General features: G+C 49.3%; 8 protein-coding genes across 12 annotated transcripts; 2 read left to right on the top strand and 6 right to left on the bottom strand.

The window, feature by feature from the left end:
* Positions 1-22,267: 22,267 nt before the first annotated feature.
* Positions 22,268-27,103, bottom strand: LOC117847337 (probable membrane-associated kinase regulator 4). Its single transcript, XM_034728530.2, has one exon. It carries the CDS (start codon positions 23,697-23,699, stop codon positions 22,545-22,547), a length of 1,155 nt encoding a protein of 384 aa, XP_034584421.1. The 5' UTR covers positions 23,700-27,103; the 3' UTR covers positions 22,268-22,544.
* A 143-nt stretch (positions 27,104-27,246) lies between these two features.
* On the bottom strand, positions 27,247-33,235 carry LOC117847336 (phosphatidate phosphatase PAH1). Of its 2 annotated transcripts, none has more exons than XM_034728529.2 (11): positions 32,771-33,235; positions 30,749-32,569; positions 30,088-30,671; positions 29,941-30,014; positions 29,355-29,439; positions 29,154-29,240; positions 28,896-28,968; positions 28,648-28,691; positions 28,370-28,498; positions 28,194-28,292; positions 27,247-27,722 (listed from the first exon to the last, which is right to left on the bottom strand). In XM_034728529.2, the coding sequence occupies exons 2-11, from the start codon at positions 32,481-32,483 to the stop codon at positions 27,666-27,668; spliced, it is 2,967 nt and encodes a 988-aa protein (XP_034584420.1). In that variant the 5' UTR covers positions 32,484-32,569; positions 32,771-33,235; the 3' UTR covers positions 27,247-27,665. The 2 variants fall into 2 exon arrangements, with proteins under 2 accessions (XP_034584420.1, XP_072148841.1); XM_072292740.1 differs by having other exon boundaries at positions 33,108-33,216.
* A 4,429-nt stretch (positions 33,236-37,664) lies between these two features.
* LOC117849823 (protein CANDIDATE G-PROTEIN COUPLED RECEPTOR 7) lies at positions 37,665-39,447 on the top strand. The gene has a single exon (XM_034731517.2). The coding sequence runs from the start codon at positions 37,781-37,783 to the stop codon at positions 39,167-39,169; it is 1,389 nt and encodes a 462-aa protein (XP_034587408.1). The 5' UTR covers positions 37,665-37,780; the 3' UTR covers positions 39,170-39,447.
* A 1,485-nt stretch (positions 39,448-40,932) lies between these two features.
* On the bottom strand, positions 40,933-50,716 carry LOC117849822 (SAC3 family protein A). Of its 2 annotated transcripts, none has more exons than XM_034731514.2 (13): positions 49,962-50,716; positions 48,551-49,378; positions 46,948-47,400; positions 46,577-46,675; positions 45,374-45,477; positions 44,358-44,526; positions 43,660-44,124; positions 43,405-43,545; positions 43,062-43,121; positions 42,378-42,508; positions 42,162-42,295; positions 41,847-42,079; positions 40,933-41,603 (listed from the first exon to the last, which is right to left on the bottom strand). In XM_034731514.2, the coding sequence occupies exons 1-13, from the start codon at positions 50,013-50,015 to the stop codon at positions 41,505-41,507; spliced, it is 2,970 nt and encodes a 989-aa protein (XP_034587405.1). In that variant the 5' UTR covers positions 50,016-50,716; the 3' UTR covers positions 40,933-41,504. The 2 variants fall into 2 exon arrangements, with proteins under 2 accessions (XP_034587405.1, XP_034587406.1); XM_034731515.2 differs by having other exon boundaries at positions 44,358-44,523.
* A 129-nt stretch (positions 50,717-50,845) lies between these two features.
* LOC117849824 (protein BUD31 homolog 2) lies at positions 50,846-54,684 on the bottom strand. Of its 3 annotated transcripts, XM_034731521.2 has the most exons (5): positions 54,362-54,684; positions 53,370-53,475; positions 52,258-52,360; positions 51,987-52,174; positions 50,846-51,343 (listed from the first exon to the last, which is right to left on the bottom strand). In XM_034731521.2, exons 3-5 carry the CDS (start codon positions 52,349-52,351, stop codon positions 51,188-51,190), a joined length of 438 nt encoding a protein of 145 aa, XP_034587412.1. In that variant the 5' UTR covers positions 52,352-52,360; positions 53,370-53,475; positions 54,362-54,684; the 3' UTR covers positions 50,846-51,187. The 3 variants fall into 3 exon arrangements, with proteins under 3 accessions (XP_034587412.1, XP_034587410.1, XP_034587411.1); XM_034731519.2 differs by lacking the exon at positions 53,370-53,475 and having other exon boundaries at positions 54,362-54,683; XM_034731520.2 differs by lacking the exons at positions 53,370-53,475; positions 54,362-54,684 and adding an exon at positions 53,291-53,313.
* A 1,752-nt stretch (positions 54,685-56,436) lies between these two features.
* On the bottom strand, positions 56,437-58,540 carry LOC117847732 (probable serine/threonine-protein kinase PBL25). The gene is made up of 5 exons (XM_034729004.2): positions 58,307-58,540; positions 58,020-58,195; positions 57,742-57,931; positions 57,258-57,649; positions 56,437-57,044 (listed from the first exon to the last, which is right to left on the bottom strand). The coding sequence occupies exons 1-5, from the start codon at positions 58,494-58,496 to the stop codon at positions 56,661-56,663; spliced, it is 1,332 nt and encodes a 443-aa protein (XP_034584895.1). The 5' UTR covers positions 58,497-58,540; the 3' UTR covers positions 56,437-56,660.
* Positions 58,541-61,151: 2,611 nt separating this feature from the next.
* Positions 61,152-63,867, bottom strand: LOC117847159 (uncharacterized). The gene is made up of 6 exons (XM_072292739.1): positions 63,730-63,867; positions 63,252-63,617; positions 62,914-63,126; positions 62,563-62,682; positions 61,991-62,475; positions 61,152-61,900 (listed from the first exon to the last, which is right to left on the bottom strand). The coding sequence occupies exons 1-6, from the start codon at positions 63,811-63,813 to the stop codon at positions 61,429-61,431; spliced, it is 1,740 nt and encodes a 579-aa protein (XP_072148840.1). The 5' UTR covers positions 63,814-63,867; the 3' UTR covers positions 61,152-61,428.
* A 495-nt stretch (positions 63,868-64,362) lies between these two features.
* LOC117847158 (PWWP domain-containing protein 5) lies at positions 64,363-67,111 on the top strand. The gene is made up of 3 exons (XM_034728323.2): positions 64,363-64,488; positions 64,632-65,184; positions 65,291-67,111. Exons 2-3 carry the CDS (start codon positions 64,683-64,685, stop codon positions 66,736-66,738), a joined length of 1,950 nt encoding a protein of 649 aa, XP_034584214.1. The 5' UTR covers positions 64,363-64,488; positions 64,632-64,682; the 3' UTR covers positions 66,739-67,111.
* Positions 67,112-67,436: the final 325 nt, after the last annotated feature.

Here is a 67,436-nt window from a genome sequence, read left to right as displayed (position 1 = left end):
GCGGCCGCTGCCGGACACCCCGGGGTCGGCGTCCGGCTCGGAGGCGAAGCGCGCGCGCCGTCCTTGCTCCGGAGGAACGTGAGTTGGATTTCCTCGTGAACCTCACTCCTTTCCCCACCCTGCGTTTGTTTCCGCTGACATTTGTTTGTTGTTTCGCAGCGCCGCCCCCCGTGGCCTCGTTCTACAGCTGGCGCCCAAAAAGGCGTTGCGGGTGTTATCCGCCTCTGCAGAGCGGACCGCGGCCCCGCCCGCGGCGGGCGGGGGGGTCCCCGATGAGGTCGCGGATCCCGCCGCGGATGTGGCCCCTGTGACGGCGACCGGTGGAGAGGTGGTGCCATCGGGCGCGGGGGAGGGCGTGGACCCCGCTCCGCCTTCCGCTTCCTCGGCCGACCCTTCGGTGTAGAGCGTCGTTCCCCAGGGCCCTCCGGCCAGGGAGGTGATCGACCTCGACGCCGATGAGGCGGAGGGAACGGCGGCGACGGGAACAGGGATGGATGTCCCTGCAGCCGCGACGGGGACGGCGGCGGCAGCAGAGGAGGGAGGGCCGGCCTCCGCGGCCGCGGCGGAGGAGACGGCAGTGACAGAGGTGAGGACCTCCGCCCCGGAGGTCCCGGCGGAGGTGGCACCGGCGGCGGAGGCGGAAGTGCCCGCTCGAGGGGCTCCGGCAGGGGCGGAGGAGCCTGCCTTAGCGGTTGCGGCGGAGGGCGAGGTGGCCGTGGGGATACTTGTTCCACCACCTGCGTCGGAGGCGGTCGTGCCGTTGGGCGGGCCCACGGCAGCCCCAACGGCGACAAGTGCGCGGGCGCCGGGACCGTTGGCGAGCCTGGCGGCTTCCGGGATGATGGAGCCTGCTTCGACGGCGGCGTCGGGATCGGCTCCCGCCTCGGCCTTGGCCGCTTCCGTTCCTAGGGCGTGGAGAGGGTCTGTCCTACGTTGGACATCCCGTGAGGACCCGCCGAGGCACCTCTTCACCCTGGATGACGCCACGGAGTGGCACAAGTGGCAGGCGGTGCAGGGCAGCCTCGCCAACGCCCGCGCGGCTCTGTCCTCGGTGTTGGGGGAGTTGGACAACGTCGTCCTCCCTAGTAGCCAGGTACATTACCTCTCCTGTTGGTGATTGTCCCTTTCCCGTTGCCTTACCCCTGATGGTGTACTGCTTTGTAGGCTCTCCAAGAGTGCAGTCGGGGGAAATTTGATTTCCTCCGGCTGGAGCGGGGGCTCTGGGAGCGCTTCAACTTAGAGAGGGAGTGGACCAGGGAGCTAACCATGCAGGTTGCTGCCGCCCAGGGGGTCATCAACGACCTGCAAAGGCGCGAGCAAGTGGCGCAAGAGGACGTGCGGCGGTCGGAGGCCAAACTCCAAGCCGTCGTCGATAAGGCCCACCTCGACTGCGAGGAACTCCAGGCTGCTGCTGCCGAGAAGGCCCGCCTTGATGCCGAGGAGCTCGGACGATTGAGGGGAGATCTTGATGCCCTTCAGAAGACTGTCGAGCGCATCCGGCGCGAGCGGCAAAAGGCCTGGCAGGAGCGGGATTCCGAGGCGGCCCGGAAGAGCGAGGCTGAGAAGATGGCGGTCGAGCTTGGCGCGGAGGTCGATCAGCTCCGGGCGCAAGTGCAGGGGCTCCAGACCATTGTGTCCCAGGGGGACGACCGGCAGCGTGAGCTGAAGGCCCGGTCCGATGGTGAGATTCCTTTTCGTTTCTGTGTCTCCGTGGTGTTGCGGTGATTTCTAACTTGGTGGGTCTTTCCGGGTGGTTCTTGCAGACGAAATCGCTGGGCTGAGGGAGCTACTCGACGCGGAGCGTGGTGAGCACGGCGCCCTACGGGATGCGGTCCGCGTCATCTGCGACGGACTCGGCGTGGTCCAGGGGGAGGGGTCGAGCTCGCTGACGGCTCGTGTCCTCGGGATGTACCGTCGGGCTCGCGAGATCGCCGTGGATGCGCTCCACACCGGCGTGCGGTGAGCCTTCGGGGTCTTCGGCTCCCATTATTCCAGCATCAACTTCGCCGGGATGAGCGGAGGGTACGCCGCTAGCTACTCCGAGGCTGAGCTGGATGAAATCGACGCGTCGGTGTTCAACCCGGCGGAGGCCTTGGCGAAGCTCCTGGAGGATGAAGCCGTCCCTCCCGAAGATCCCCTGGCGAGCTAACTGGACCAGGCTGGCGCCCAAGTTGTAAATACGTTAGTTTCAAGCTTGTTTTGTAACGGCCATGGGGGCCTTTTTCATAACTTGTCGTAAACAAGTTTTCGATCCTCCTTCTCATTTCTGGACTTGGAAAGTTTAAAGCGCGTTGTCGAGCGTGTCAGTAAGCGTTGATGGGCGAAAGTACCGTAGCCGCTGGGGCGTAGGTTTTTCGCAGTCCGATCAGTCTTGCCTGAACACCGTTCGTGCGCTCTTTCCTTTTCATGTCCGAAAGTTCAGAGGGAGGGTCGGCTTGGAAGGAAAAAATGTTTTTTAGATGGTGCCAAGTGGCTTGAGCCAAAGCCCCTGATAGCCCCTAAGGGATATGCGACCTTGGAGCGAAGCCAGGGTCGGATATCCCTGAGCTTGACGGAAAAACTTGAATAGAACCAGCCCAAAATTCCTTTTTCCATAAAAATCTTTGAATTTACAGAAAAGTTTATGTACAGAGCTTGGAAATGGAAACTAGGGGTAGAAATGCCTTAGCTGTTCTATGTTCCAAGCATTGCCGAAGATCTGTCCGTCGGGGGTCGCTAGCTTGTAGGTGCCTGGCCGTAGTACCTGCGCGACGATGAAAGGACCTTTCCGCGGGGGAGTCAGCTTGTGCCGACCCCTGTTATCCTGGACGAGGCGGAGCACCAGGTCGCCAACGTTGAAGGCTCGGCCTTGCACCTTGCGGCTGTGGTAACGACGTAGGGCCTGCTGGTACTTAGCCGAGTGCAGTAGGGCCACGTCGCGTGCCTCATCGAGCTGATCTTGTGCGTCTTCGAGCGATGCCTGGTTCCCCTGTTCGTCGTACGCCTTGACCCTCGGCGATCCGTATTCTAGGTCGGTGGGCAGGATGGCCTCGAACTCGTAGACCATGAAGAACGGGGTGAAGCTCGTCGCCCGACTGGGGGTTGTCCTTAGGCTCCAAAGGACTACGGGAAGCTCGCCAAACTTTCTGAGGCGGTCGAAAATCCGTGGCTTGAGACCCTAGAGTATCATGCCGTTGGCTCGCTCGACTTGCCCGTTCATGCGGGGGTGTGCCACGGCCGACCAGTCTACTCGGATGTGGTGGTCGTCGCAGAACTGGAGAAATTTCTTCCCGGTGAACTGCGTGCCGTTGTCGGTGATGATGGAGTTGGGGATTCCGAAGCGATGGATGATGTTGGTGAAGAACTGTACCGCCTGCTCGGACTTGATTTGCGCGACCGGTCTTGCTTCGATCCACTTAGAGAACTTGTCGACGGCGACAAGCAGGTGGGTGAAGCCCCCGGACGCTTTCTTGAAGGGCCCGACAAGATCCAGCCCCTAGACCACGAACGGCCACGTGATGGGGATGGTCTGGAGCGCCTGCGCGGGCAGATGGGTTTGGCGCGCAAAGAACCGGCACCCCTCACAGGTGCGAACTACTTGGGTGGCATCGACGACCGCCGTCGGCCAGTAGAAACCTTGCCGGAAGGCGTTACCAACGAGGGTTCTTGGCGCAGCGTGGTGGCCGCAGGCTCCGGCGTGGATGTCCTGGATCAGTGCCTTTCCCTGTTCAATCGGGATGCAGCGCTGGAGGATGCCGGTGTGGCTTCTCTTGTAGAGCTCTTGATCGTTAATGGCGAAGGATTTGGCGCGACGCGCGATCCTATGGGCCTCCATTTTGTTCGCCGGGAGCGTGTCGCAGACGAGGTAATCGAGGTATGGGGCTCTCCAGTCGGTTGGGGGGTCGGGCCCCACCGCGGGGTCTGCAACGATTTCCATGACCATGGGGCTGGAGGGGTCGGCTCCCGGGGCCGAGTCAGGCGAAGCGGTGCCAACCCTGTCGGGGCTGGCGCCCGGACATAGGACAGGTGGCGCGCTGCTGACCTCCCCTAGGTCAGGACCCGAGCCCGGAGCTGGTGGCGCTTCGTCGACTCTCGCCGATTCTTGGTAACAGATTGAAGGCTTGAACTGGTCGCTGACGAAGACGCCGTCGGGGACGGGCATTCGGCCGGATGCTGCCTTCGCCAGCTCGGCGGCGGCTTCGTTGAAGCGCCTTGCGACATGGTTGAGCTCAAGCCCGTCGAACTTGTCTTCAAGCTTGCGAACCGCATTGCAGTAGGCTGCCATCTTGGGGTCGTGGCAGCTCCACTCCTTCATGACTTGTTCGACAACTAGTTGGGAGTCGCCCCGGATGTCTAGCCGACGGATGCCCAGCTCGATGGAGATGCGAAGCCCGTTGAGGAGGGCCTCGTACTCGGCGACATTGTTGGACGCAGGAAAGTGGAGGCGGATCATGTACCTGATGCGCACGCCTAGAGGAGAGACGAAGACGAGGCCCGCTCCGGCACGGGCCCTCATCAACGATCCATCGAAGTACATTGTCCAGTACTCCTGCTTCTCCGGCGCCGATGGCGTTTGGATCTCCGTCCACTCTGCTACGAAATCGGCGAGTACCTGGGACTTGATGGCGATGCGGGAGGCATAAGTGATGCCCTGGTCCATGAGCTCGAGCGCCCACTTCACGATCCGTCCCGTGGCGTCCTGGTTCCGGATCACATCGCCTAGTGGGAACGACGAAACAACCGTTACCGGGTGGGAGGTGAAGTAGTGGCGCAGCTTCCTCTTCGTGATGAGGACGGCGTAGATGAGCTTCTGGATCTGCGGGTAGCGCGCCTTGGACTCGGACAAGACTTCGCTGACGAAATACACCGGGCGTTGCACCTTGAGAGTGTGTCCCTCCTCTTCTCGTTCCACCACCAGGGTCGCGCAAACCACCTGGGTGGTCGCCGCGATGTAGAGCAGGAGGGGCTCGCTGTCGGTTGGCGGGACCAGGACCGGGGCCTTCGTCAAGAGGTCCTTGAGTCGGTCAAGTGCCTCCTGGGCCTCGTCGGTCCATTCGAAGCGGTCAGTCTTCTTTAGGAGTTGATAGAGAGGAAGCCCCCGTTTGCCAAGGCGTGAGATGAAGCGGCTCAGGGCCGCTAAGCATCCCATGACGCGCTGGACTCCCTTTATGTTTCGGATTGGCCCCATGTCGCTGATGGCCGCTATCTTCTCCGGATTGGCTTCGATGTCGCTCACGGAGACGATGAAGCCCAGCAGCATGCCCCTTGGAACTCCGAAAATACATTTTTCAGGATTGAGCTTAATACACTTATCCCTCAGCCTTTCGAAGGCTAGTTCGAGGTCAGGGATGAGCTGGTCGCCCTTCTCGGATTTGACTACAATATCGTCAACGTAAGCCTCAACGGTCTGCCCGATGAGGTCCCCGAAGCACTTCACCATGCATCGCTGGAACGTAGCCCCCGTGTTTTTGAGGCCGAATGGCATCTTAACGTAGCAGTAGGGGCCGAAGGGGGTGATGAAAGAGGTAGCGAGCTGGTCGGACTCTCTCATCACGATCTGATGGTAGCCGGAATACGCGTCAAGGAAGCTAAGGGTTTCGCACCCAGCGGTTGAGTCGACTATCTAATCTATGCGTGGCAAAGCAAATGGATCCTTTGGGCACGCCTTGTTGAGACCGGTATAATCAACACACATCCTCCATTTCCCATTCTTTTTTCGTACAAGAACAGGATTAGCTAGCCACTCAGGGTGGTACACTTCCTTGATGAATCCGGCCGTCAAAAGCTTCTGGAGCTCCTCGCTGATGGCCTTGCGCCTTTCCTCGTCGAAGCGGCGCAGTCCTTGCTTCATTGGCTTGGAGCCGGCCTTGATGTTCAAGGAGTGCTCGTGACTTCTCTCGGAATGTCGGACATGTCCGAGGGCTTCCATGCGAAGATGTCGCTGTTCGCGCGGAGGAAGTCGACAAGCGCGCTTTCCTATTTGGGAGATAGGGTAGCGCCGATCCGCACGGTCTTGCCGTCGGAGCTGCTGGGGTCGAGGAGGACCTCCTTGACGCCTTCGGTGGCCTCGAAGGAGGTGGCCGACTGCTTCAAGTTGGGCTGGTCCTCGGCGCCCTCCGTGAGCTAGACCGCCAAATCCCCTGTGAAGGTGATGGCTGCGGCGTATTCGCAGCATTCCACGTCGCACTCGTACGCCTTTTGGAAAGACGTGCCGACGGTGATGACCCCGTTGGGCCCCGGCAGCTTGAGCTTGAGGTAGGTGTAGTTGGAGATGGCCATGAACTTTGCGTAGCACGGTCGCCCCAAGATGGCGTGGTAGGTTCCGCGGAATCCTACCACCTCAAAGGTGAGAACTTCCTTCCTGTAGTTGGAAGGGGTCCCGAAAGTGATGGGCAAGTCGATTTGCCAAGTGGCATTGCCTATTTTCCCGGCACAACGCCGTGGAACGGCGCCTTGCTGGGACGGAGGCGGGAGCGGTCAATCCCCATAGCGTCGAGGGTCTCGGCGTAGAGGATGTTGAGGCCGCTGCCTCCATCCATGAGCACCTTGGTGAGGCGCGTCGTGCCAACGATAGGGTCGACGACGAGGGGGTAGCGTCCTGGATGCCGGACGCGTCCTGGGTGGTCGGATCGATCAAAGGTGATGGTCGATCCCGACCAGTCGAGGAAGGCCGGCGTCACAGGCTCGGCTGCGTAGACCTCGCGGCGCTCCAGCTTCTGACGGCGTTTGGAGTCGTACGCCGCCGGGCCGCCGAAGATCATGAAGCAGCCGTCCACCTTAGGGAAGCCATCTTCCTTCTCTTCATCGCCCTTCTTCTCCTCATCGGGCTTCCGCTTCCAGTCGCCCTTCACTGGGTCGCCTACAAAGTACTTCTTCATGAGGTTGCAGTCCTTGTAGGCGTGTTTCGCGAGGAACTCATGGTTCGGGCACGGTCCCTCAAGCAGTTTGTCGAAGAAGCCAGGAGTGCCCTCCGGGGGCGGCTGTCCTCGCTTGCGCTCGACAGCAGCCACGAGGGGAGCCTCACGCCGCTGCTTGCCTTTCTTCTTCTGCTGGCGATTGGAGGTGCCCTCGTCAGCATCCTCCTCTCGCTTTGCCTTGCCTTTGGAGCGGTCGAAGATCGCTCCAACGACCTCTTCGCCTGAGGTGTAGCTGGTGGCAATATTGAGGAGCTCCTCCGTGGTTCGCGGGCCTCGGCGCCCTAGCTCGTGGACGAGGGGTCGGCAGGAGGTTCCCGCTAAGAAGGCCCCTATGACGTCGGCGTCCACGACGTTGGAGAGCTCAGTGTGCTTCCTGGAGAAGCGTCGGATGTAGTCCCGGAGGGACTCGTCCGATCCCTGGCGACAGCTCCGGAGATCCCAGGAGTTGCCGGGGCACGTGTACGTGCCCTGGAAGTTTCCTATAAATATTTCCTTCAGGTCGTTCCAGCAGCGGATCCGTCCCGAAGGGATATGTTCCAGCCAGGCTCGTGCCGAGTCGGCCAGGAAGAGTGGTAGGTTGCGGATGATGAACAGATCATCGTCCGCCCCGCCGGCTTGACATGCGAGCCGGTAGTCGCTAAGCCAAACCCCAGGGTTCGTCTCCCCCGAGTATTTGGCTATGTTCGTCGGTTGCCTGAAGCGCGGCGGAAACGGCGCGTTCAGGATGCGCGCGGAGAAGGCCCGGGGCCCCGCCGGGTTGGGGCTCGGGCTGCGGTCTTCCTCACTGTCGTAGCGCCCGTCGCGGTGGACGTGGTAGCCGCGATCTACCCCGTCCTCCCTATCCGCGCGGGAGCGCCTCCGCGCGTCCAGGGTGTCGCGGGAGTCACGAACGGGGCCGACGCGTCGATGAACGGATCGAGCCCCGCCTCCTGCGGGTGGCGGTGTCCGCCGGGTGGACACGGCCTGGTTTGCCCTAGGAGGAGGCTGGTGGACAGACTCCCCCTGTCTCTCCGGGGGTGCGTCGGGCGCCACTCTGCTGGCGTTTTGTCCGCGTCGCCGGTACGCGGAACTTTCCGCCTGCTGGACGGCGGTGCACTCGAGCAAGTCGTGCACCTCTTGGCGCGCCCGTCGCTCCTCGGGCGTCGCCGGCTCGGGGAGTCGCCGGAGTAGGGCCGCCGCGGCAGCGAAGTTCTGGCAGGCGCGAGCGAAGAGCTGAGGGCGTTGTTCGTCCGCGCAGATGCGCTGCTGGACGTCACGCGCCCGTTATCGTGCTCCTCCTTCGTGGCAGGGGCGCTCGACCTCTTGGCGGGATGCCACGTGCGCCTCCGATTGCCGAGGGCGCTCCGGAGCCTTGCCGAGAGCCCCGGTCGTAGCCGCGGCGCGCGGAGGGGGAGTCCTCTGCCTCCCTTCGGCGCCGTCGTCGTTGGACCCCTCGGAGTGCACGTCGGCCATGAAGCACTCACGTGAGGGGTGGTGGCTCCCGCTGTCGGAGCCGGCATCGGAGATTGTCCTCGCCACGCCTGCGAGTTTGTTGCTCGCGGGCGACACAATCATGGACCGCGTCAGGAGGCGACCGTAAGTCACCGCGGCATTGCAAAGCCCGAAGAGCCGACCCCTTGGGAAGGGCCCTCCGGCGCGCGCCTAGCCGCTCACCGCTGTCCCGGCGGCGTAGCCGGGGATGGCGGGACGAGCGGGCAAGACGAGGAGAGGGATCAGCTCGATCCCCTCCCCAGTGGCGAGGAAGTCCAAACTCCCGAAGCGGATCAGGGAGCCCGGAGCGAAGCTGGTGTCGTGGCTGGCCATCTGAAGCTGGAGATGTACGCGCAAAGGTCCCCTACCTGGCGCGCCAACTGTCATTGTCAAGATTTGCGGATCAAGACTCTAGACTAGTAAATTTCTTTTATGCGCGTAAGGCTTCGGATGGTGGCGTAGGAGACACGGGGTTAGACTGGTTCGGGCAAAGGGAAGCCCTACGTCCAGTATCGAGGCTGCTCGTGTTACCCACGCGGGGCTCTGTAGTAGGGGTTACAGATGGGCGAGAGAGGGAACTGATCCCAGGTCTCTTGAGTATGCTTGTCTCTCAGGGAGTGTGAGTGTGTACTGTTTGCTTGAGAAAAGGAGTCCCCCCCCCGTCTCAGGACCCCCGGTCCTCCTTTTATAGCGCAAGAAGGAGCTCGGGGTTACAGTTGAGCCAGGCGTCAGGAGGAGAGGTAGAATGGATAAGCTAAGTAGAAAAATAATACAAGGGGAGGGTCCCAAGGCCGCCGCTCTTGCTCCGGCCTCCGGTCCCTGTCAGCGCGTCCGACGAGGGAGGGCGATTCCTTCTCGATCTTGTCGATGATCTCCCTGGTCGCCGTCGCCGTCGAGCGTGATGATGATCCTCAGCCTCGGCATCCGTGCCCGCCGGGGAGGAGGTCCGATTCTGTTGCCCTGCCGATTACCGTAAGACCCGGACATTGCGTCCCTGAAACTACCGTTGGGAGCACGAGGAGCGAGAACAATCGATGCGCCCTCTTGTGTCGTTCGGAGCAGCTCATGAGTACTCTGTGGCGAATCAGAAGGAGCCGCGGCCTACTGCAGCTCGCGCCGCACGGCCGCGCACCGGTATTCGGGACCGGTTACGTTGGGGACGCTGCTCCCTTTTGGCTTGACAGGGCCGCGGCGCATTTATGGCGAGGTCGATAGGGGGACCCACGAGATCGTCATCCTGATCCTCCAGTCCGCGCCCGAGGCGAATATTCATCTTATAGTCCCGAGCGAGTCCGACTCCCGCGCCCAGGGTCGGGCGAGGCGGAGTTTCTATGGTGGGGGTCGGGCGCTCCCGACCCCGGTCCCCTGGGTCGGGCGAGGCGGAGTTCTTCAAGGGATCAGGAGCATCCGACCCCGGGACTCCGGGTCGGGCGAGACGGAACGTGGCCTCTCCCTCTCATATTGGGCTGATGGCAATTTTGCTACCTTAGATGGGCCTGGGCCTTTAAGTTCTGTTGATTTCGTAGGCTAGGGGAGATCGTTGATATTTCCTCCCAACAGGGGTTGTATCCAAAAATATACTTTTAGGTCCAATTTCCTGCTAAAACAGAATATCCTCCAAAATATAATGCATATGCGAAAATAGGGTTATTTCAGGTGCCAAGTGGCGAGTTAGTATAAGAATATGTATGAAAACACCACTTAAATGGCATTAAAAGTGTGTCAATAACGAGCGTCAACGGCGTCGTCATCATGAACACATCTGCACCGGCCGTAGCGTCTTCATATACAAAAACTCAGTACGTGCTTCATGTTTTTTGAAATTATGATTGTGTTGTTCCTGAATCTAATATGATAAAGTTTTGCATGCTAGTTTATGTGCTAATCATGTTTTATTATATTCAGAATTAATATTGTAATTACCTAATTTTTCAACATTACCACGATTTTGTTTCACTGGCATGTCATATCATAAGGTTGGAAAGTTAATTATAATTTATTTAGAACTAAAACGTGAGGAAACTGAACTAGTAAATGTATACTACTGTTACTTGCAATATGTATGTTTTGATGAAGCAAATTTAGTTGGTAAGGTTTCTTGTGGTTTGTGGTGGAACCGTTCATCAGGATTTGAGTCTTCAACTCGGTACTGGTGTTCGCAATTTTTTAAATTTATTTAAGGATTTAGTCAACACTATTTTTTTCAGTAGTAGGCTAGTGGTGACTTCGTCAGTCTTGAGGATGTGACAGCTCAGTTTCTGGGAGGTACTCATAGAAGTAGATTTGCGTACGTGTATTCGTAAGTTTGAGTGCCCGTGTGTTTGTAATGTATTTTGTAAAAAAATGTTTTGATGGAGGAGTTCCTTAAAAAATCATTCTTCCCTTGATATTAGTCCTTGTTATGATATTAGCAGCATCTATGACAAAAAAAAAAGATTTTTCCTTCTATTCACATGCATTCTTTTCTTTCTTTTCCGGTGAGTGTTCAGTATCAGTCCGTGTCAAATAGTGAAACCGGCGATGCGGACTGTAGGCCGGCGAGATGCGCCGCTTCGTAGATGCGGGCCGCGCCGCCTCCTCTGCTGTTCCTCTTCCTCGTCAACCCCGCCCGCACGGCTGCAAGGATCGCAGTAGCGGCACGGGAAGAAGACATGAAAACAGGAGCGTTCCAGGTACTTAGATTTACCACACGGAATCGGTGTGATCCAGACATAATTTACCAGCAGAGGCCGATCGATAAGCAGGTGTCCGGAAACAAAATCATCGAGCGAGAAGGAACCAAAACCATCCATCCAGATTTGTTGGAGATCGACAAGCAGCTTCACTGTTGCTAGCATCGCGCGGCGGTCAAGGCATGGTCTCGCGCTCGGCCAAGGACCACAAGAGCCATCCAAACCAACCAATTAAACGAGTCCGAATTGGTAGAGGACTAAGCAGAGCACACTAGAAATTGGCTTAAGAAAAAAGGCTCCCAAAAACGTGACAGAGTGACCCCCACCTTGTTGCATTGCATACCAATTACCAACCTGCGTGCGCTTACAGTTGCAGGCACAGGGATTTCTACTTTGGAGCTAGCACATTGACCTTTGATTGACGCTTTGTAGCTCGAGTGCAGGTACATTGGGGAAGGGAGGCCGGGGGGACACATCAATCAGCGTCGTGATGCAAAACAAAAATGGCCATCGTTAACAGGGTCTAGTCGGAGAACAGCTCGTCGTGTGTCCCAGTGATATGATATGAAAGCTACGCGGCTGCATCAGATTGGAGGCACAAGATATGGCAACTTGCCAAGTGAACCAAGACCCTCAGAAAACAACATATATGTAATCAAGCGCCGAGCATCGATTTCCTTGTAATTTGCATTTGGGCGATCGACACATCGGTCGGCATTAACGACTCCTTTGGCGATCACTGGATTGTTTCTGGCTGCGATACCGCTTCTCAACTCGTGAGTGTTCCAGACGGCGATGGCCGCCGCGTGCCCGTGCCATCGTTCCGCCTAGCCGCTCCGGCTCGGGGAAACTTGTGGGAAAGGGAAACCGAGGAGGATTTGGAGCCGCACTCCGCCGCGGTCGCGCGCATGCAGGTGTGTGTTCCGGGACGATGCTGTGCGGGTGGCCCAGGCCCGTTAAATTCGCGTCCAACTGCCCAACATTTTTGCTGAGCCCGCCACAAAAAAGGAACTTCGCGCGATACCGCCCGGTTTGTTGTTGTTGTTGACGCTCTCGCTTTCCTCACTCAGCCCACGGCTGCGAAAACTGCCGCACTCGTTTTCTTAGCTCCGTGGGCCGTGGCATGACATCTGCGCCACGAAAGAAGTGAAGAACGAACCAAGCAAGCACCACGGAGAAGGAAGAGAAAGCTAGCAACGGCAGAAGAAGGACCAAGCCTCGCCGCCATTCTTGCATTGGATGGAGCGTAGCACAACGCCATTCTTGGATTGGATGGGCAAATACCAAATCCGACCATCGAGATCCCGCCGGATCCTGCTGGTGTCCGGGGCTCCGACTCCGAGCATGAAGAATTAAACGAGGCCGGCGAGGAGGAAAAGGCATGTCACTGCTGCTCGTGCTCTTGTTGTGGCTGCAAAGAAAACGTACCACCTATTTTTGGATGCTTTAAGTGCATCTCGAGTAACCATGTATCTAAAACCATTTCATGCTTCCCCCTAGGTAATTTCAACCATGAGATCCTGAACTATGGTTATACATGAAGCTGAGCTCCTATTTTTAATGCTACCAACATGGACTAACCCTTTTGGCTTTTGCCCCTAGGCTCCTACGCTTTTATACTATGTCACATCTAAACAAAATATCCAGGTACATAAGCCACTTCAAGTTTGAAATTATTTGTACAAATAGCGAAACTCGGTGTGATGGTTTAGTCTCTCATTAGCATTTTTTTTCCGAATCTCCAAAAGACGTCAAGATTATACTCCTAGAAGTATCTAATTTTTTTAAACACCACATTGACAACTCGATATTTTTGAAAACATGTTGACTTGGTTCAGTTTGTGCACACTAGGTGGATATTTGAAACAAAATTAGGCAGTTGGGTGGGTATTTGGAACAAAATGACTTATGGGGGGCAAAGTCAAATTTGAAATGGTTTATGGGGGTGTTTCTTCAATTTTACCAAATATCCAAGGGTAGTAACATCTACTCTTTCTTGGCTATACATTTAAGGACCCCGAGCGAATTCAATTAATCTAAATATCATAAGTTTTTTTATCTACTTGATAGTATCAAATTAAAGAAATAATTCAAAGTTTTGTTTATGCTATCATGGTTGGTGAATTAAGTTATTGGACTATTATTATGTCATCCATTCATGGATCGTACCTACCAATTTAATTCCTAATAATTATATATGGCAAACTTTAAAAGAGTGGCAACCTGTCCTTATATTTGTTTTTACACACTTTTTCTCCCCAATATTATGTCTCATGGTTTAATTTGTCGATCGAGTATACAATGTATAGCAGCATGCTAGTATGTTCTTGTTTGGTGAAACAATTATACAAGTGAAACATATTTGTATGTATTCTCACATTTGTTTGAAACATACTCAATCCTAGAAAGTAGGTATTTGCAACTAGCATACACCCCAATTTTAACTCTCAATCCTAAAAGATAATTAGCCCTATCCAATTAATGTATGATTTATTGACTAATTTGTGAGTTTATGTATGGTTGTACATAAAGTGTGAGAATTACAATTTATATTTTTAAATGATTATTATTATAGGATCGATCTCTTCCATTGATATGGTTGCAAGTGGGGCGGTGTGCGAGCACCCACTACCCATCCACATCGCCCGCTTGCTTCTCGCGGGCATTCGCGATGGCCGGCAAGGCGCCGCATGCTAGCTGCGGGCGTTTGCGGCAGCCCGCAAGGCGGGCGTACCGACGTAGGAGCCGCAGGTCTCAGGCTTAAGTGACATAATTATTAGCTGTCTGTCCATTGCCCGTTCTGACGCTGAGATAAACATAATAAGGACATTGCAAAGAATACAATAAGGACATTTTAGAATACTAATTTATGCATATATAAACTAAACAACATATAATATATTACATTATGACGCAACATCATGTTTTAGCTTTATGATTCACCAATTGCTTCTGCAGCTTCTTAAATTCATTCTAAGTTTGTAACCAGCCATCACAAGAACAGTACAAGTAGCTCCAGAACAAGTTATGAGTATGGGGCGGAACAATATGAGGCACCAATTTCAGAACAAGAAGTCATGAAGGCCGTCGTTTTTCCAGAACACTTAGCTTCAGTCCTAATCCTCTTTTGCCACATCAAACACCTAGCTGCAGTCTCAAATAAAATTCAAAATCAGTCACAAATTCTAACAGCTTAAAACATATTATAATGCAGCATGATCACAGAATGCAATTTTAGCTCTTGCTCCTTTTGTTTACTATACAATAACGATAAATTATATTAAATTAGCTACAAAATATGTACCGCTAAATAGCCAATCCTCACTAGCTCTGCAGTCTTCCATGGTGAAAATGTAAGATTGAGCGAACTTGGCCACAAGAATGGAAAGGAGCCGTGTAAAAATAGTCAGAATTCTTTCTTTGTTTCTTAAGTTGTATCTTTTTTTGTACTGTCCTCTTGCCTTTTTACAATTAATATATAATCAGCAGGGGTCTCCCCTTCTGTTTCCTCAAAAAAAAAATAGTCAGAATTGATTAAACATCCACATGCCATAGTTAAATAAATAGGACTGAACTCTGCTTCAGGCATTCTGAAACAATGACGGTTGGCTGTTTAATGCAACAGAAGTCTGCATGAGCAATTACTGAAAAGTCACATAGTGTCCTAACTAATGAATTACATATTGCTAATACTACTGAATGGATAACAGTTCATCTTAGAAATTTGTTTTTGTTTAAGTTGCATTGAGAAATTATTATCTCCACCATCGATTTCACTTTTCAGTTTTCACATAAAACAGACCTTCATTCATCATGGCAGTGGCACCTGACAGATAGTGCGAGCAGCTAGCAGTGGAAGCAAAGTAGTATACTATACTACATCAGTATAGTTATTCATCAGAGCCGGCACAAGGGACTTTCAGTCCACGTATACTACACTACATCAGTATTCATCAGTCTATTCTGACAATGGAAACTGAAGCATTGCTGACCATGCGCAACCACGTATTCTGACCAAGTGAGGGGCAGGTGCAAAAATTGCTGAACATGGAAACTGAAGCAACTTTGCAAACGTGCGTATAATTGGATCATTCTATATTCCAATGCATTAGGAGCAGCACAACTACCAACATCTAACAAAATCCATGGGGGATTCTTGGCAAGAAATCACCTGTAGCTGCCTCCTCTCTCCCTTCCCTGATTGCCTCCCGATGTGCAGTTGCGGCGGCGGCGGCTGCTGCTGCTGAAGACGAGCTCCTCGCCTTGAGCCCAGATCTCAGTGGGCAACGGTGGTGGCGATGTGTCAAATAAGTCTTAATTTACCCTAAATTTCAACCAAATTACGTGTCTGATCCACAAGGATCTGACACCGGCACTATAGGAGGCGATGGCTGACGGATGACGCGATCGGCGAGGCGGACGAGATAATCCATGGAAAAGGTACGACATCTCCACATATATGGGTGTGAAATCCTCAAGGTCTCTCTTGAAGGTCCTTCGCCAGATTGAGAAGGAGGGTGGTTGTTTGGCTGCATTAGATGTCAATAATGTTCGTTTAGCACCCACTGGGAAGGTCAAGCTTAAGGGGGTGGTTGTTCTGCGCAATCTCAGTGTTGCCCAACTGGAAGCCCTGCTTGCACACATATATCACTGTGCAGCAGACATCTTAGAATACTTCTTTGATGGAAACATGCCCTTCGATCTTCAGCATCTACTCCATCTTATGAGAACAAATGTGGGGCCAGAGAAATCTTTTGCATCCATGCAGGCTTAGTGCCAATCGCCACATACCCCTCTTTCTTTAAAGAACTGCGTGATGTCGCTAAGTCTGTCATTCCAAAGACCCAGTATTGCAATCTCTTGCTCTCTCTCCCGTATGTTTGTTGGCGCTTGTTATTGCCACATTTTTAGTGACATGAAAATGGTGTTTTTACTAAATTTTATACTAACCCGTCACTAATTGGTACCTGAAATAACCCCATATTCGTATATATGTTGTGTTTTGGACCATATTGCAAAATTACAGGAAACACTACGTAAACGAAGGGTTTTTTACAAGTTGGATTTAGGCTCGGACTTTTGGTATTGAAAAACAAAATCAGTATCATTGGACTGCAGACCCGCAGGAGCAGCTGAACTTGCACAGGTCATACCTCTCTCATCCGGACTTCAATTCAGGCTAATTTGGTATCTAAACTGCATAGCTCAAAAAGATCTACAACTTTCGTATAGAAGGTTTAGGCATTTAAGGTCGGAAAGATCGGCCTAAAGATGTAGGCCAATCGGCTCAGCCCTTTTATGGGTCAGTTCGACGTGCCCTTTTCCCCACGGCATTTCTGAATTATAAATATCCTCTTTCTCGGTTAGCGTTAGCATGAGCATCCATCCACCAGAACTTGATGAAACCTAAGGTATTCACCAAAGGGAGCTAAGGGCTGCTACTTAGTTTGTCTAGGAGATGGTTTAGGCCAAACCCTAGCCGCCATGGTCCCCCTATGCGGTTGTGCCATGGTGGAGTTCAGGAGCTAGTAGTGGATCATCTATGGTATGTACTCGGAGGTGATGATCTAAATACATATGTGAGCAATGTTCTTCATGTCATCCGATCTGTTAGCGACTCAATGTCTCCTTTTATACTTTCTATCTATCATGAATATGCTTGTTCCTGAGTCTAATCCTAGGTTAGACTAAATAACATGCTTTATGTAATCATGGTGGTTAGATCAAGTATGTCAACCCTTCATGATGCTGTTGACGGCAGTTAGCACGCCAATTTGTGAACTGCAAGCGCACAAATCATCGTAGCTTTTTTGTAACGGCCAATGGGCCAAGTTGGGCCAATAATTGAGTACCGTGCATGAGGCATGGTAGCTCTAAGAATAGTCCCAAATGGGAAGTGGAGAGTGAGTGAGACCAACTTAAATAGCTAGCTCTAGGAAGCATTTCAACCTTGGATTAACCCTTTTACGTGAAGCGAAGACGAAAGTGTAAGTAGGTTGCAGTGTAGGTGTGGTCTACTTAGCGTGTAGAGTGGGCATGAGTTGTTTTCCTGGGATGGGTCGCTACATTTTCCCTAAAAGTATTCCATCCAAGGTTTATCAATTCGTGCATCGGCAGCGAACTAGCTAGGATCTTATATCTAGTCTAACGGATCTATCCTAACATGAAGCATCGATTGCATATGAGGGGTAAACCTGATGTAAAGATGAATGATAAGAAGACAGGATGATCACATCCACAAATATATATAAGATAGCATAATTAACCAGGGTAACAAGAGCCTATTGCCTTCTAGTTGTAGTTCTAGCCAATGAACAGCACATCATGCACCTCATCCAAAGTAACCTTTAAACTACTATCTCCGGTCAACCTTCCGAAAACCCCCACCCTACACAGAAGCAGACCCCATCATGATCCCCCTATCGGTGCAAGCAGTTTAAGGGTACGATCATAAGGTGAACGTGTCTAGCTATCATGATGGGTCAATATACTAGATCTAATCACCATGATTACATAAAACATGGTATATAGTCTAACCATGGATTAGACTAAGGAACCAGCATATTCATGATAGATAGAAAGTATAAAAGGAGACATCGAGTCGCTAACAGATCGGATGACATGAAGAACATTGCTCTCACAATAGATGTATTAGATCATCACCTCCAAGTACGTACCATTGATGATCACAACTAACTCCTGAACTCCACCATGGCACAACCCCGCAGGGAGGCCATGGCGGCTAGGGTTTAGCCTAAGCCATCTCCTAGACAACTCCAAAGACTTACGACGGTCATCAGCTTCCTATGGTGAATGCCCTAGGTTTCGTCGAGTTCTGGTGGATGCATGCGCGTGCCAACGGAGAACGGGGATATTTATAGTCCAGATGTGCCATGGGGTGAAGGGCACATTGATTGAGGCTAGAAATGGGCCCATAGGCTGATTAGACTACCCTCTGTAGGCCTCCAATGCCCGAGCGCTTCATACAAAAGTTGTAGATCTTTTCGAGGCATGCAATTTTCTCTATAAATTCGTCCCAATCAAAGTTCGGATGAGAAAGATATGCCCATACAAGTTTAGCTCCTCCTGAGGGCCTGCAGTTTGCGAGCCTGCAGTTCAATGTTCGTGTTTGGGCCTTCCAATATCCAAAGTTCAGGTCCAATTTCAACTTGTTAAAAAATCCTTCATTTATGTCGTATTTCCTTTGATTTTGCAATATGGTCCAAAATACAACATGTATGCAATAATTGGGTTATTTTAAGTGCCAAGTGGCAGGTTAATATAAGAATTAGTCCAAAAACACCACTTAAAGAGCACTAAAAAGTGGCAACATGTTCACTCATGGTCGTGCCCTGCCGATAAAGGGATCGTGACAGGGTCTGCTTCCGTGTAAGGTGGGGGTTTTTGGGAGGTTGACTAGAGGTAGTAGTTTAAAGATTGTTTTGAATGAGATGTGTGATGTGCTTGTTCGTTAGCTAGAATTACAACTAGAAGGTGATAGGCTCTTGCTGCCTTTGGTGGTGTTACCTCATATATGTGTGGATGTGATTAACCTGTATTCTTTATCATCCATATCTATCAGGTTTATCTTTATATGCAATTAATGCTTCATATTAGGATTGATCCGTTAGAGTAGATAGAAAACCCTAGCTATTTCGTTGCCGATCCACGGGTTGATAAACCTTGAACGAATACTCTAAAGGAAAACTACAATGATCCGTGTGCTTGCAGTTCACAAACCGGTGCACTAACTGCCGCCAACAATGTTCAAGTCTCGAAAAACCTTGTTCGCGATAATGATCTACTTGAAATCACACTGAATTTTGTCTATAATGGTGCCCCGGCCCGTATGTGCTCCCTGCTGATGATCCTGGTCCGACAAGTCTGACTCGTGCCTTGGGGATAAATCCAGCTCCGAACCAAGTCTCTCTCACTCCAGCACAAATCGCCCTGATTCTCTGCCTCTTTTTCTTTGACTATCTGCGGAATCGAATAGTCCATAGGACGAGATTCTTGCTTGTCATGGCTGATGATGATACCTTGCCATCTCTCCAATCCAACCATCTAACACTCTCTCCTCGTGTGCAGCATACTTATGTTTATGATGACTTCTTATTCCTATCATGAAAGAGTTTACTCAGACTACTTTGGAGATTCCGACTTAGATATTTACTCGGTTATTGTACCATTACCTTATATTCTATTGTTAAGCACATATTAGCTTAAAATGTATCTTGTTTCGTTAACACATCTATCATTAAAACGCTCCCATGAAGGAATGCTCACCAAAATCCCTCAAGTGATGAAAAAAGTTCTAAGATGAAGGCATGAGCTCACGTGGATAGGGAACCTCGAGTTTGGTTCTGCACATGTTTGTTTCAAAATTTGTAATAGGCAGTCGAGGAGAGTACCTCTCAAACTCTGTATTAGCTTAACATTTGGTTCACATACCTGTGTTTTTCGTAGTCGTTTAGTTCCTAGCCCTAGGTGCTGGAGCAGTATTTTAGTCTGTGCCCTTGGTGGCAAACATTTGCAGACTTGTAATTTCGTTTCTTTTTAAGTAATGAATCAGGGATACTCCCGCTGTCAGCACGATACTCGGACAACATAATGTTTACGAGAGCCCTTGATACATATATTCATTCATGGAGGCTTATTGTTGTTGGTTGCAATTGTGCCACGGTCAAAATATGTTGCTTTTAACTAACTATTGCATGATAGCATAGGAATTGTGTAAGGTTAAAGTAGGCGCCAAGATGCATGGGATGCGGGATACACATACAAAGCATCTCAAAGTGAGGAAGTCGGGTGACAATATATGTAGATCTGTGTGTTTATTTTTCTCATGATTATTAGAAAACTTTGCAAGGTGGTTAGTATGTCACAAAATTTATGCAATCAACTAACCGATAGTCCACCTCATCTAACTAGGATAAAGTGATTTCTCGAAACAAACAACTTCTCGTAGAACTTGTCAGTCGTTGGCTTCTCGTCTTACTTGTTAGCGGAATATAACCGAGAGATTCAGCTTCAGTTGGCTGTCGTCGCTACCCAAGTAGGCAATCGCTGAATCATAGACACCATACACCACGGCAGATGTAACCACGAGAGCATGGAATTATCCTCGTAGGTCCACGACACCATACACCACCGGATGCTAGACGCAAAGCACATTGCTCATAAACAAGCCGCAAAACCTGTGGCGAATTGCGGGTGCCGGAGATGCCGGGGCGGCACAAAAGAAATCCCTGCTCCACCAGTTTGATGGCTAAATCCGCTCGCCTTTGCTTTAATCTTGCTCCACGTCTGATCGGCAATGGCACGCGCGTGCCCTCCGGCTCGAAAGGTTATTCGCCGTCGCGATTTCTTTACGAGATTTCCGCGTAAAAGCGACGGGGTGGAGCATTTGTTTTCGTTCCAGTGGGATCCCTTCTGATCCGATTTAGGACAGGGTTAGACGCTGACAGGCAGTGTTGTTTATGAGAAAACCATCGGCCTGACGTGCTGATGCTCTTTATAAAATACTCCATCTTGGTGTAGTTTCAGCATCACTTGATGCTTAGTGAGAACGGGGAAAACTGGGTGCAGTGTTTTGTTGTCAGGCAATTGTGATGTAGGATGGGCTGAGTGGCTGACCTTGTCTGTTGGCTGTTGCATTGCAGCTTTCATGGACAACAAATTGTAGTAGAATAAGGAATCTGCTCCTTGTTTTCAGCTTTGGACTCTGTGCCCTTAAACTAGCAGTACAAGTACTAGATTTCTTTCTTTTACCTCAAACAGATTCAGCCGTCACTCGGTTAGGTACACCTGAATTGCCAAATCTGCTACTAAACCACATGACTGTGCTCACGCTACGAGTCGGTACAAGTTGTCTAGTTGACCTGTTCAGGTTTCGTACATTACCCTAGTAAAACACAATTTTTCCCATTGTATTTTTGTCGCATTAGCCTTTTGTGTTGAGCAATCATTTTCAATGCTCATTAGTTTTTTAAGTTGCGCGTGATCAGATTCACAACTAATTGTCTCAAGAAAAGGAGGAAAAGAAATATAAACAAATGAAGAATGAAATAAAAGCTACCCTCTCAAATCTTCAAAAGGAAAAAAGAAATAAAGATGGACAATGAAATACAAGTAACGCTCTGAAATCTAATCCAGCATGTAAAAGAGGTGCTCATCTAATTTGTGGAGCCGTATCAGTCGGATATTCAGATATGCTAATTTATGTGTCATGTTGCCATGTGGCTGCCGATGCGTACCAGGAGATCCATGGCGACCTAGACAGCCATTGATGGGAGCAAAAAGTTGTTGCCTCCAATGTTCCCCCCCACATTGCCTTGTTTTCCTCTTTTTTACTTTTGTTTGGAAAAAAAAATCCCTCGACCAAAACCAATTCTTGCTTGTTTTCTGATCTTCCGTAGCTTCAAAGGTGGACATGGTGCTGGTAGTTTGGAGCAATACACATATATGTACCAAAGTGTGGTATATTGGAAATTGAACCCTTTTTAGCTTGCAAGTTTTGGGTGTCGGCCACTGAAACTCGATGTTCCTAAAATCAAAGAAGAGGGGGTCCCAGTTCTTCTATTTTACTTTTCTCTGATGCACATGGTAGTATGGGATTACTAAACATAAGATTCAGATTGTGGATTGGATGAAGATCGGCGGCATGCGCATCCAAATAAACGTTAGAGAACAGGTTATCTTTAAGTCAATGTTATGGTGAATCGGTTTATCAGCCTAGTATGCAGTAATGCAGAGCCGTCTGTGTCTGTGAAAATGTGAGATGGCTTATATTTTTCAAAGACAGATATGAGATGGTATCATGCAGTTTTGTAAAGCTGCTAGATGTTTACCTTCATGTCTTGTCGATCAATCAGCTTTGTTTGTCTTGCTTTAGTTCATCTTCTTGCGTTGGCCTCTTGCCGTTACTTTGAGTTCCTAGAGTTCAGAAGCAAACAAAGCAAGCAGACCGGATTGAATAGCGTCATTTCCACATTTGTGACTGCATCATCTAGGGTTCCTTTTTTCTTAGGGCAAATGGCAGGTGCTCTGCCTTCTCACTGAAGAAGAATATGCCAACGAGCAGATTTGCTCCCTTCACCAAATCATGACTCTGACTTTAAGTTGGTTTTATTCTCTCATTCATAGTCTATAGTGTGCATCCATTAGCACGTTTCCTTTTTCGAGAATTCTGGTCTATCAGTACTTATCAGAGACAATTCTACAGTGATGTAATCGAAGTACGACTCTGCTATTGACTTTTACTAAAAATCTGTGGAAAACTCTACAACTCTCGAACTGTTTACGCAGTTAAAGAAATTACTCTACCAAGACACATAGTGAAGACAACGATAATGCACTGAAAACAGTCAATGCTCAAAGTTTCATATGTCACTCATTTGAACAAGATCATCATGACACAGGGTGGTCAACAGCACAAGTTTCAGTTTTCACAAAATTTTCAGAACGCAGTTGCATCATTGTACAATCATCAGGATTCATGGCGCCATCACCCTCTGCAAATCTCGATCAGCTCGTCAAGGCCGTCGGACTCTGCGGCGATCTTGGACGCCGCCGACGAGAGGAACCGGAACCCGGCGTCGCTGGCGCTCTTCCTGACCGAGGCCAGCTGCTGGGACTTCTTGCAGTAGGCGATGAGCCCCTGGATCGGGTTCTCCACCTCCGAGCTCGCGCTGCTGCTCCTCCTCAGCGCCGGCCCGGCGCCGTCTTCGGACTCGCTGGAGGTCCGGACCGACGAGGACGCCGACGAGCTCGACGAGGAGGAGGAGCACGAGGACGACGGCGACGGCAGCGCGGGGGCGGGGGGCGTCTTGTTCGACGACGAGTACCGGACGATGACGCTGGAGAAGGACCTCCTGTGGCCGTGCTCGCGGAGTTCCTTGTGCCGCTCTGCCGTGGGCGTAGCGCGGCCGCTGCCACCACCGGCACCGGCGCTGTGTGAGGCGATGCAGCGGTTGCTTCTGACCTGGCCGAATGGGTTCTTCCTCCACGCCCTGAGGTGGCCATGGCCATGGCCGCCGTGGGCGAGCTCCTGGGCTCCCCTCGGTGCGCCGAGAGCGTTCTTGTCCTCGGGGCTCCCCTGCTTGGCAGCGAATATCGTCTTGAGGTACGCCTTGGACGCCTTGAGCTTGATGCCGAGGTTGAGCTGCCGCATGAACCTGAGCTTCCTGGACCACGACCTCCTCTCCCCGGCGACCGCCGCCGCCGCCGCGGCGTCCGCCAGGCCGGCCGCGTACTCCTGGAAGTACTCCTCGACGTTGAGCTCCCCGCTGACGTAGCACGAGTTGGCCGGCGACGCGTTGCACGACTCGTACGGCGTCGCGGGGGCCGTGCGGAAGCCGAGGGCCTCCCTGCTGCCCCCGTCGCGCGGCGCGCGGCCGTCGAGGAGCTCCTCCACCATCTGGATGCGCGGGGGCAGGTGCAGCGGCAGCAGCTTCCCCTTGTAGAAGAGCTCGTCCGCCGGCGACGCCAGCGGCTCCCCCCACCGGTCCAGCGGCGCCGACATGAACTCGAACTCCCTCGCCGCGGGCGCCCCCGCGGCCGGGCTCAGGTCCATGTCGATGTAATCCTCCTCCTCCCCCTCCTCCTCCTCCTCCCGCCGCAGCACCACCTCTCCGTCCCCCTCCTCTCGCCCGCCCGCCATCGCTCGTGTGTTTCTTGGCCTGGAACCGAACGAAGTGGCTGCGCCCGCGCGCCTACGACGACGATTCGTCAGCCATTTGGGAAGGGGTTTATAAATCGGGCTCTCACCACACCGCACCGCTCGTGCTTTCCAGGGGCCCTACCATCTCCCGCATGATCTGCTTCTTGTTCGCGTCTCGGCCACCTCCCCTGCCCCGGCTGCACTGCACGTAGCCACTGCGCCCCTCTGCCTATGGCCGTCGCTGTCCCTGCATATCATTGCTCCATCCCTGGCTTTGGCGCCTTCTTTTCTGAAGGAAACCCGGCTTTGGTGCCCGCCTGCCTCTGCCGGCCCTGTGCGAGTACTGATTAGGGTGGTGCCCTTTTGCTTTTTTGAACGGCCTTCCCTCTCCCTGAAAGACTGAAACCTCTCTCCGACGAAGTGCAGGGTGTGCATGCTTCTCGTCTTTCCATGGCTGGCTGCTGCTCGTGCCGTTTCATATCAGACAGAGGCCACTATGCACTGTTGGTACCGGCATAAAAATGTTACTGTTGGATTACTCGTGGTACTGTGCAATCTTTGGCAATGATCGTTTGGGAGTCCCAAGCCAGTGAGTGGCCGAGTTACGAGCAGTACGGACGATACGCAGGATCTGTATGTACGGGGATCCCTTATCCCCCTTGGGTTGCTGGACCTGTTTGCTCTCGATTAAAATGTGCTCAAATCTTTGGATGCTACTATGCTAAATGCTAATGCTACGGCCAGTTTTGAATTCGAAATGACGAGATGGGCAGCAAGCTCGTGGCCCGAAACGAAACGAGAGCAGAGCACGGAGCAAGGGAGCAGCGGCGCGCTACAGCGACCTCGTAGGCGTGCTCGTTTGTCTACGGCGTCACCGTCGTGCCTGTGCTGTGCGGCGCCAGTCCGTTGAAGTGTGTGAAGGCGCCATCACTCGCTCATCAATGAGCAGTGGCAGTGCAGCCGCTCAAGATTCAGGCAATCAGGCAATGCGAGTGCTTGTAGGATTCAGGGTTTCAGGTCAGCAGATATTGCGATTAGGCAGCACGGATTAAGAAATCCAGGACATAAATGAACGCCTATGTGACCTTCGGATCAGAAACAAGAACCAATGCATGGGTGTCCGGACTGATCCCAGAAGAACTTGACGCGCGAGGGTGACAGTTGGAGTGCATCACTGCAGCTACCTCTCCCTTGTCTCTTCAGCTACGGTACGTTACGCATCAGTCACGTAGTGGGATAGGATCAGCAAATCGACGCGCCATGGATTTCGGCAAAACAACGTACAGTCCCAATCCTACCGCCTACGGCAACCCTAGACATCACAACCAAAGTACGACGTAGACGCATTAAAAATACACCTCGAGTTGTCATTTCGACACAGGTTCCATTTGCAAACTACAAGGCCCTTGACTTCGTGAGAAATAAAGTATCCCGGCCCTGCTGGTACCTCTGCTCCATTGGGAGTGTCCAGCAGCTGGAGCTGGTTAAGATACCAATCAGGCCGGCGTGCTGATCCGGGATTATTCTTCTGCCAAGGCTGTCTGATTGCCGCTGAGTCAGATTCAGATCAGTTGAAAAAATTGGGGAGATGCAGGGTTAGGTCGAGGTCAGCTCTGCCCAACTCCGGATTTGCGGTGGATTGCAGGGCGGAATGGCGTGCCCACTTGCGACGCCCGCAGAGCGTGGTCGGCGGTGGTTGGGACGAGGAAGATTCTTGCTTCAGGCAGCGATGCAAATAGTACTAGAGTACAGAAGGTTGTGGTTAAGCAAAGGATCTTGCAGTAAAGCCAGCTACTAAGCTAGGAGTATGTTGCTAGTTGCTACGAGCACATTTAGGCGCGCTCTTATATGCTCCATGTAATGTAATCTTTTTGTTTGTTTTTTGGTAAAGAAAAGAGAAAGGGGCGAGAGGAAAAAGGTAACGCGGAAAGAACGGTATACCCTTGTTGTGAAATCCCAACCATAACTTTGTGCTAGAGGTAGTAGTGGAGAAGGCAGGCATTGGAGACGTTTCGCTACCATCTTTATACGTTGATTGTTCCATACACACACAAAAAGAAGAAGAAGAAAATGTGCTCCTGCCTTTTTCCAGCTACAGATAATTCGACAATATGCTGCACACCTACACGTATCAGAGGCACCAACGGAGAGGGTCAGATTACAGATCCCACTAAACCAAGACCCACGCAAAGGCTTTTACATTCTCGCACGCAAGAGAACAAGGAGAGCCGACGACAGCGTACGTCTGAATCGGTGTCTCACGCCAACCTCAGCCTGAGTGAGGCCTGACTGCCTGAGCTTCCCGGGAACGAACAGCTTTAACATCAGAGCAGCGTGACGGCTTGGCTGTTGCCCGATTGGATCAGTCTCCCCTCCTCCTAGGCGCAGGGCGCTGGCAACGGGAGGCGTGCAGTGCAGCAGCTGCTGGTGCATGACGGCCGCACGCAACGCAAGCAGCCAAGGGGTACGCGGCTCCGCGCACGCGCGCCGCTGGCCTCTTCCTGCGACTGCGCGGGCCCCCTGGCTCGGCAGACAGCCGGGCGTGAGGCGTCTCCTTCGGGCGCGCACAGAACGCCGGCTCCCTAAAGGAGGAGTTGGATGGGTGGCGGTCTCGGTTTCAGCGCTCGAGGCGTTGCTTGCTTTGCCTCCTCTCCTCTGCTGCCCTGCGCGCGGATGGAAGCAGGCACAGGCAGCCCTGCCAATGCCCCCCATGCCCTACGTGCCCCGAATCCCCGATGACACCATGGAGGCCGAATGGGCAGGAAAGGTTGGCCGATGGCATGGTTCGCTGCGACATTTGACTGGAATGATCGATCGTTCAGCCGTTCGGTGACGACTGACGAGGCTGCGCTGCGTGTTCTTTTTTTTTCCCTCAACCTTCGGGGCTTTGTTCCTGATGATCGTGGATGACTGGATGGTGAAACAAAGCGACGTGATCCACGAGCCCTGTCATTATCTCCCCAGGTGTGTTCTCGCTTCTCAGCACGGAGGGGAGGATTTGTTTAGCTGCTGTCACCGGAGATGATGATTGATGACACTGCACAAGGGCAAAATCCTTCTGAAGACAACACACCGGACTCTCCAACACACATAATTCACGACAAATCACCAGGCTAGGAAAAAGAAGACTAAATAAATGTTGTCTGCGCAAGCAGCACATCTGAAAACACGAGATGGAGCTCTGATGAATAACGTTATTATCCAGGCTTCAGAAGAAACCACAAATAAACACAGCAGCCTGTAAAGACAGAAGAAAAGTGACACGGTTCAATTTTTTCACTTCAAATGGTAAAAGATATAATAGATAAAATAGTCCTTTCCAGTGCCTTGAGATAATGCAGAGTACCCTCTCGCCCCTTCAGTACCACTTCAGAACCACCAGGCGTGTCAAAGTTTCTTCACCATTTCAACATTTAGCAAACAGCCAGAGTGTCAACTCAGCAGTAGATCTGAAACGACAGGACCCATTTACAGGAGCACCTCCATTGCAGCTCCTAGGCAGGCAGATGTTTTTAGCAGGTGCAACCTTTACAAGGACAAGGAAAGATTGAAGGTGAAACAGGAAATGTTATGTCAATTCTCTCCCATGCACTGATATACAATATACATCGAGTTTTGACATCTACCGATTCCAGTTATCAGAACAAAATAGCTTGGAGAAGTGACCACCTCAAGAGAGCTTTCTAATGAATTACAAGGCCAGGACTCAACCTTGGAGCACAAGAAGTTCGACGAAGACAATCAGATCACTACCTAAAAGATGTATGATCGTGGGAAAGCTCCGTCGAAGGGAAGAAAATGGCGACATTTGCATTGGCTATCAAAACCGCACATCTGGGACTCTTGAGATGCTTTACAGATCAGATCTAACCCGGTCGTGGTGACTGAGAATTAGTGTACACGAAGCTCAGCTACTATGCTTTTGAGGATCTACTGCTATCTACGGCTGTATCTGTCAAAACTACACTACAAATCAACATCTGGCAACGGCACCTTCCAGTAATTCCAGTTATTGTAGTCTTCCTGCATAGTATGATCACCAATAATCAGCAGAAGAAAATTATTTCCCCCATGTATCTTTTTAAGTTGCTGACATAGATATGCCACAAGGATTGGGGGCATATAATTTATAAATGGTCATTTATCTATGCAAATGTAGTTGTTTAACTTTGTGCCCTTTAGTAAGTGAAACTAATTGCAGCATTCATGTGCATGGAATTGTTATCAAATGTACAGCAAAAAAAAAAGAACATTAGTAAAAGTGTTGTATGCAGCAAGTTCAAATATGTAGCTAGTGAATTTCCATGTGGTATTTGGAAGAGGAAAATGAACTAAAGGAAACTGATGGAAACCATTAGGTCTTCTAGACCAAACCTATGCAATTTTTTTATTAATATAGGTATTCAATGATTTAGATATGTTAGTAGAACATAATTCTAGTCTATGCCTGGGGTGGAAGTAAAATAATACTAGTAGCTCTGAATGACAACTGACCTGCTCAACCAGAGTTGTTGGTGGAAACATGTCGTTGACAAGTGTATGTAAGGAGGTATAAGACTTTACATCAACAGAACTGTTGACGGCCACTTCTCCCTGCAAGCCCATCGGATACGCTCAGACAATTGTGTGAACATAATATTAATGATCAAGATGGTGTGTAATAGTGATACCTTTGGGTTGATGATAAAAATCTTGCCTTTAGGAATTCCCATCTTCTTGTAACTGAGCTCGTCAGTGTCTCTGTTGCCAAATCCAGCATAAAATGGATTGTAATCAGAAGGAAAAAGCGCCTTAATGTCCTGCCAAAGAACAAAACTTCCATGAATAAAAAGCACTCATCATAGCACTGTTGCTGAGTTTTGGATCTCAGGACTCTGGGGGAAAAAACTGCACGCAATCTGGCAAGAGCATCAAACTAAAAAATTGGAACTGCCTAAAAGAAAAATACCTCCAGACATGCAATCTTGAATTCATGAGGAGCTCTCCGTATAACTGAGACAAGCAAAGGAATATTAGAATCATGCTAAAAACAATAACACTAGCACTAGCCATTAGCAACCAGTTTTCTATGAAGCCAGAAGCCCCATTACTGATCATGCTAGGAAAAGTCCAGTCAATCGATATGGCAAATCAATTGGCTCAAGTCGTTCTAAGCAAATTATGTAAGGATTCAACCAACTGTTAGCAAGCTGTTACCTTCTCGGTAGAGTGAAGGAAACAAGCCATCAGGTGAAATTACAACAGGCCCATTGGGCAGTGCCTTCCCATCCTGCAAAATTGGAAAGAATTGTTACTTGTCCACTGGATAAGCAAGCCTGCAGAAATATTGGCAACACTATTTTGAAATAAAGTAAGCGAGATCACTGTACTTGTACCACACGCATTTGCCTACATCAATACAAGTTAGAAAACCATGTGCTAGAAGACAACATCAAATGAGAATCATCATCCTACCTGTTTCAGATTGAAGAGGAAGTTCTTCGTGAGATAAGCTTGAACAATTGCTCTAGCACTAAGGAATAATAGTTGATAACCATTTTCCTGGTTAAGACATAAAAGGTTATCTTAGACATAAGCACAAAATTAGGTACAATCCCACCCAGCAACATGGGAAAAAAACTAGAACATAAAACATTTCTTAAGAAAGCATCAAACCTTTATCGCAGAAAAGAGTCGAGCAACACCGGAGTGACTCCAATCTCGACCAACCAAAGGCATGACCTGACCCAGCACATCAGACCTGAAAAATGTAACATTAAGTACCCACATTCAACGATTTTGGCCATTTACTGCAGAAAAGCATATGTATCACCCCTACCAAGCATAAAATTTCTACAACATGATGTTGGATTCAGTCGGTGGAGCTTTAGTCCCAGGCAACCTTGATTTGCTTGGTGACAGTTTCAGATACAAAGCAATAGTTCGAAATTCATGAACCAATAAATTACAGGCCATGGGACAGTCCAGCTTAATTAAAGAATAAATAGACTAAAATAACTATAACTAGTAACAAAACAAGGCATGGAATCCTACATTAAATCCACCAAATGAAGGTAAATCTAATCATTTAACTTTGTGGATAAAGACAAAAACACATGATGTTGTCACTCAAAACATCAATTTGAAGCAATCTGTATCTCTTTTTTTTCGAAAGCCCATTACACCAACTGCTGTTTGTAAGCTACTCAGGCAAAGTGTGGGGGGTAGCATACAGGAGTGGAGAAGAAACCATGAACATTACCTCGTAATGGTGCCATCTACATCAGATATTACAATTTTAGCGTTCCATTTCCACAAGTAAATATGTGCATCAACCTAGTAAAAAATTCAAATTTATTATATGATCCTAAGGATAAAAGGATGAGATAGTTAAGAAATAGAGGCAGACCTGCTGCTTCCCAAGAACTCTGGTGCAGAAGCTAAAGGTCACCAAGTTTTGGCCCTCCTTCAGATTTAAAGATGCTACCTGTTCACTAGTGGGGATCAAAGTCCTTACAAATTGCTTCCTTGGTGACTGGCTTTTGTTGTTCTCCAGAGCTTGCTCATCCATTGGACTCAAAACAGTCTCTGAGTCAAGGAAAATGTCCTCAGAAGAATCACTGTTACTACGCTGAAGGGATCTTGTTATCCGAAAGGGATTGAGCCAAAGCCTCCACCTCCGGCTTGAGGGAGACACTCTAAAAGAGTCTTCCCTTGAGTTGGGCGTTTCCTGACGTTCAACCGGAATAGCATCAAAGGGTTCTATGTTGAAGTTTGAACCAAATACAGCCTTGCCAAGAATAACATGAGAAACTTTACTCCACGGGAAATACTTATTGTCAACTTTGACGATAAGGTTTGCATTTTTTATAATCGTTGATCCAGACGACTTGAAATCCTCCTCACTGACAAGATGCTGTAGAAAGGCTTCCTCAGCAGATTCTCGACCCATTCCTGGCCGTAACATGTTCCCACAAAGAGAAATCTCAACCCCTGCAACACATCAAAGCAGAACATTGACACATTACCTTTAGGAAATAAGAATAAAATGCAACCTGACATGTGCTTACCCAAGCCCTTCGGTGATTCAGAATGCTCTTCTTTATCCTGTTCCTCTTCTTCTGAGTGTTCTGGAATGCTTCCCAGTTTGTCTTTATCACTGGTAGCCATGGATAACGGTAAACCTTCAGATACAGCAGCCTCAGTTTCAGGGGACAAGTCAGATTCCTTGCCATAAGGAGAAGAAGCCCTTTTGTTTCGAGTCCTATCAGCTTCTGTTGTAAATTTTGAAACATCCACTCCCTCCTGTAATGGACCATCTTGATCACAGTAAGCAGTTTTAGTTTCACCTTCCTGCAGATCTGTTTCAGCAACAGAAGTGTTACCCAAACTAAGCTCAGAATCCCTCTGATAATCAGATCCGGGAGAAAACAGTTCGTTTCCTGAATCCCCATCATCTATTTGTAATGTTAGATCCAAGCAGCTCTGAAAAGTTTCCTTTTTACCAAAACTAGCACCAGCATCCTCCAACTCAGTGTCCTCATTGCTGAGATCACAAACCTCATCCTTGTTAGCTGGGGATTTACAACCCTTGGCTCTTTCGAGCACTGGGACATCACAAGATTCATCTTCATTGGTCAACGGTTTATGCTCCTCATCATTGGTCTCTGGTATATCATGAGCTTTAGGTTCATTGGTCGAGGGTTGATAACCCACAACATTGTCCCCTGAGGCATCAGGAGACTCGTCCTCATTGGTCAAGGGTTGATAACCAACATCAATGTCCCCTGAAACACCACGAGACTCACCTTCAGTGGTCATGGGTTGATAAACCCCATCATTGTTCCCTGACTTTGACACATTCTGAACCTCATCTTTGTATGTAGACACAACATGAGCTGCATCTTCATTTGTAGACAAAGCATGAACTTCATATTCATTAGTTGACACACTGAGCACTTCATCTTCATTTATAGACACATGGAGTGCTTCACCTTTGTCAACTAAGATGTGATGTGACTCATCCTTCTCACTTGGTACCTCTTCATTCTCTATAAAAACCTTTGACTGATGTCCAGAATCAAACTGTACCTTTTCCTGTGATATGTATAGATCATCTAAAATGCCAGCATCCCACACCTCACCACTGCGGCTGAAGTCCCCACTAGAGCTCTGCCCAGGTCCCAAATGAAACTGCGGGTCACTTAACTGCACATCATCCATACCCTCCTCTGTTGAAGAAATAGGCGCGGTGAGCACATGTCCATCCACACTAACCAGAACCACCTCCGAATTTCCCCCATCAGCTTGGGTTGGCAAATCTTCTGCTTCCTCCAACCTACCATAACCATCATATGATTCAAATTCGTCCCCGGTTTGCTTCTCTTGATGCTCCACATTCAACTCTTGGCTGCCAAGCCTGTCACTAGGACCAATGTAAAGGTCCCCATCACTCTTACTGCGCGCTGGGGGTTCAGGCTCATTGATAGCTTCTGATTCTGAACCTGTACCAGAGTCTTCACTGCCAGGCACAAGCTCACGCATGAAATAGGCTTGGCCAGAGTTGTCAAGCTGCATATGAAAGCTGGCTTCCACGCCATTGACGGTGATGGTGACAACCTTCTCAGCACCCTTGAGCACGCCCTGGAACTTCCCAAAACGGACGTACCATGGAGTGGTGCGGTATGAACCATCGGGCTGCTCAACTGCAATGATGTCAACTGCGCCGCCAAATGGGTGGAAGGGCGTCGCAACGGAGTACACTCCCTGCGAGATCACAGACCCAACCCTTCCCACCACGTTCATATCTGCAGGAGCCCTCGACCACCAAGCATCAAACACTCAACAATCCAGACCGAGGTTGCTTGATTCGTCCAATTTCCTCATCGACTCTGCAATTTATGATGCGAACGAAGAATTCTCAGTGAAAATTTCAGATGCCGTACAGACAAAAGAAATTTCGAAACCCTAGTTGCTCGATGCGTGAAACTGCTGAGAGCGACTCCCAGCATTTAGGCGATTAAATCTACTAGGAAAATGAATGGGAATTGGGATTTGGGGTCTAAATTAGGGGATCTGGGGTTGGAGATTACCTGTGGCTTGCAGGCCTCGAAGGAGCTCCGGGAGGCTCGCCGGCTGGCAGGAGAAACAGCGGGGGAGCGGAGGCGGCGAGGGCGCTGCCGGAGCCGGGCAGTGGAGGAACCCCGGTGGGCGGCGGAGGCGGCGGGGGCGTCTGGCCCCCACGGGTTAGCGTCGGGCAGTGGAGGCCGCCGGAGCTAAGGGGAGGTGGTGGCGGCGGGGGCGCCGTGCCTGGCGTCGGGCGTCGGGGGTTCGGGGCCGGGGCGCGTATCGCGCGCGGAAGATGAAAGAAGGAAGAAGAAAGAGAGAAAGGAGAGAGCCAGGGCCTCGCCGCGACGCGGATCGGCTCACCTTGGTCACTCCCGCTTCTCTTCGGCGAGCTCGTTCGAGAAGCTTCCGGAACCCTTGAGGCGCCGCCGGCCGCGACGCCGCCACCGTCGATTGGCGAGGTAGGAATTGGATTTTTGGGGACAAGGCCGGCCGGCCGTTGGGAGGAAGGAATATATAGGTGAGCCCTTCTCCATTCGCACGCGCAGGCGAGTCTCGGCGAGCGGCGCACATGGGACTCCCCTCCCGCCTGGACAGCTGCCACGCTTACATGTGGGGCACAATGGATGTCCGGGCCCACGTGCCATAGACTGGTTTCAATGCTGGTAGTTGAGGACGAAATAAAACGCCGCTACGTGCAGCTGGGCGCCGCGAATTTCCTTTTTCACGGGGGGAAGGAGAGCTGAAAAGCCCTGGAAATTCCGATCATGTGACACTGCCGTGGTGGGCCCGGCGGGGGGTTTCTGCGACGTGGAGCCCACGTGTCGCACACTCATTGATGTTGTTAAGGACTTGAAAACATGATGGTTCCTGCTTAATTACTGGCAGTGGTGGATATAGTGAAGCATCTACTTACCCATATTTATTTCACGGCCGAAATGACAGTTTCACCCTCCTCCGAACTCGTTTCCCACGGAGACACCGAAACGCAGAGGGCAGTCTCGGTACCTCGCCGTGCGAACGCACCGGTCGTCTGGTCCCTAACGCCAAGCGCAAGTCGTCGCCTCCGTGCGTGTGCGGCATGTGCGATGACGAGGACGAGGAAGATGCGTGCAGATCTTGCCCGCGTGCACGGCTCAGCTCACCCGTTTTGTCCAGAAAGGGGCATGTCCGGTATAGCCCGTGCGAATATGCCTGACCACACCTCCCTTCCACCCAGAGAAAAAACGGTTGCTTTTTCCGTCTGGGAATCCCGTCATTTCCCTCCCGTTTCCGGCAATGCACTGTACGAAATCGAAGCTGCTTCGCGCCGTGCGGAACCGCGCGTGTGGTGCCTTGAAGCAACCGTGTGCTTACGCGACCTGGAGGTGTGTGGTGTGCTTCCAGAAGCTATCGGGCCCGTGGCGGTGGTGGTCGTCGCCGCCGTCTTGCCATGTGGCCAGGGATGCTGCGGGGCAGGGCTAAGCCAGCAGCCACCGGTCTTTTGGGTTGGGTTGCCTGGAGCACGCGAGCGACGTGAGGCAGCGAAAATGCCGCTAAAAAACCAGCGAGAAGAGCTGGAACGATCAGGATGCCGGATTAGGACCGATTGGCCACAGAGCGCGAGACGCGGACGCGCGCGGCCGCCCGAGACCGATGGCGATGCTGCAGCTAGCTAGCTGGTTTTCCCGGCTCGGCATGCGGGTGGATGCGGCGGGCGGCAGCCTTTTATCCCACCTGCCGTGCCCAACACACGGCGCTTCAGTCACGGTGGGTCGGTGGCGCACGCCTGCATGGCTCGCGCATGCAGCCGAGTCCCAGCCAGTCTCAAGTCACGGTCGGTGTGCCCGTGCGCCCGGCAAAGGCATCATCAGGGCTCAATGGCTCATGGCTGTTACAGAAAATACCATAGCAACGGGAGAACATTAGGCGGTTTAATAGTTTACAAAGCTTTTATTTATGATAAACGATTTTATAAACTTTAAACCTGCTTGTGGTACTCTCATAGTACGTCGAACTGGAGCTACGGAGCCAATTTAGCTGTCAGATTGAAGATAGAGCGAGAGGCAAACGGTCTCACTATTACACAAAGGGACATCACCGTCGATCCCAAAACTGACATCTCCGCTAGTTTTGGGCATCGGCGGATTAAGGTCGGCGGGCCTCCAACCTGACGGTGATGCCCTTTTTGAAAAACAAAAAAAATGAAAAAAAACTAATACCGTCACCAGTCCTCCCCACGGCGCCCTGCTCGCACCTAGCACCTCACTGGCCCTCCCTACCACCGCTCCAAGCCCGTGCCTCGCACCGCCCCCGGAGCCCCACCCCGCGCCGCCAGAGAAGGAGGAAGGGACTAGGGACGAAGGGAGGGAGAGGGAGAGAGAGGGACCTACCGCCGTCAGAGCCCCACCGCGCGCTGAGGCCGTGCCAGCACGCCGCGCCTACGCCCGCACCCGTCAGCCTCTGAGCATGCCACACCCGCTCCTTACCCCGACGCGCTCCTCACTGCAACCGGCGAGTGAGGGGCGCGCGGAGGGGGGAGGAGAGGGGTGGCAGAGATCTGGCCAAGGGAGGGAGGGGGTTGAGACTTGAGATCTGCTGAGGGAGGGAGGATAGAGAGGAAGGGAGAGGGGATCCGGCCGGTCGGGGAAGGGAGGAGAGGGAGGGGGATCCGGGGAAGGGAGGAGGGGGAGTCTACGAGGGAGGGAGGACCTTGCTTGTGAGCAGATAAGGAGGCCGGGGGGTGGGGGCGGGAGGACGGACTGTGAGCGGATAAAGAGGGTACTAGGTTTAGGCCGTCATCGTCGAGTTATTTTGGAACCGACGGTGATACTCCTTTTCACCGCCGGTTCCAGTATCCACTAACCTCTGCATGTTTTAGAACCGGCGGCGAAACTTTATCACCACCAGTTTACTTAAACCGGCAGTAATGGATCATTGGTGATAGCTCTTTTTTATAGTGTCCGGCTGCGAATGAAAATGCTGCGAATAGAACATCAAAACATAGCATACAGAACTAGTACCGAGGAGTCGAGGACTGTGAACGGACCGGATCCAGGACTCCGCGGATTACTAGTTAGAGAGAGTAGCTTTCTTCTGGAGTACCTCAAGTCAAATACTAACGCTGAAAAAAAGCAAGATTGTTACGACTTCGCGATTCTGTTCAAAGATATCTACTGTTCAAGATTCACCGGCATGCACCGGCATTTATCGGAAATTGATTCGGTAATTTCACGTTCACGACCATAGCTACAAGGTAGAGATCAGGGAAAAGAAGATCGAGCGTTGTGTTGTTTTGTGAGCTTCTGATACATGATTTCCTCCCGTTGCCTTGCAAGCTCCGGCACCTGCTAGTCATTCATCAGTGTTTCTTTGCTTAGCATGTGCTGGGACCTGGGATATGTAAATTTAACAGAGTCAAGCTAAGACCGCATGGCCATTTCCCTGCTTTCTTTAATTTTTCCATTATCAGGTTCAAATTCGAACCACCAGCTGCAGTTCCAGCTTTCAGAGATGCAAATGATTTTTTTCTCCAGCAGTAAGTTCGGCAGGTGGCCAGAACCAGATGCTGGCCTTGGTAATCTGAGAAAGGGGACTAGAGATTCCATATGAATATATCGATGTGCATCATGTTGTGCACAGCTTGGTACGATCAACCACACTAACTATTCTTCCCTAACCCGGCCCCATAATCAGCACCTCACCAACTGTTCGTTTTTCAATGGGCCTGCCCAGCATAGCCTACTGAATAACAGCCCATCCCGTCTAACCCAACCACCGCGCGGGGCCACGACCCATGAACTGGCTCTCTGGGCCTGTGGTAGATCATCGCTGTCTGCGCGCTGCGTGCTGAGCAGTCTCAATTTCTCGTGTACGTAATGTGCACGCGCGCGCACCAAAGGTGCCGAGGTGCCGTTTGTTTTCGTTTATAAGCGTCCTATCGGTGGAAAAAGCATGAATCCTACTAAATACTTTACTTATTTTTAATCGATTCTTGTTTATGTAGTAAGCTGCTCCAGAAATTTGAACTACAAGCGAGAAAATCTTTATTTAGATTATAATCTAAGCATAGCTAGAAGAAGCGTATCCAAACAAGGCAAAAAAAAAACATGCGATGCACGCAAGACTCAACGGCGCAGTTCGAACCTTGTCAAATGTCAAATCAATTTCCCCACGGCATCAACCTACATTTCTAGTTCTGCAGTACACTTCACTTCCAGCACTTCCGCTCTGTGTAAACGTGTGAAATTATTTCAGTCCCCAATGAAAACAAAAATTGTATTTTCATCGGAGATAAGAAGAGAGCAAGAAGAACATGAAAGTTTTTAATTGTATTTTTTAGATTTTTTTCAGATTTATTCATGTAATTTGAAGACTTGCCGGAATCCATTGTTAATATAATCCTCTTCTCTTTGAAGAAGAAACTGTTTCTCTATAAATTTCTCAAGAAAATTCGGTACCCCAAATCAAATCAAAAGAACCCCAATACGGTCATACCAGGACCTAGACGCCGCGGTTCAAGGCCTGCTTGCCAAGTCGGGCAAGCCGATTTGGCTCTTTTAATCCAGAGAGAACCACTCATTTCATTTCAAATTGTAGATCCTTGTTACTTTTTCTAAATATATTTTTTCCTATGCACCTATACATATTATGTCTAGATATATAATAAAAGTTATGAATCTCAAAATAATATATAATAATATATAATTTGAGACGGAGGAATTCTTACCTGCACAAATAATGAGAAAATCTTGCTGCGCATCAAACTCATGACCTCGCTTAGCTATCCGTGACAGCAAACCCATACGGTGTTGAGCGAGGGATCCAAGCGGACCCTCGCTCTCCTTTCCAGTTTCCACCAGTCACCTGCTCAAGTCTGAAGTCAAACACCTACCAAACGCACACCAATCTCAAAGCGCATCCGATCCCTACGCCTGCTAAAAAAAGGCCCTTCCGACGCTTCACCCGTGAGGCCGTGACCGACACACTCCCACTCGTCTCGCCCCAATCTTCCGCCGCCGACCCCCACAGATCTCGCCGCGGCCACCGCTCCCGCCATGGCCGCGCGCCTCCTCATCCTCGTCGCCGTCGCGGGAGCACTCGCCTTCCCCGCGGCGGCCGAGATCAAGACGGAGTCCTTCCGGGAGGACCCGCGCTCCTCAATCATGTTCGAGAAGTTCGGCTTCTCCAAGTCGGGCGCCGTCCGGATCATCGTCACGGGCGCCGCCGTCTCCTCCCCCGTCGCGCGGGCGGACCCCAAGCAGCTCGGCTTCTTCCTCCTCTCCGACGAGTCCCTCCTCCACGCCATCGACGAGGCGCGGGAGGGGCCCACGCGGGAGAAGCGCGCCGCGGCGACCAACGGCGGCGGCGAGGACCCCGACGGCGGCTCCGGCGGCGCCGGCGCCGGGTGCGTGCTCTCCAGCCCCTACGTGAAGAAGCTCTTCACCTTCCACGACATGAAGGGCGGACACTACAACAAGTCCTTCCCGGTCACCCGCCCCGACGAGTACACCCTCTTCTTCGCCAACTGCGCGCCGGAGGCGCTCGTCTCCATGCGCGTCCGCACCGAGATGTACAACGTCAACGCCGACGGCTTCAAGGACTACCTCCCCGTCGGCCAGGCGCCCGTGCCGGCCATCTACGGCTTCTTCGCCTTCTGCTACGTCGCGTTCCTCGCCGCTTGGGGGTACCTCACCCTCTCCCGCGACCGCGTCTCCGCGCACCAGATCCACCACCTCATGTCCGGCCTCCTCGTCGCGCGCCTACTCTACTGCCTCTCAGCCGCCGAGGACCAGCACTACATCCGCGTCACGGGGACGCCGCACGGGTGGGACGTTGCCTTCTACCTCTTCCAGCTGGTGAAGGGTGTCATTCTGTTCGCCGTGATCGCGCTGGTCGGCACCGGTTGGTCCTTCTTGAAGCCGGTCCTGCAGGACCGGGAGAAGAAGGTGCTCATGGCCGTGATCCCTCTCCAGGTCACCGCGAACATCGCGGCCGCGGTCATTGGGGAGACCGGGCCCTTCTTTCAGGGCTGGGTAACATGGAACCAGATCTTGCTGTTCGTGGACGTCGCGTGCTGCTGCGCCGTGCTCTTCCCGGTTGTGTGGTCGATCCGGTCTCTCAGGGAGACATCCAAGACCGATGGCAAGGCGGCGCGCAACCTCTCCAAGCTCACTTTGTTCCGGCAGTTCTATGTCGTGGTGATTGGGTACCTGTACTTCACTAGGATCGTCGTGTATGCGCTCAAGACCATTGCCACCTACAAGTACCGGTGGGTGAGCATCTTGGCAGAGGAGGTGGCCACCCTGGCATTCTACCTGTTCATGTTCTACACATTCAGGCCGGCCGAGAAGAGCCACTACTTCTCACTCGATGATGATGAAGAGGAGGCTGCAGAAATGGTACTCCGGGAAGAGGCGCTCCGGGAAGAGGATTTTGAGCTATGAAGAGATGCAGCGATTCACAAGAATGGGTTGAACTCAGCAGCGGGATCGGTCGCCGCGCCACGTTCGTTTGATCTTTTCTCCCTGTGATCTTGATCATACTTTGCAAATGCCAGGACATAGCTCATAGTGGTGTATGTACTGCAGGGATATGAGATTATTTTGTTCCTCTTGTAGATTTCAGATTTTAGTATTTTACTGAAGAAATGCAGATTACTTAACTTATACCCTATTCCAAGGAGTCTTCTTACTTGCAATGCAAATATATCAATGAGCAACAACTACTCCTGTTTCGTAGTTTGAAATTTGCTGCATGTTTGTGGTAAGCCATCTTCGTCGTTTCGGCACATTTGACTTCTGCTGCTTCTGGTATACTACTGTAAAAATAAAATCGATGTGATGTTCTAGTCAGATGATTTTCCAGTAATTGCATGTGGAAGTCGAGTCATTCCTTATCCTGCCTACCTTGTACTACATCTTTTGAATACCTGCAATGCTTTGCTTTGCTTTGCTGCATCCTTTACATGTCTCCAGTTTGCGAGTCTTGGTCTACTAGCTACCATTGCCTATGGTCACACACGTACACGTACTAGCACGATTGAGGCAGGGAAACTAAATTAAGCATTGCATTGCTGGTTTTCAGCTGAGCATGTGTAATGGATGGGACACCTTGCTTTTGCTAATTTGTGCTTTGGTAGTGCATCACTGTCCAGTGTCCACCTTTTTTCTGGCGTGCTGGTTGTGGATTGGCCACACACATTGGATCATTCAGTCCCAAGCTCCTAACTACTACTGCAAACATCCAGAAAAACTCTCGAAAAGAGAAGCTTAAAATCAAGGCAGAATCTCGTCGATTAGCTGGCCTAAAAGCAACAGTGTAAAGTGTCCTGGGGCACATTCCCCATGTTGAAATCGCTAAGAATTTCGTTTATATATTTTATCTAAATGAAACCTTTGCTTAGGTAGGCAAATGTACGTCTAAACACTATGGTCAGGTGCACAACCACAATGCTCCCACTATCCAGTGGGAACACCTACCTAAAGGTCATAAAAATGCACATTACCGTCATGTAGCTTTGCTAATGTTTCCCACACACGTAAAGACGGAAATTTGAGTGGCCAAAGAGGGTACTTACCCTATTTCGAAAAAAAAAGAGGGTACTTACCGGATGCATCTTCTGGCGCATCAGAACAGTGGGAGCAGAGATTGGTTCGCGAAAATGGTGAATCTGATCGTCGACTAGATGGATACTGGGAGCTGGAGTAGAGCTAGTTACATAGGTTTGGTGCTGGCCGTTTTAGGCGAGCGGTTACCAACTGACAGTGACACTGACACCAAAGGCTGGAATCGCTTAGTTTCGTCGGTGGTGACATAATTGCCGTGAGCTGCGCCCGGGATCCACTATTCACACCTCACCTAATTGTTCTTTGTTTAGTGTTTCAGTACCGTGTTACCGGCTGAATGCCGGATTCGGTTGGGGGCGGCATTCGGTTGGGGACTACTACCACTACCAGAGACTAAAGGAGGTAGGACACTATTCCGCTGAAGCTTGAAGAGCACTCAACTCTGGCGAGGACGGTGACGCACCAGGCCTCGCGCGCGGCGCCGGGCAAACCCAACCCGCCCCGCCAGTCCTGTTATTCAGGGCCGCGAGCCGCCCACACGGCGCAACATCGGCCAGGTTTCCTTATCCAGTTATCCAGCAGGCAGGCAGGCAGCAGAAATTTATCACATCATTTCGGGCCATCACAATATGCGCAAGAGGTAATATGAATGAAATATTTAGTATTAGTACTCGGTTCCTCTCGAATGATGTAAGATATATTTCTATAGGAAAACAACGTTATGTGCAAGAAAAAATAGTTTACACTCTTCTGCGGACAATGGGCCAGCCACAACCAGAAAAAGGTGCCCCCAAAGACATACATGTATTCTGTGTATGCTTCTTGGTCATGTTTCTCGATATTTCCTACACTTGAGGCCTTCTAAGCGGTAAGTAAACCTAAGTAAACCTGTGATACAACGCCACCTCGACGCATAAACTTGCAGCTCCGCGCTGGTGGCTCGTGCGGACAGCACTGCTTCAGGGTTTGCCCACTCAACGAAGCTCTTCAGAAGCAGCTCTAGATGAAGGGGTCGATTATAGCAAGTGGCGAGAACTCAGAATCAGATGACCACATCCTTGTTCCAGCTCTCGACCTCTGTAAGCATCCTTGAGCTGCTCCATTTGAAGCTCCCGTTGCATATTTTCTACGGGGGAAGTGCAGTATGTCCACAGCTCAGCACCAATACTACCAAGTAGTAGTACCCACTGTCAGCCTGTCGCTGCTACACCTTTTACGATGTCCGTGCCAAAAAGTCCTCGACGGCCAGTGATGCATCACCGTGTGCAACTGCATTCTCTGGCTCCGGCATGTAAAGCGTAGCAGAAGAAGCCTGTGCAGAAACACATAGGGGAAAAAAAAGCAAGTTAGATGTAGAAGACTGAAGACAGCTAGACCGCTAGAGTCAAGGCTGGGGACAGGATATAATATATTTTCAGCAAGACAATCTATCACTACTGTTAGACAGTTCTTAAGCACTGACAGAGATTTTACACTAAACCATCCAAGTTGGGGTTTCAGCTTCACCCTCGCATCATCTTCAAGATAGTTAGATGGAGGGAGGGAGGATTAATACCTTCATATCTATCTGCAATTCTCCACTGTTATTATCTACTGAAAGTACTGTTCCATGCGCTTTCAACCATTTCTCGCATTCTTCTAAGCCATCATTCACATCGGCCGTGCAACCTTCACTATCTGTTCTCAAGAATCCCAAAATCTGTGCAACATATCCCACAGGTACAGTTAGGCGATATGATCTAGACATGCATTTCATGGCTTCAAAGCGCATCCGCTCCACATATAGATCTGTTCAAAAGAATGGTTACTGCATCAGCAACCAAGAACACCAGTTCATAAGTGACACAAAAGATACTAGATTGCACTTTACCCATAAGGCATGCGTTCAAATTGGGCGCCTTCTTGTATAGTTTGAAAAATATGACATAATTGCCAGATAAAACAGCAGCATGAACTGCAAGGGCATGCTTAACAGCTGCATCTTGTTTGGCTTCTTTTGATAAGCTGAAACAATGAAAATGTCATTTTACGACCCACTTTAGAACTGACATTGGGATATGATAGGCTAGTATTTACAACATGATACCTCGCCATTGATGACAGCAAGTCCCGTTTATTATTAGAGTGCAGCATGACACAGAGCAAATTGTAAGCAGCAAATTCAAAATAGCAACCCTTGATTCCTTCTGCATATAGCCTCTTCAGTTGTGACTGGCACTGCAAGAGTTGAGGCAGAAATAGTTAGGACTATGACAGTCATGAAGCACTAGTGCCGTTTTCTAGGTTGTATTTTGCGTTAAAATTGCAAAAATAAATTTTGTAAGCAACAAGTTTTAATGCCAGTCAGCTTTCCTGAATCAGTAGCAGTACCAGTGATCTGCCGGACTGAAGATCAGAGACAAACCAGTTTACCCAACCTTGTAATACTTGGGATTGCCAAAAAGTGAATACCAATGGAAAAGCAAAATCCAACCTGTACAAAGTACTTTCTAAACCTAATGACGAAGTGGGTAACCCAATGGATAGTTGGGTCACCATTCTTGTTCAGTTGCACTCCACATCCAAAAGAAAAATTAATAGGAATTAGGAGGAGGTTCATTTTTAGTTCAGTTGAGTGGGTTTTGGAGCGACCAAAAAATTAGGAAACTTGCATCCCCATTTATACATATTTAATGAACCATACAAAATTACAAGATTACTAGCAGAACGAACGTACAATCATTCCATAATTGATATTAAAGAAGTAGATCAAGTAGAAAAACAGGCATACCTGGTTATATTCAGGTAAATCGCCAGCTTGCATTGCTAAACGGGCATGAGTTTCATAAACCTGAAAGAAGTAATATGAATGTTATAAAATCATTGCTCATTGCTGAACTGATGCCCCAGTGGCCAGCGCACAAGATTAACGGATATTTCTTACGGTCGGAAGCGCACAAGATTAACGGATATTTCTTACGGTCAGTTCTAGATTTGGTATAAATAGCATATCAAGTGTAATTTCTTAAGTCACTGTCAGTAGTACGTAAAATAGACAATGTTCATTTCTCTACTTAATAATAACCTAGCAGGCACAGAAGGAATGCAGGATGCTACGCAGAGTTGCAAATTACCTTTACGGTTAGTTCATTCTGGATTCTCTGAACCGTAAGATCTTGGCGAATAGATTTTAATTGATCACATTTGTAAAAATAATTCTTTTGAGATGTTTCAACCATTGCAAGGGCCTTCTCCAGGACTTCTTCTGGCCTTACCTGAAAAGGACATATTCAGAGAAGTAAGGCGAAGAGTAGAAAAGATCAAACATCAGCAAATCAGTAACACTTTTCAGTCAAGAGTTCAGGAAGACAATTGGTGTGTGTTATTACTATGGATGGATCAGGTGCCGATGTAAGGCGTAGATATCTTTTCTCAATTTCCTGACATGTTCCCTTGATTGTCAGTGCATCCCAATCCATATCCTCCACAGCCCTAGTGCCATCTTCATAAGTTCTACTAAGTTGAGACGAAATAGCCCTTCTTCTATGCATATTAGCCATTGCATCTTTATTTGCAGAAGAGTTTCTTGATTTTAATGATGAATCCTGACTCCTTTCAAAACGCTTAGATCTATGCTCCCTACGTTTCTTTTCCTCGGGTGAATTTGCTAGTGCGGTTGCACTGGCATAATATTTGGTTAGATCCTGCTCCTTATCACTGTCACTTGAAGCATTTCCATTCTGTATTTGACTTGAATTACTAGTGACTTTTTGCTTCTTGGCAGGCCTCTGATTGACTTTGTTTAAAGGTGCTTGGTGAGACTGGAGAAACTTCCCATGATCCCAACTGCTACCCTGATACAACAAGTCAACAACAAAGCCTCTTAGTCTCAAGCAAGTCTAGGCAGGCCTAAAGTTGAAACCCAACAGGAGCCACCAACAAAAAGGGAAAAGAAAGTGAAAAAGGAAATAGATTGATAATGGCAGTTTGGAAAATGAGAAGTCAGAAATAATGAAACGGGGAGCCCATTCCGTCTGTACATTAGCAGTTTAAAGAAAATTTTTTACAACAACAGATTAATGCTTACCGTTCTACTTTTAGGTTCAAAAGGAATGTGTATATTACTGTTGGCCAATCCTTTTGCTATTTGTTCCACCTTATTGGTAACTTTTTCATCCACAGCAGGCTCCCACCTGCTTTTCACACGTTTCCTTGGAGTAGCTGTTGATGAGAAGGGATTTGAATGATTTGCACTGCTGCAAAGAAACAAAATGAGAAAATGGGACTAAACTATCCAATTCTGTAAAGCACAGAAAATATAAAGAATGACATGAACCTAGGGCAAGTATAACAGATGTAAAATGGACAGCAGTATAGATGATTAACCACTTTTGAGGACCAAAATTATAGATCCAGCTTCTTAAGTATACAAGCAGAACTTTCGGCAATCAAGGAACCGATGTCCCTCTAACCGTACCAGAACATGTAACAGTCTTTTAGGTGTCTCTTTTATTCCATTACGTATACTCTACTGAACTACACTTGGTAATAAAAACCGGTTAAACAGAACAAGTAGAAGAAAGCCTTTTATTTAGTCCCAAGCAAGTTGGGATAGGCTAGAGATGAACCCAGCAAGAGCTAGAGCCTCAGGAAAAAGAATAAAGAAGAGGTGGTGACAATAGTAATCAATCAGGGCAGTTAATTGAATAGCTTTGACAATATAACTAAAATCATGCTCCTTTTATAGTTTTGAGCGCTAGAAATATCCTAAGTGCAGAAGTCCATAATTCTTTTCAGGTCATCTGATTACTGACTGTTATATTAAGAAAAAAAGACTAGTATTATTTTTCTTAGGTTAATATTTTTTTAAGGTGTCAGCACCTGATAATAGAATTAATCAAAAGGCAGTACTGTTGAGAAGATGTGATCTGAAAAATTAACTTTGGCTGTGCCACTGTGTGATACAAAAGTTCCAAAACAACTTTCAATAAAATCGCATCAATCAATACATTATTACATTTAAGGTTTCAACAGCACCAAATTGCCAGCATCCAGAAACTTTATTTGATTTCAAGAAAGGGCATTGATAAGAAGCATGCACACCTTGCCTCCGTCATGCCAACAACACTTTCTGGCAAAGGAAGTAGTGGTTCAGTATCCCAATTCTTAGTAAGAAGGGTTCCATCAGCGATAGCTTTTCTTGTGATCTGAAATTAAAGAAAAATAAATAGAACAACTGAAATTACAGAGTCGATTTATCAAATCCGAATTGATGTAGCAGGGAAAACTCTAGCAAACGAAAAAAAAAACTGAAGCATAAGCATATTGGTGGCCCCAATAACTGAAGAGTGTACAAGTAGGAGCTTGAAATCAGCCATTCGCTTCAGAATGGCTGCATCCATACTCATGGATGTTGGAAACTAAACTTGACTTAGTTGGTTTGAGTTTGTACACTGAAGTATTGTGCATGCAAGTGTATGATTAGCTAGCTGTCAAGTTGTCTTTATTCGTGTGTAGAGGTTTGGATCATGAGGATGCATGCGCATGAGAGGCATGCATGCAGTAGTGGCTAGTTGGTTACTCCCTCCTTTCCAAATTGTGGGTCATTTTGACTTTTCTAGGTTCATAGATATTATTATGCACCTAGACATACACTATATCTAGATGCATAATAATATCTATGAACCTAAAAAAGCTAAAACGACCTACAATTTGGAACGGAGGGAGTAGATGACTAGAGCTTGTGGATATGGAGAAAGTGATGGATCATGATGCGGTGTTAGTATTAGTTAGGAACTTAGGATCATGTTGTGATACAATACATGCATGGGTTTGCATGCGTTCATAGTGGTCTCTCGGTGTTAAGACATGGTCATGTGTGGCAAATGCATGACAAGAGATAGCGGGTCATTAGATGCATATAAGCGTATTCAAGTCATAGCTAATAGTGGTGAGAAATACGCAATAGGATGCAAGCATTCTTGGTGGTGTCGCCAACTACTTTTGTAATTTTGGTTCTTCCTTAGAGCTTTTTGTAGTCCCATGTCACGAGAGTACGTGCGAGTGCTCTCCGAGAGGGATGTGAGGGAGAAGGCGAGGTTGAATGATTTGACTCTTCAAATTGAAACAACACTGTTTCGCTAACCAAATTTTATCAAAAGACGCTGGCGACGGCTTCAACTATGATGGCCTTATGGGCCAGGGCCATCCATATGATTGAAAGCAAGGCAACCCTGTTGTCCTTTTTTGGCATGAAAATCCTAGCAACTGATGAGCAAGAAATTAAGAACAAAAATTAAGACTTACCTCTAGCATTATACTTTGGCAGGCTGCCCTTTGTGCATCATCTTTGCAACGATTGAGGTTCCTTATAGTATAATTTCGGAGGGAAAACGGGATAGATCTCTAAACAGGAGAAATGAAAATGCATGATTAATATGTGAGTACCAAAACATCCTATTTACTTTGATAGGTAATACAGACATACACCCAGCTATAGTATTTTTTTTGTTATTCTTATTTACCAAATAATTAAGTGATTGACACTTACAAACACTGTATAAATTTAATCCTGACAATCAGAATATTAGTTAATTATTATGCAATTTCAGCTTTCTTTAATGCTATTTACTTTGTGTATCATCATTTCCTAAGTGGAGAAGAGAACAGAACATTACAGCATCAGGACCAACTTGAGTTGCTTTAGCATCATTTGTTGGCATGGAGACGCTAACATAGGCAGGTTTCTTTGATAAATCAGCTCCTAAATTTTTCTTCTCACTCTTCGGTATCACCATAGAGAAACCAGGAGCAATTCGAGGATTGGTTGGAATCTGTATTTTGCTTTCACTGGAGGTATTTGTTGTCACGGAACCCTGCAAATTTGGTTGAAAATTTTCAGAAACATGGTTCGACAGAGTATTGGAGCTTCGACCTATAGGCTCTACAGTCCTCTGTTGATCTTCAGGGTTGCTTAGCGGCGCATGATTCGAGTTCATGGTCTTCTGAGGGTATGCCTGTGCCTGGTAGGCATAATGGTCTTGAGACCATTGAACACCTGGCACCTGGTTGGCATGATGGTCTTGTGCCTGGTTGGCGTATTGGTTTTGCAGTCCTGAAACGCCTGGGACCTGAAGCATGATGAAATTTAGATGATGAGAACTCTTCACACAATTAAAAATAAATAAAACGTCATAAACAACAAAAGATGTTGTTCTAAATAAGCATAATGGAAGAGCACTGTAAAGTTTCAATAGAAGAGCTCCAATGTCTTCATATCTCTATATTAAATATTATCAAGCCATGCTTCAGCAAATGCAAAATGTTAACGTAAAAGAGAACAAAAAGATAGCCTTGGTAGCCAGGCCATCAATTAGAGAGCAACGGGTTCATGTACTAAAACTAAACTAAACTAAAAAGTCAAAAGATCACTTGATATCTTTTGGTGAAAGGAATGGGCCATGGTGGAGCTTCTTGGAGGAACTAAGGATAGCCATAGCCCTACCATTTTCAACAAGTAACATAGCAAAATATTAGTTTGACCACTCAGATGCGAACAAAAATATAAATATGCATGTCTATCTTAATTTAGCCTCCTCAATGATCTTATTCAAGCCCACCACTGGAGTGGTATGTTTTGGAATGAATCATCTTAGTTTTTATTTCAACATCCTTCCACTTCAGCATAGAATATTCATCTTTGTTCATATGCTATGTAATAATTGTTTAAGTATGTTTCATCATGCTATCCAACACAATAATCGGTGCTAGTGCCACGAGACATCCATGCATAACTCATAAAAGCAATCACTACAGATTGTAATATGCAATATCATGATGTGCATGTGTTACTTTGTAAAGCTATATTTCAATTAGAGTGGCTGCACTGAAATGTATGGAAAGAATTATGACTAAGTTGAATATGTGGCGTGCTGATTCAATAAAATATGCTTGCAAAAATGCAATGAAATTACTAGTTGTTATATGACAATCATTTTTTTTGTTTCGGTTTCTTCTTCGGGATAATTTTGACCCCTAAGTTGGGTAGTAAAACCAGAAGGTGATAAAATGAACAGCAGAAACAGAATTAGGGGTCAATTTGATGTCAAAAATAAAATTAACCCTTCTAAGATGTGCATTGCTCTACTGTGCATTATTCAAAAAGGATTAAAAAATAACAGAACCAGACAGCACATACTTCTGAGAAATCATTTTTCAGAATATCATGAAGAAAGCTATGTACATCAAGTAAGAATTTGTAGTGAAAGGAGGTAAAAATACCTGCATAGGAGGTGCAACAGAAGCAATTGAATTACTTTTCCATGCTGTCGTGCCTGGCGGAGGTGGCTGGCTATTAGGATAGGAATAACCAGAGGAGTTGTTAACTGCTACATTATCTGTAGTACTCTTTCCAGCAACTGGATTGCTAGAAGCACTTGGCACAGATTGATTGTAATAGTATGGCCACTGGTTATACTGCTGCTGATATGGTATAGAATTGGCAGGCATTGAAGTGGAACTCTGGAGTGCATTTGTATCAGATGATGAGTAGCTTTGGTATGATTGAGCATAATTATTCCCTGAGCTTCCACCATTCCATGTGTTGTTCTGATAATAGTAGTTGCTGCTTCCATATCCTGGCACAGTCTGATGACCCCCAGCATTGTAATATGTGTTACTTGTAGGATCAATGTAAGACCCTGAATTTTGAAATGAAGTAAGAGGCTGATAAGCTGCACCTGGATGTTGGTTTGCTCCTTGCTGGACAGAAGAATCATTTGTAGCTTGTGGGTAGCTATAATAATAGTTGGCATATTCTACAGGATTGTAGCCATGTTGAACTGAACTAGAGTAGGGCACATGAGAATGGGATGAATCTGCCACCCCCATACTCAGCTGGGCTGCATGAGGTGCACTGCTGCCTACATTTTGATTCCCTCCTGCAACTGATACATCCCTTTGTGGATCATAGTAAACTGTATCTTGGCTAGGTTTGTCCACTGGATTGTTCCATGAAACTGTTGCTGACCCACTCGCAGAGGACCATGATTGATGACTGGAAGATAGAGGTGGATAAGGAGATGGATTTGTCTGTCCCATACTGACAACCTGCCATCACCAAATAAAGTTTCGTTCTCAGTGTGCAACTCTCTAATCTAAATAGAGATTCTAAAGGGGTTAAAGATAGACGAATTAAGACCCATGAAATCACCAGTAGAACAATGGTTTGAGTAGACTTCTATTAAATTCCATGCTACATAATTCTTTCTAACAAGTAACTGAAGCATAGCAAGGCACTCATGACTTTCTACAACAGAATAAAATACCAGAGTGGTAAAAAAATGGTACAAATACAACTCTCAGAGAAATCCTTGTTAATTATTTAATCAGTTTAACTTAGCTCAATTTAATAGCAGTGGAACATCATTGTAGCTATATCCCCACCCAGTCCATGGCACAATATATTGCATAACCAATCACGCAAAAGAAATTCTCTGACCGAATAACTAACATGTCAGATATCACACGCTCCTCAACTCCTAATTACACCATATCCATGGCAAAAGCCAACTACATCATAATCTATGGACATTAGCTGGAATCAGAATTCAAGTTTACGATAACCAAAACAAAAAACAACCGTTGGTTCCTCAAAAAAAATACACAAACATGTGTCGGGTCACATCGGTACCTCAGCATGGGGGGCGTCGGATCCAGCGGCCGCCCCGGCGCCGTGGCTCGCCATCCTCCCGGAGCTCCAACCCTAGCAACCAGTCAACCAACCACAGCCGCCGCCACACGCCCGCGCGATTCGATCCGCGGCGAGGAGGCGGAGGAGAAACGGATCAGACGCGGGGAACGAACCAGAAGCGAGGGGGGAAAGAATTCGTGACTGGACGACGAATCGCAATCGCGTGCGTTAAGCCGTGCGGTGAATTTTTTTTCTCTTTTTTGGGACAGAAGAAAAAAGGTTTTCCTTCCGCGGAAAGCGAGGAGATGACGCAGGAAACGGAAAAGGGAGCTCCTGCCCTTTTCGGGCGCGCCCCGCTGCGGCCTGCGGGTTGGATTCGGGTGTCGTCAACGCCCCGCGCGCCGCCGCCGCCCCGCCCCGCGGCGCCCGCGTCGGAGGGTCGCGGCTGCGGAGAAGAGAGTGGGAAGTGGCTTGGGGTTGGGGATGTGTCGGAGCGGTCAGTGGAGGCGGCGGCGGCTCCGCGGGGAGGGAGCGAGGAGAGCGGCGACGCCGACGACGCGGGCGGCGGCGAGCGTAGGACGTCGGGGAAAACGGGTTGAGGAACAGGTGAGGTGTTGAGATTGGTGGCCTTCTCAGGCGAGACGGGCGGAGGTAGCCGGCGACTCGGGTGACGCCGGTGGTCAGTAGTTAGATTGGAGAGGACGCCGGCGGCTCTTAACAAAGGCGAGGGATAGAGAGGTTGTGTGGGGTGAGGGCGTGTGGCTTAACCGTCGAAGAATGGCGGTGCTGACGGAAAATAATCCCATGATGATGATGGTATCATCTGTCAATATAATCACAAATAATGGCCGTACCAGCTGTTAAAGTAACGAATGGTAAATCACTGTAGTCACAAATATTTGTAAACTTAATGAAAACAGTCACTTGATTTTACAATACATTGCACAATTTGAAATCAACCGATTACACTGTGTCCTCAACGGAGATCAAATACAACGAGACATATCCAGCGAGCAGCGACTGCGTTCTGACATTATTTTCCAACCACGAGATGGAGGAAACTTTAATCACTGCTCACGTCTCGACACCCACACCATTGCACAAGCTGTAATCACCTGGTTGTACGATGTTTGTTTTCAACTTTTCAATAGGAGCTCAAGTATAACGAAGCATCTTGAGCGATTAGTTTTGAGATTATTTTCCAACCACGAGACCGAAAGCTTTTATTAATCGCCGCTGGCACAACCCTTGCATCCGCAGTGGACGCATTCTATCACTTTCTCCTCCCTGAGGTGCTTGGGGACCCTACAGACGCAAGTGGTTGCAAAGTTGTGGTCTCGTGTTTGTATGCATCGGAGGCAACAGAGGCGCTCATAACCTGGCTGCAGAAGGACTCAAGAAGAAAATTGTTAGTAGTGATCCAAAGAATCGAGTAATAGAATACAAACAGTACACAATTGAACAAATTGTAGTAGAATCCAAGCGTAGATTCACATTAGATCTATGGCAGCTGCACAAAGAAAGATAGTGCAGTTCAGGGTATGGAGTAAAAGGATAGGGACTGGTGAGAGAAGGAAAGGTATCTGAGCATGCCCCTAATGAGTGAATCACTAAAGATTGTGTCTTTCAGAAATTTCACATGACAAACGACGCCCACAAGTACACATACAACTGCATGGGTGAAGCCACAAAGTACCTTTCAAGCAATTTCTACAATTGAATTTGGACAAAGTAAACTATTCCTCAAAGTACACCCACACACCCAGCTAATAGCAGGAGCTTTATTCTTCCCTAAAGAAATAAGTACTTGCAAAAGCTTGAAAAATGTAAGAAGCAAGCATTGAATTGTGTTCTTATTTAAGTACAGATAGTCAGTGGGAAAAGGCTGCATCCAGAAAAAGCATTCTGCTTGCCAAGGTTTTACTTGTTCACTTGATGAGGCTTAAGGCGGGGAGTAGCATTCCAGTCACAGTTTCGTAAAACCATCAAAACAAAGCGCGAGTACTAGTGAGTATGCTCACCAACCTTTTTCCACTTTGCAATCAGATTGCGATCAGCATAGCCTTGGTCCAAGCAAAACTCATATAGCTCTTTTGATATTTCCTTCCTTCGATAGTAAAGATCGTATATGTAGCGACTCTTCTGATGAGAAATACGAAAGATGGGCCATAGAGCTTCACACTTCCTCTTCCCATCATGTGGATCATTTTCAGCTGCAAGAGAAAATCACATTACTACTCCTATCAGAGAAAATATGTGTACTAAAAGATCCACATATAATACACTAAGTTCACACCTTCCCTCATTTTGGCCTCCAAATCACGAAGTGTTGGCTCAATAAGCTCCCATCCTTCAGGATATTTCACACGGCTTGTCTTTATCTTAGGCATGTCTCAAATCTGTGAGATAAGATATAATATTTAGTGAGAGACATAAGGAGGACGGATTCAGAATACTTACCCCTCCGTCCCAAATTGTTGGTCGTTTTGGCTTTTTAGGTGCATAGTTTTTGCTATGCACCTAAATATAGTGTATGTCTAGATGCATACAAACATCTATGAACCTAGAAAAGCCAAAACGACCTATAATTTGAAACAGAGGGAGTATGATATAAATTAGGATGTTATATGCAATTATGCATATAGGATTTACATACAGAAGCACACATCCAAAGCATGATTGCGTAGGAATTGCAAAAACTGATAATATGTTTCTGAATATTCACACTGCTCAGATATCTACTGCTAATATGTATAGGAACTGAGCCTAGCATAGTAGGTGGGAGGTGTGGGTGTACACCCCCACCACCCAAGTTCAAGTCCTCTTGACTCAAATTTGGGTGCCTATTCTTGCTATTCACAATGCCACGTAGTTCCTCCTAGTTGGGTCGAGTTCTTGCTTTAGCATATGCGTGGCATTGTAACATTTCATGGCACACAAGTCAAGCTGGACGTAGACCAACCACCTGGGTGTTTGAAAACATATAACAGAAACATTTTCAAACATTGCAACTGCAACTGCCAGTCTGGACTACAACAGTGTACACAAATGCAGATGATACCAGTAGACGCTAATTAGTAAAAAAAAAACTAAACCTGATAAAAAGTGCCCAGTCAAGGAAGCCCGAAAATGACCTGTGCCTGGACCAGGCCTACAGTGGCCCTGGACAGCAACACGCTGACATTAGGCAAACTGCACCTTGTTCAAATTTTCGTTTCGATCCTTTTCAGTGTGAAAACCTTCCAGTGTCCCAGCCCAGATAGCTTGTGGAGCACCATTCAGCCCAAAAGAAACTGAACTTTTCCCAGGTTGGGCTGGGGAACACTCACCACTCATGCATGACAGTGCAAGCAAAACACAAATTCCCTGAAGAAGCCATGTAAGTTGGATTTCCGAAATATCTCTTACTTTCCTCCCTCTCTCCAAGAACTTTTCGATGGGTAAATCCAAGCTTCCAGCAAGAAACAGCTTGCCTGAGCTTCTTCCACCAGTCTTTGCAGCACTGATCCTCTGCCTGCAAATTCACAGGGCTTATCCCTCATCCATCCCCTGATTATGTGATTATCTGGCATAAGACATTCCTAAGCCTCTTTATTTTTCCAATTCCAGGTTTATCTTGGTTTGGGTATACAGGAAGCAACTGCAATTAATAACATTTTTTCCCTAACTCAGTTTATGGTCACTCATGACTCTATCAAAACTGCTATGCTTGCAGGGTTCTTGTTCATCTAGACTATAAATTCATACTTGGTAGCCAGACAACTGGTGCAGCACATGCATGCATCAGAGATCAGACATTATGTATATATGTGCCTGGTTTTTATACAGTTAATACCATATACTGTGGTAACCACTATCCATTAAAAACTCCATACATCTGTACCCAAGGATCTAAGCAGCATGGCTAGTCCAAGGCAACCAGGAGCATCAAAATCAAACTAAAAGTTCAGCTGGCAACAAACGCACCAAGTACTGAGGAGCGTTTCACATACTGCAAGTGAACTAATACACATAAATGGATCATGTTCACTGACAAAAAGAATGATTTAGGGAATCGAACCTCAATGCTCATGCTGAGAATGAGAATCAACTTCTAAATAATCCAATACTATCCCCTCTGTTTTAACAATTAACATAATTCAACGTTTCATCTTCTTTAGGAAGGGCCACTGACAGTAAAACAGTGTAAATGAGAACCTCGCATATCATCGCAAGGATCAAGTAAAACATTTTTTTCGACGAAAGATCAATTAAAACATTACAGTGAGAATTTGGGGATCTAGGGCAAAAATCGGGCAGGGATTCGGGGATAAACCAACCCGAATTTGTACAGGACAGTAAGCTGGTACTCCGAGCAAGAGCGAGAAGCAACCGAGTGATTCGGGGATAAAAGTCCGTACCTCGAGGTTGGGACTGGCGAGGAGGACGGGCTCGGAGAGAGGTCCTCCGACGACGACGACGGCGTAGAAGAGATCGGCCGGAATCAACGTCAGCAACGGCGGGGATGTTGAGGACCTTGCCGAATGACGAGGCCGCAACCGGAGATGGCGGTGGGTTCGTCGGCGGCGGCGGAAGCGGAGATCGTCGGCTCGGTCGAGACTGGCGGCGGGGAACGGAGGAGAGCGACGGAGCCGCCGGGTTTGGTTGGACAAGACCGGGGCAAACGGGTCCGGAACGGCAGAACCTGATCCCTGGTTCACTGGCCCAGCGGCCAGCGTCTGGATACCCCCTGATGCTTGGGCTAAAGCTAAAACGAGGCCCGTTTGCTCTGTCCTCGTCCCACCAATTCGGCAATTCCGAAGAAAAAAATCAAATAATCAACTGTAAGTAAACTTGCCGGACCTTCTTTATCTTCTTTAGCTATGCAACAATACGTGGCTCTGTAAATCTTTGGTTATGCAGTAAAGAAGTACAGCATTCACAAGAAAGTAAGTTAGCGCAATTGAATAACCATTCTATAATACTTTTGCTGCTCTTTGTTACAAAATATAACCTTAAAAAAAATACAGTACGATACAATAACAACATGGCTAAAGTCGAAAAGGATAACAATTATATTCATTTGACGACAATCACACGTTCATGCTTTGACTGCAATAAGATAAGATAAGAGTATAACAACAGTGACTAATTGGGAGGTACTCCTATTTCTTTTTAAGTTTGTGCATTATTTAGCTATTACTATTTGTAACTAGGGGATAAAGTCTAAACTTTCCTCCATTATTTGAGGAAAAAACGATCAACTGGTGACATCCTGCCTCCAAGTTTGTTGGGATATTTGGGTATGGACCGAGCTAACGCGCGACTAGTCGCATAATAGAATAGCGCGCGACCCTATCCAGTACCGCCATGTGTCCTGTAGTTTGCTTGGTTGGCATGCGCACACGCAATGTCGCAACATGCAGGACGGGGAAGTTGCTTTGTGGGTGACATCATTGCACTGACAGGTTAAAAAAATAGTTGTATTTTCTTTAAACTGGCATTATTCTCTTGTTGAGTGTCTGTTTTCAAATCCGTTTGCAGACCTACAAAACAAGATTCACTTTTAATATATTTTGAAGTCATCTTATGCTAATAGCAACTTATATTGAATGACAGTGCTAACTTATGTATGATTTGTGTAGCAATTTATACTGTAATTTTAAGATAACATAATCTTTTGTTTGTGTAGTGGAAAATTACTGTATGGACATATAGCAACTATGTAATGACTTGTATCTCTACTACACATTTAAGAATCATGGAGAAATTACCGTATGAACTTTACTATATCAAATTACGTAGAAGTTTTATCACAACTTTTATAATGTTACAACTCATGTAGAGGCGTGAATGCAACAACTTGTACAAGGATAATGTATCAAATTATAAAGAGATAATGAATCATCTTATATAGATATTTTAGGTAATAGTGTTAATTGAACAAATTATGTCTGTAACAATTTATCAACATAGTTCATTGATGGGTGAGATATAAGTTGCCAGACACTTAATACATAACTACCTACTACACATTCAACATAAGTTGCCACCATATAAATTTTTTTCAATTTTTATAGATCTTGTCATGAGGAACACAATGGTGCAAACGGATTTGAAAATTGAGTGTCTACAATAAAGTTATCATGTTTCAAAGAGATCAAATAAATAGATAAGTATGCGGGCAAATTCCATGCTATGGATCCGATGGAGACCCCAACGAGTCTGTCATGCGTCAGCCTAGTTACTTGACACCAAATACCGCATACAATATTAAAATATGTTAGTCAACCCACCACCCTAAAAGCATGTTGTGGGCCTCCAGCGGTTGCGCTTTCACGCTGCTGCGCAACATAGCGTGATTTAGCTTTTTCCTTTGGGTACGGTCATATTCCATTATCTTCCATAGCCATTGGAGCTACAAATGTAGAGGAGGGAGAGTTTTCAGACCATGTGTTTTGTATGTGTGAGATGATAATACGAGAGACAGATCAGATTGAAAAATGTGTACCATTCATCAGTGTGTATGATTCATAAGCTCACATTTAGATGTCCCGTCATTAAAAAAAACATTACTCACTTATGAACACCCCCACAAATTTACATTGCCACGACCTCTCGGTAGCCAGTCCACGCACTGAACTCCTTTACACGATACTCCTAAGTGCATCAAGCCACTTCACCTCCATGCCCTTCCACATTCTGACGACGAGTCATTGCTCATCGGCTCGTATCATTGCTCCTGCTCCTGCTCGTATAAAGCTCATCGGCTTCCTCCTCCTCCTCCTCGTCCTCGTTGCCTTCGTCGTCGTCCGAAGATTCTGACGACGAGTCGGAATGATCGTCCGATCGTCCTTTGTCTTTCTTCGGCTCTGGGGCGGTGGCCGGTGGAGCAACAGGGGCCGGTGGATCTGGCGGCATAGATGTGAGGAAGCCCAGCGTCATGACGACGTCGGCCATCAGTGGTCGCACGGAGTCCTCTTCCTGCAAGCACATCGCTGCCATGGCGACCACCTGGTTCAACGCTTTGGCTGGGTACTCGGTTTTGATGAGTGGATCAACCAGCTCGTGATATCTCTTCTGGTCTTTGAACATTGGCATGGCCTGAAAATGTGTAATGCAGATAGAAACATTTCAGAACTAAGTTCAGAAATCCAGCGTTCTATATTTAAGAACACAATGTAAAAACAACATTAGGTGACGAAAGAAAGTTGAGAAAATACCAGCAAATTGAAATTGAGAGAGTCAGAGTTTCAGTAACTGCTATAGAATCAAAAAAACCTGTACACTGCCAACAGAAGTGCGTCGTTGACTTACCCAGGTGACCACATTCTGCTCGGCCACAGGCTTGCTGGTATCGACGGCCCTCCTGCCGGAGATGAGCTGCACGAGCACGACCCCGAAGCTGTACACGTCGGACTTCATGGTGGCCTGCCCGCTCCGGTCGTACTCCGGCGCGGCGCAGCCGAACGAACCCATCATCGGCGACGCCACCGGCATGCTGCCGCCCGCCTGGCCGAGCTGCGCGAGGCCGAAGTCGGAGAGCTTGGGCGTGAGGCTCTCGTCGAGGAGGATGTGGGACGCCTTGAACTCCCCGTACACGACCGGCGGGTTCGCCTTCTCGTGCAGGTACTCCAGCCCCTGCGCCGCGCCGTACGCCACCTTCATCCTCGTGCACCAGTCCATCGGCTTCTTGCCCGCCGACAAATCTGGCGCGCAGCGGCGGCGACGAGCAAACAGTCTCAGCACCGTCCATAATCCTGAAGTGGTTAGGGAGGTGCGTGGTGCACCGTGCACGTACCGTACAGGTGGTCTTCCAAGGTGCCGGCGGGCACGGACTCGTAGACCAGCAGCCGCTGGTCGCCGTCGGCGCAGTAGCCGACGATGTCGACGAGGTTCTCGTGGTGGAGCTGGCTGAGCTTGGCGACCCCTGTCAGGAACGCCTTGTTGTCCTGGAAGCCGTGCTTGTCCAGCTGCTTGATGGCCACGGTCTGGTGCAATGCAGCATGCTTGATCCGTTCAGAGCCCAACCAGTGTCAGAAAGATGCGCGAGCGTGAGACGCGGTGGCGTTTGCGTACCTGGCCGCTCTTCTCTAACTTGCCCTTGTAGACCCGGAAGAAGCCGCCTTCTCCGACGAGGTTGTACGGCGTGAAGTGATCGGTGGCCGCGGCGAGCTCGCGGAACGCGAACGCCTGCGCCGTGATGGCGGCTCGCAGCGACGCGTCGTCGACGGAAGACGGGTCCGCGTTGTTGGCTGCGTGGCGAGAAATCAAATCGACTCGGCGTTAGAGCTGCGAGATTTGGACGCGATCGATCGAAATCAATCGATTAAAAAAAAAATCTAAGCTGCGGCGGGCTCTCTCACCGCCACCGGGCTTGGGCGGCGCCGCGGCTGATGGAGCGGCCGAGGCCGCGGGCGCTGGGGAGTACGCGGCGGGCGCCTGCACCATCGGCGGCGGCGTCATGTTGGACGCCGTGGCCGGCGCGTCCGGGCCCTCCGCGTCGGCGTCGTCATTCTTGCTCTTTCCGCCGCCGAAGCACGGAAAGCAGCTCATCTTCCCTTTCCCTCGGCGCCTCCCCGTGGCTGCGACTTTGTGGGCGCCGGGCGGGCGCGGGCGAGCGACGACTCGATCAGGCCGAGAGGCGCGCACGCACACACGCACGGACCGAGCCGCCGGCCGCCGTCACCGCGCGCCGATGCCCTGGCCTCTCAGCACCGACGCGCCGTCGACTCCACTTCGTGGAACGCCATGCTACCGGTCTCGATCGCCGCGCGCCAAAGTGACCGAACCCGACCGGCCGGGGCGGAGCAAGGGGTGGTGGGGAGCGTGGCAGCGGCGGTTTTGCTCGATCGGGCGGCCGAAGAGCGGGACGAGACCACCACGGGGGAGACGGGCGGTGGCGGTGGCAGTGGCAATGGGAGGAAGGCCTTGGAGATCGAGGGATCCAAGAGCCCCTTCCCAGAGAGAAGGGGGATCGGGGGAGGAGACCGATGGAGGGGAGGCGGGAGGGAGGGGGGCAGGCTAAGTTTGGCGGGTGGAGTGGACCGAGCGAGGAGCGCCCCGAAACGAGGGGTCGGGAACATGCAGGCCGCGCGCGTATTTGAAGCAACGCCGGGAACGGAGGCACGACAGCGCCTTTCCTCGTTGCTGCCGGTTTGCCGTTGCATGGTTTGCTTTGGCCAGCCGGGACGCCTCGCCGGCCGTGTCTGGCTCCGAACAAGAATTTGCATTGCAGGCTTCTGTTATGTTCCAAACGTGATTAACGTCGCTGTGCTGTATGGGAGTACATGTCCTAGCACGTTAGCTGAATCTCCTGCAAGCTAATAGTATCAGACTAACAGTTACAGCACCATGTGTTCTACTTAGGTGAAAGCGCTAAAGTTTCTTGTCTTCTGTTCGGATGAGAACCGGTGTGCTTCGTCACATTCATGTTTGCTCGTCACCTAATCTGACAGTTTACATGTTCGTGGTGCGCATTTCTTCTCGTCTTACTATGGTCACTGTGAAGGACAGCTTTTTCCTAAGCTTTATTTTTGTTCTAGCACGTTAGCTCACGATGAGCACCTGAGCAGAGTGCCAGAGTTTCCAGTACCATGTGTTCTACTTCCACAGTGCCAGAGTTTCTTGTGTTATGCTCGGGCCTCACGCCTTGACAGTTTAGACCTTAGACGTTCGTGGTGCGCATTCCTTGACGACTTACTCCACTATGATGACAGTTATATGTAAGCCAAATTTGCGCAGCTAATCGTTCAGAAATCACAGCAATTTTTATTTTTGACAATAGAATACTTCTTTAGAAGCGATATTAATCAGACCAGATTAAATATTTTTTGGAGACGAGAACAATTTATTGTTCGTCCGTTCAATCATTTGGTTCAGTTGCCTGTTAGTGGTACTGCATACCACAGCGACACGGGCCGCACGGCGCTGCCAAGTCGTCAGCACGACCACCGCACAGCCTCCCGAGTACTCGCACGAAACCACCGTAACCTTGACGGCCACCAACTGTCCAGGCCCATATGATTTCGCAGCAGCCAGCAGCAATGCTTCGCCATCCGAGCTACAGCCTGGAGCGAATACGCGAGAATCTCCATCGCCACCAGCGCAACGGGACTCGCCCGAGAGACGGCATACGGGGGCAAAGACCATGGAAACGATGTGCGAAACGGACACGAAGAATCAGATCCATGGGTAAACCAACGGCAGGTTGCTCGGTGCAAATCAGTGTGCGCCGCAGGGAAGAGTTCCCGACGCCGATGGCACGGCGGCAGGGAAACTAAGCCACCGCGGCGCGACTTCGTTCTGCGCCCCCAGAACAAGGCCGCCAAGAGTGGAGTGTTCTCTTGAAGCCGAAAGAAGAGGCGACGAGAAAGAAAAACAAATCGAAACTAAAAACCTCCACAGATGCCGCCACAGCAACTTCTACGAACAGAGACAAACAGCAGATATATTTTCAAATTAGACGAGTTCAGCAGCTACAGCGGATCGGTGATATGAGAGGGAGGTCGACGAAGCCATTAATGGCGGCGGCGGTGGTAGAGGAAGAGAGAGCGAGCGAGCGAGCTAGGGATTGCAGAGGGAGGCGTCGCGCGTTTATAAAAGCGAGCCGGGTGGTTCTAGAAGCCCTAATCTCTGGTCAGCATGGGCCGGCCCAGGTACCTAACTCTGGGCCTCGATGTTAAGTGGTCGCCATGATGGGCCCGTGACTCAAAAGGGAAACATGAGTGAACTCGGCATAACTTTAACTTAGTAGGTTGAAAATGACATAAAGCTTCGGATAATTCGGCCAAGAAAAAGCATGTCAGACAAAAAAAAATTAAAACAAATACAGATTAGATTAAGTTTATTAGGCGTAACAAGCATTTTGTTCTTGTAGAGTAGATAATTGGATTTTGATTGAGTTATTTTTCTAAGTGAAAAAAAGTAAAAGAAAGGTGGATTCGAAATCCTCCTTTCTTCGGACTTTCCCAAACACAGAATACCTCTTTGCATTCACGTCCTCAAATGAGATCGGAAGAAATTCGACTTTCATATAATATCTTAATAGAATCTCATGTAGGGTCAATGCATCTTTAGGATTCTATATTGCAGGCACGTCGCAAGATATAGATGTGTCTGAAATTCCAATGATCACTGATCCTTACTGCAGACCCATGTCAAACACAGAACCAATTGACGATTACGATCTCAAACTGAAAACATAGGGAGTTTGCAAAACAGAGAACTGGTAAGTTGCAAAAGAAAATCAGTACAGTGTACAAGGCCACCAGGCCATCAACACTTTCATGCTTCGTATGGCTGTCCTGATCACCAACCACTAAGGCTACATTACTAAATGCAAAAAAATGGACACAAATCGCCAAATCTGAGACTCCAAATTAGACGTAAACAAAATATTATGGATATATGACCACCTACAAGGCTACAAGACGCACTTGTTTTGTGTGTTCCTTCCGTTTCTCCTCTCTATGGTCTATATATCGCTTCAGGTCCGCGACATCCTGGGACTGGGAGGCTGCGAGTGCCGCCTCGTCACCCTCTCCGCGGCCGCCTTGCTCGGCGACGAGGCGCTAGGCTTGTCCACAAACGCAAGGGACAGGCGCTTTTTCGCTGAAGACGGCGAGGTCACCTGCAGAGGCGGTGGCCCGCTCTCGGTAGCGTCGAACATTTCCGCAGCGGCCGATGCCGACGGGCTCGCGCACCGGGCTTTGGCTTTCACGGACCTGGTCGGTTGCATGTAGCTGGGGGTCAACGGCGCGCCCTCGTCGTCTCCCGCGGCGACGGCGGCGGTGGCGCTTCCCAGGCTCAGCCTTCTCGGGAGCTCCGCCCGCAGGCTCGTCGTGCGCCGCAGCGGGGCGGCCTTGGCGCCCTGGCGCGGGCTGCTCACCGCACGCTCCTGGCTGCTCCGCGGGCGGCGCTCGAGCTGCATGCCGCTGGAAGCGTGGAGCGGGCTGCCGCTCCCGCCGCCCCTCGGGCTCGACGGCACGGCGCGGCGCGGGCTGCTCACCGAGAGCTCCTGGCTGCTCCGCGGGCGGCGATCGGGATGCAGGCCGCTGGAAGCGTGGAGCGGGGTGCCGCTTCCGCCCCCGCCCCTGGGGCTAGCCGGCACGGCGCGGCGCGGGCTGCTGACCGAGAGCTCCTGGCTGCTCCGCGGGCGGCGAACGGGCTGCAGGCCGCTTGAAGAGTGGAGCGTGCCGCTCCTCGGGCTCGCCGGCACGGCCGTCCTTGCCGAGAGGGACGGCGACCGCGGCGGGGGCGTCGACGGGGACGGGAGCGACGGCCAGTTCGGTGGGCGGGACCTGCCCTTTGGCGTTGTCGTCGTGGGTATCTGAATCGAGACGGCCACACGAGGCATTCGACCGGCGCTTTTCGGTGCGGCGCGGCCATTGTCCGGCACCGCTGTCTGGTTCTCCCACGGCCTCGTAGCCGCCATCCAGCGCTCCGTCCAGCTCCAACCCCAGTTCGGGTTCCCGGGGTCCATGAACATGGGAGCAGGCGCAGCTCTCGCTGAAGAAGGATTCCTGTTCCTCCACTGCGTGGGGATCAAAGCAGAGACAGAGTTCAGTGGGGAAGAACGAAAAACACACATACGAAATAGCCATCGTTCATCACTAACTACCTGATTAGAAAATGCGTATGACAACGCCCTTTGCCTCCTTGAAGCGGCTTCGTGCTTCATCATCATCACAGCTTCCATCTGCTCCTTGGACTGAAGGCTATGGTCCCAGCCTTCACCAATCTGTCAACAAATTCAGATTCAAATAGCTGAAGATTGACAGGTGTATGACTGCCATCCCAGGCTTTCAGCAGAAATCAAGAGCTATTGAGTGACTGATGCTCTTTGAGCTTACTGGCTAATGCTAAACACCAACAATTTGTGCACACCGTCACAAGGAAGTGAAAGCTAACAGTTTCATCGTATGAAACAGTGAGCTCGAACGATTGCACCAAAATGACGGATGCACTGTACCTTTGTTTTGTCCATGCTCTGCTTAACCTTGATCTGACCCTTCAGTGCCTTCTTGTCCTCCTCCGTCTTGAGCCTCCTCGAGTATATCTGGGTCTGGATCCTCGTCATCGTCTGCATGCAGTACAATGCTTCCTCGGTTTGGCGCTTGACGGTGAACCCCTCGACCAGCGACATCAACCGAGCCATCCCTCTGTCCTGGTGCGCTCTCCTTGCCTGGATGCAAAACGTTCTCGGGAGATTCACAGTCACAGACAGCGGCGACGCAAATTAACCTCCTCTTAATCCCCCTAGCTAACGACACTTAAATTTTAATCAATCGAGAATGATGATGCGGTTACCAGATAGCCCCTGCAAGCCGCCTGGATCCTGGTGGCGGCAATGTCCTCCTTCGAACGCGCAGTCCACACCCTCGGCGTGGTCACCGTGGGGCGGGCGGCCGCTGCCGCCTCCGCGGCGCCGGCGCCAGCCTTTGAAGCCACCTCCGTCGGACGCACGTCGCCTTCGTCGCAACTTGTCTCCGCATGCTGCGCCTCTGCGGTGATCTCCTTGGCCTGCTGCTGATCAGGCCGTGGCGATGGTGGCGGTTGAGGCTGGTGGGCCTCCCGATCCGGCGCCTGCGCCGCAGAGGTGGAAGCACCGGAAGAGTTCGATCTGCCGAACTGCCATATCTTCTTGAAGCTCGGTTTGTCTCTCTGCTTCGCAGCCTTCTTGCATCGAATTTGAAATTGAAACGCCCGTCAAATTAACGAAGAAATCGATATTTTTCGCGTAGGAATTGAGCAAATGATCTCTGCGGGCTCGTGTTACAAATGTTACCTTAGCATCCGTCTCCGCAGGATCAGGTTCAGAAGCGCTCAGAATTCTCTGCACGGTGTCAAACCACTTCCCTTTCCTCCCCATCTCTCGTGCTTTTCGCACCGTCGCTGCAGCGACGACCGGTTAGGAACGATCTGGTTCAGTAACGCAATCAAACGGACAGAAAAAGGAGGCAAAACTCCATCGAGGATAGGGATGAAATCGATACAAAATTGCGACAGTGAACTTTCAAACATGTAACAAACACCGCGGCATCGAGCATGGCATGGATGGAGCCAGCGAGGCAAAGATGCACGCCGGAAGTTCTTGCGCCTCAACGAATAGAAGAACAGAGATATCAGAGGAGACCTCATAGTTTTTTTCCGAGACGCTTGGTTACTCACCTCGTCGCCTGGGCCGCCGTACGCTGTCCGGGGACCTCGCAGCAAACCACCTGATTGGTGCTTTGCCGCTGTCCCTACATTTGCCCCACCACGCCTTGTAACGCGCCGTGATTACCGCGCAGAGTTCGGGACCTAACGAGGCCGAAACTGTTGGGCCGAGCCCGTCGCACGATTCCACGTGAACCAGCCCAACCCATCCCGGCCTTTCGGACACATCGTCTTCTCCTCTTCCCCAACTCGCCAGTCGCCACACACAGGGCGCCACCGCCCACTTGCCACTCACCCGCCCGCCCGCGCGCGCAGGCGCCGAGCACCAAATCGCCAAACCCTAGGCAGCCTTCGTCTCCTCTCCGCCCATCCGCCTTTCACGCCGGAGGTAAGGCACGCTCCTACCCCCGCCCTAGGATTCCTCGCTTCCTCCTCCAAGCGCCGCACCGCCGGATGCAGAATTGCAGGGGACGCGCGAAAGGTGGGGTTTTGGGGTTGCGCTTTTAACATTTTACCTCCCGAATTTCGCAGGTTCCTACCCGGGGGATCGCCAGGGAGGCGGGCGCTGGGGAGCCAGCTGCGATGCTCACGCGTTCTCGATACAAAGCTGCGATGAGCTCGGGCCCGGGAGGCAGCGGCCGTGGCGGAATGGGGCGTGTGGGGCAGGCCCCGCGGACGGGTCCTATTGCGGAGGCAGCCGCGGCGGAGAACCTGATGGGGAATTCCGGCCTGAAGGTTGATACTGATGTGATGGTGGAAGCCACGGATGAGGTGGCCGGGGTGAAGAAGGTGGAGGGGAGGATCGTGGCGGTGGGGGATGCGGTGGTGATCACGGATGCTGGTACCGATGGAGATGAGGGTCTTGCCATTGTGAGTGATTTGCTGTACGAGGCAGAAGCGGTGGGTATGGTTGGCGCAGCAATTGAAGAAGATGGTTTTGGTGAGAACGTGCAAGTGCGGATTGGTGGAGGTGGGATGGAGGGGGAGTTGGGAGTGGAAGCTGGTGGCCTGCAGGGTGAGGATGAAGACGCTGCTAAGACTGTCGAACGGTCCGCTTACCATACACCTCAGCATGTCGAAGCTGGTAAGTGTATTGCCCATTCTCTTAGGTTGATTTGATATATCATGTACCACGTTTATTCCAGCTTTTATTTTTCCAACTGACATGGTGTTTACTTGTAATCTTGCAGAACCCAACAAAAATGATCGGCTTGCCAGCTACTGCCTTCCTCTTCTTGATACTGGTGATATTCGAGTTTCTGATCTTGTATGGGGCAAATTAGAAGGTTATCCTTGGTGGCCCGGTGAAATTTTCAATCCTTCAGATGCATCTGAGCTGGCATTGAAGCATCAGATAAGGGGAAACCATCTGGTAGTGTTTTTTGGTGACAGCACATTTGCATGGTGTGATGAATCCCAGTTGATGCCTTTCATGACCAACTATTCACAGATGGAGAAACAAAGCAGTTCTGATGAGTTTGTTAATGCAATTAACCATGCACTCGAAGAACTCTTGAGGCGGATATTAATAGGGATGAGCTGTCCATGTGCACCCGAAGAGCTTTCTGACAGTAGAATGTCTTATTTGGTTGAGAATCATGGGCTCAGGGAGGGAGTTGTGTGTTCAACAGCTAATCGGGCTGAGGTCTTGGAACATTTCCATCCAGAAAATCTTCTTCACTATGTCAAGTCGTTAGCTTTGTTCCCTGGCCAAGGGGGTGATTTGCTGGAATTGGTGATAGCTTGCTCTCAGCTTACATCTTTCTATCGTTCTAAGGGCAGCCCTGAACTTGCCACATTTCAAACCACCAGTGGATGGGCTGAAAAAGCCATGGATGCTCCTTCCACCAAGAATGTAGAGGAAGATGTCGGCAGTGTAGTGCATTCTAATCATTATAAGCCCAGAAAAGGCATCGGTAGACCTTGTAAAAGGAAGCCTGACGATGGTATTGAGTCGATGGAGAAAAAGGCAACATTGTACAACCCTTGCAGTTACGATTATCCAGGGAAAATACAAATGGCTGGTCCTGCTGATGAACTTAAGCCAAAGAGGGGTCAAAACAGGAAAAATGTGCATTCCCCTGAGGCAGGAATGACTGATCACTCGCATGATATGTACTGGTATGAATTGAGTTTACACAATGACCCAATCTACAGCCTCAAAAGAGCAAGTACCAAGATGAAGCCTACTAGAGAAACCAAGTGGAGATCATCACTAGAGAAACCTGCGCCTTCATCACAGCAAGTGCAGTCTGCAACATTGGCTCCAAAGAAACAGATACAAGTGATGGAAAGACCAATCATCTATATCGATGCCAAAATGCCCCATGAGGTGAAGCCCACCGCACTTGTTTTGTGCTTTGGCAGGTCAGCTGCTCTTCCTTCAGAAGCTGATCTCATCAAGATGTTCAGGGGCTATGGACCACTAAAACAAACCGAGACTGAAGTGCACAAGGGCACAAACACTGTTAAGGTTGTCTTCAAGAAACGTGCCGATGCAGAAAGGGCTTTTAGTGTTGCTGGCAGCTATTGCACTTTTGGACCTTGGCTTCAAAGCTACCGTCTTGTGAATATGCCATTTTCTCTAGGGACAGAAGCAAGTAATCCTATGACGCACCCTGAAGCAAATCGACTCTAGCGAATAGCGCCATTTACATTACCTATCAAGAACATTGACTTTCATCGGTCTCATCCTGTAAAAAACTTCGTCTGGATCTGTTTGTCCAGAATGCACAGATTTCAGTCTATTACCAACAACTATCTTAGGGTAGGATCAGCCACTGAGGTAAGAAATCAGAATCGCTTAGCGGGAGCAGGTTCTTTCCTACATCTCAGGTTCTCTCCCCATTGGTGCAAGTTCATATTTAAAGAATTTTCTGTTAAATCCCATTGGTGATCCGATTATTCCTTAGCAGGTTCCTGTTTTCTTTTATGGGAGTTAGATTCTGCGTGTAACACTGCCTGCAGATTTATTGCGGCTCATGAAAGATTGAAATCCTCTTTGCTTTTCACTTTGCTCTTTTGTTCACCTTCTGGATTCTGTGGACCTGCTGATTTGCATGTGAAATGCAGGCACGCTATTCAGTTCCTGTCTGGACCTACCGCTTTCAATATGTACTGATGGCAGATGGGAACTCAGAAGCCCTTCTTTTCTTTTTCCTCACTGTTTTCCCCCATGATTCTCAGTTTTTGCTGTCAATACCGCCAGGAGGTTCTTCATGCTTTAGTAATTACAGCATTGATCTTATCTTATCCAACATCCACTTGTCCACAGCAATGTTGTCTAGCTCGGTCTTTTTTCTTTTTTTTTCTTTTGCGGGGAATTGTGTGGTATCT

Source organism: Setaria viridis, chromosome 3 (assembly GCF_005286985.2).
Source record: "Setaria viridis chromosome 3, Setaria_viridis_v4.0, whole genome shotgun sequence".
NCBI classification, from domain to species: Eukaryota; Viridiplantae; Streptophyta; class Magnoliopsida; order Poales; family Poaceae; genus Setaria; species Setaria viridis.
This window is presented reverse-complemented; position numbering and strand designations above follow the sequence as displayed.

What these genes read in the sequence shown, in the direction of transcription:
- LOC117847336 (XM_034728529.2), bottom strand. Translation starts at nt 32,483, where the DNA reads ATGAACGTGGTGGGAAGGGTTGGGTCTGTGATCTCGCAGGGAGTGTAC. An exon ending in TGAATCACCGAAGGGCTTGG is followed by an intron (nt 30,672 to 30,748) that starts GTAAGCACATGT and finishes GATGTGTTGCAG; the next exon opens with GGGTTGAGATTTCTCTTTGT. An exon ending in TCCTCTTCAATCTGAAACAG is followed by an intron (nt 28,969 to 29,153) that starts GTAGGATGATGA and finishes CCAATTTTGCAG; the next exon opens with GATGGGAAGGCACTGCCCAA.
- LOC117847732 (XM_034729004.2), bottom strand. Translation starts at nt 58,496, where the DNA reads ATGAGCTGCTTTCCGTGCTTCGGCGGCGGAAAGAGCAAGAATGACGAC. An exon ending in AGTTAGAGAAGAGCGGCCAG is followed by an intron (nt 57,932 to 58,019) that starts GTACGCAAACGC and finishes GCATTGCACCAG; the next exon opens with ACCGTGGCCATCAAGCAGCT. An exon ending in CTTGGAAGACCACCTGTACG is followed by an intron (nt 57,650 to 57,741) that starts GTACGTGCACGG and finishes GCTGCGCGCCAG; the next exon opens with ATTTGTCGGCGGGCAAGAAG.
- LOC117849824 (XM_034731521.2), bottom strand. Translation starts at nt 52,351, where the DNA reads ATGCCTAAGATAAAGACAAGCCGTGTGAAATATCCTGAAGGATGGGAG. An exon ending in GGAGGCCAAAATGAGGGAAG is followed by an intron (nt 52,175 to 52,257) that starts GTGTGAACTTAG and finishes TTTCTCTTGCAG; the next exon opens with CTGAAAATGATCCACATGAT. An exon ending in TGATTGCAAAGTGGAAAAAG is followed by an intron (nt 51,344 to 51,986) that starts GTTGGTGAGCAT and finishes GTCCTTCTGCAG; the next exon opens with CCAGGTTATGAGCGCCTCTG.
- LOC117847158 (XM_034728323.2), top strand. Translation starts at nt 64,683, where the DNA reads ATGCTCACGCGTTCTCGATACAAAGCTGCGATGAGCTCGGGCCCGGGA. An exon ending in ACCTCAGCATGTCGAAGCTG is followed by an intron (nt 65,185 to 65,290) that starts GTAAGTGTATTG and finishes GTAATCTTGCAG; the next exon opens with AACCCAACAAAAATGATCGG.
- LOC117849822 (XM_034731514.2), bottom strand. Translation starts at nt 50,015, where the DNA reads ATGGCGAGCCACGGCGCCGGGGCGGCCGCTGGATCCGACGCCCCCCAT. An exon ending in GTTGGCATGACGGAGGCAAG is followed by an intron (nt 44,527 to 45,373) that starts GTGTGCATGCTT and finishes GTTTCTTTGCAG; the next exon opens with CAGTGCAAATCATTCAAATC. An exon ending in TTGCTGTCATCAATGGCGAG is followed by an intron (nt 42,296 to 42,377) that starts GTATCATGTTGT and finishes TCATTGTTTCAG; the next exon opens with CTTATCAAAAGAAGCCAAAC.
- LOC117847337 (XM_034728530.2), bottom strand. Translation starts at nt 23,699, where the DNA reads ATGGCGGGCGGGCGAGAGGAGGGGGACGGAGAGGTGGTGCTGCGGCGG.
- LOC117847159 (XM_072292739.1), bottom strand. Translation starts at nt 63,813, where the DNA reads ATGGGGAGGAAAGGGAAGTGGTTTGACACCGTGCAGAGAATTCTGAGC. An exon ending in CTGCGGAGACGGATGCTAAG is followed by an intron (nt 63,618 to 63,729) that starts GTAACATTTGTA and finishes CGATGCAAGAAG; the next exon opens with GCTGCGAAGCAGAGAGACAA. An exon ending in CATACGCATTTTCTAATCAG is followed by an intron (nt 62,476 to 62,562) that starts GTAGTTAGTGAT and finishes ATCCCCACGCAG; the next exon opens with TGGAGGAACAGGAATCCTTC.
- LOC117849823 (XM_034731517.2), top strand. Translation starts at nt 37,781, where the DNA reads ATGGCCGCGCGCCTCCTCATCCTCGTCGCCGTCGCGGGAGCACTCGCC.